Here is a 57,290-nt window from a genome sequence, read left to right as displayed (position 1 = left end):
GGGAAAGCATGGCTCCCAGAGCCCCCCAGCACTGCAGGATGGGGAGGCTGGGCTGGCCTGGGGGTGGGATGAAGGGGGGTTGGGGAGGCTCTAGCAGGTGAGCAGAGAGACCAATGGAACAAGTGCTTGGGCCTTCAGGATGTGAAGAGAGTGCTGGGACACCTCAGAGAGCAGCCTGGGGCCCCCAAAGCATAGAAATAGCCCCACAGCAGAAACTACAGGAGTGGGGAAACCCCAGTGGCTCCCGTACCCCAGCTTGTGGCCTTGTGGTCATAAAACTTTGGGGAAATTTCATGTTGAAAAATGCTTCTGGGGCAAAAGTCACCTCTGTTTTCTCTGTCTGGTGAGGATAACGATACCGATACCGTGCCTCAGCTGAGAAGAAATGGAAGCGGGGGCGGGGTGCTAGGGCTGGGACTGGGCACGGAAAGGTCTCTAAGGGGTACTGAGCAGCTGCATCTGTTACATCCCGGGTGGGGGGGTCAGGCTCTTGACACATCTTATTTTGTCCTTAAAATAGTCCAGCCTGGGATGTCCCATGTATTGTCTTCATTTACACAGATGGAGAACCAAGTTTAGCAGCAATGGAGGCCATTCAGACCCGGCACTCGGACTCAGCGCCCACTCTTCCTGCTGCAGCTCGCTCCCCCCATGCCAGGAAAGGCTGGATGGGAGGGGGAGGGAGGGAGGGAGGCACTCTGAGCTGTGTGTGAAGTAGACCTGCCTTGCTCTAGTTCCACGGAGGCAGAAGGCCCTCCTTCCTGGGGTAAGATGCTGGGCCCCTGACTTGTGCGGGTGGGAGGGGGCTTTGGGTTCTCCAGCCTCCTGTGTGACCTTCCCCATCTGCTCTGCCTGGGGAACTACTGACCTAGCAAGCTATGTCCAGCCCTGCGTCATCCGCCCCTCCCACAGGACCATCAGAACGCTCTTACTTAGAACCTCGTGTTAACTAGGCGCCAGGCCACATGCCGGGCAGGAGCTCAGAGAGATGAGAAAGACGGGCTCTACCTTACCAGGCCGGAGGCTAGGGGGAGATCAAATATTCCCACCTGGCCTGGTGGGGCAGTGAGAGGAAGCACCTGGTTAGCTCCGGGTGGAGAGCCTGAGAGGGATCAGTGGTTAGTAGAGAGGGGCGGGGCGGGAGACGGGGGCGGCGGGGCAAGGCAGGCTTACGCAGGGGGAGGAAGTGCGTCCACGCAGCGTTTTATAAAACGAGGAGGAACTCACAGGAAGCTAAGGGAAAGGACGCTCAGCCACGGAAAGTAAACAGCATGTGAAAAGGTATGGATTTCTCCCGAGTCTGCTCTCTGCCCCTCCGGTGGCAGTGTAACGGTATGCTATGTGTCCAGACCTCGCTTCGCACAGGTAGGCACCTGACACTGCGACAACACGGTGCAGAAAGTGGCACCAACTTTAACCTCAGGCGTGACGTCAAATTCTTAGGATGACGGGAGCGGGGTGGGGTGGGATGGCAAGTTCCGAAGCCTCCAGCCGAAACCGCGGGCCCGGTGCTCGCCAGGCAGGCCTTGGAGGCCAGGGCGCCCCGACGCTGATTGGTTTTGTGTGTGTGTGTTTTTTCAGGGGCGCCTCTTCTCGGTGGCGGAGGGGCAAGTGGGAGGCGAGAGCGCGTCTCCTTGGCAGGGTGCGGCCGGGTGCCCCCGGCGTGGGGACCGAGGTGTGTCGCGGGACAGCGACCAGGGGGCGACTGTGCGGGCTACTACCCGGCGCCCACCGCGCCCTCCCCTCGAGGCTACTTTGTTCCTCGGGTGTCGCGGGCAAGTCGGGTCGGCCGGGTGGGGCTCTGCGCCTGCCGCATCCTCCCCGCCCCTCCGCTGACCCGGAGGCCCACGCCGCGCCGGCAGGAGGCTGGGGCCGGTCTGCGCTCCAGGCCGCCTGCCTCGTTCAGCGCCCGCCCGCGTCTCCGCGCCTCCGCGCCTCCGGCTGCTTGTCTCGGCGGGGCCAGGGATGCGGCCGGGCGCTGCCCCCTTGGGCGCGTCCAGCCGGGCGCAGGCGCGCTCACAGCCGCAGGAGGGTTGGAGCCTGGAGTTTGACGGGGCCGGGTTCTTGGGGGTTTTACACGCCCCTCACCCTGCACACCCAGGACGCTTGGCTCGGCGCCCGGGGCGAGCCAAGGGCCGGAAGACGACCCTCAGTTTAGCCTCGAGGAACGCACCGTTGGGGGCGGTGGGGGGGAGAGGGCAGCCTGGAGAGTTGCACGGAGCGCGCGCCCGGCTCTAAGAAGGCGGTGGTGGCGGCGCGCCGAGCGCGGCGCGGGGGACGAGCTGGAGCCGGCGGGAGGGGCAGCGAGGCGACGCAGGGGCGGGCACGCGTGGCGGGGCGCAGGAATGGGGACCCGGTGCGCGCAGTGCCCCGAGGGCTGTCGCGTGGAGGAACAGCAGGCACCGCTCGAATTTTGGAAATCAAGGTGAACCTGGGAATTCCGGGACGCGCAGGCGCTGCGCCGTCTCCCACTCTGCTCTGCCTGCTCAAGTATTCCAGAGCTCTGCTGGGGACATAATGGTCACAATCCTGAATGTTTACGGCGACGCTTGGAGGGGGGGACTACTTATCTCCGTGTTACAAACTAGGAGTCCGAAACTCCGGGGTTAAATTACTTATCCAAGGTGTGATCCAAGGTCATACAGCAAGTAATTAGCGGAGGGAGGATTTGAACCCGACCCTCTGCAACTCCCCGCCTGCATCCATGCACCTTCCTGGGACCCTGTGGGGTCACCTCCGTCGGAGGCCCTCGAGCAGCTCGCGAGGCCCGGCTCCGCAGTGACCTTCACCATGACGGCGTGGGGGGCTTGGCTCGGGTTTTGCTTCAGGGAAATGGAGCTGGCGCTCCCACCTCCCCGCGGGGGGAGACGAGTGGGGCGGGCAAATCATTTTACAGAACAGTGTTTTCCTAACTGCAGGCACAACCACTAGTGGGTCACAAAATCTATCTTTTAAAGAAAGACCAACATTAAAAAATAATAGGGCCTCCTCGCACAAGGCAAGGGTAGGTATTGTGTGGGAAACGCTTCTTTTAGACCTGTGTGTCTTGAGTTGTAATCTGAAGTGTGTTCTGGCCATGCTCTGAGGGTGGCATAGAACAGGCCCTGGGGCTGAGGCGGGGAGGCTGGCCCCTCCATTCTGCCCTCAGGGCCCAGCGCTGCCCAACTTGGAAGCTGCTGAAACCTGGCCTCGGGGCTGGTGTGAATGCACCTGGCCCCTGGGGGGAAGAAGCCTCCTTGCTCCTACATCCCTGTCATCTAGAGGAGGCCTGTGCCCTGGGGGTGGAATGCAGTGACTGGACTGGACTTCCTGGTCCTCCAAGCTGGCCTCTGGCAGCAGGAGTCCCACGTGAACATTTATTGGTTTGAGCTTCAGTTGTTGGTTTCTTGGTTCCACCACACCCCAACTCCATGCATTCATTCATCCACCCATTCATTTAGCTTATTTGTGTGCCTATGTTGGAGCTATCTACCCCTTGTCCACCCACCGACCCCAGACAGCCTTCAAAAATGTCAGAGGTGCCTGCCCTGGGAAGCATTCCCTGACACTGATGCTGAAAACTTGTGCACCAGTGCCGAATGGAATCTCGGAGACAAGAGTTTTGAGTGAAGTAGAAAAGAACAGCTTTATTGCTTTGCCAGGCAAAGGGGGACACAGCAGGCTTGTGCCTTGAAAACTGTGTGTCCCAATCCAGGAGGATTTGGTGAGGAGTTTTATAGCAATGGTTCAAGGGTGGGGTTGCTGATAAGATTAGGGTGTGTGCAGGGCCTGCACTCCTTTAATCTGGTCTCGGGTAATCTCCTGGTTCCTTTAGTCTGGCCTCAGGGCGTCTTCTCTGGAATGAAGAATGCTAACATCTTCCATTTGTTGGGGGTGTTTTAGTTCTGTAAAGAGCTCAAAGATATTGTTATGTGTATCCTTTGAGACTAACCAGGACCCTGCCCCAAGGCTGCACTGTTGTTTCTTGGCTGCTCCTCCCTTGTCTCTGCATCCCCTCCCCTCTCTGATTAGCAGCTGTTCGAATCTGCTCTTTGGAACTCAGGGAAGGTCATGAAGGCTGGAGTCTGTTCCCTACAAACAAGAAATGGGGGACAGAAAAGCTTCTGTGCCCAGGAGCCCCACAGGATCCTGCTCAGTTTCAACACCTGCATGCTGTGGCTCCCTCCCCTTAGCTCCCGTAGAATCTGGTACCAAGGGCTCTTCACTGTGGTTCTTTTCCCATAGAACTGCTTGTTTATCCTCCACCAAACTTACCTGGCAACAATTGGACTTCCCTGGCTAATCTGCCCAACCTATTTCCCACCCCAAGTCCCCAGGCTGCCTCCAGAGCTATTGAAAAGGCTGGGCTGTCACCTGGTCCCCTTCCTTCCCTCCCTCCCCATCATCCTCTCTGAAGTTTTCCTTTTCCTGTAGAGCCAGAGCACCTGCTTAGAAATGGCAACAGCCTTCCTTGGCAGGCAGCTCTGCCCAGCTCTCTTAGGCTGCGGGTTTGGCTAGGTCGGAGTGCTGGGCCCTGAGGAAGGGGCTGCTGGGATTGGCTCTGACACTCTGCCCACGGCGCCAGGGCTTAACAGCTGTCCTGCCAGGCCTGGAGGGTATCGGGGCTCTCCTGTGGATGCTGGGCTGCCTGCTGGGCCCGCCTTTGTCTTGTCCTTCTGCAATCTGGACTCAGGCCCCAACTCACAGTGTGAAGCTGCCCTCGTGGGTTTGGCCAGATGCCGGCCACCGGGGAGAGACCTGCCCTGCCCTTGCGATGCCCATATACCCTGGGTGGAGGCAGCTACAGCTGTGCAAAGAGACAAACCCGTGTGCCAAGGGCTACAATGGGAGCCCCAGGCAGGAGGCCCCATTGCACCTGGTGAGCAGAAAAGCTTCCCAGGAGAGCCAGCCCCAGGCTCACTAGCCTCCCTCCAGCTCTGTGTTATCTCAGGAACAAGGAGTGCTGGCAGCCCCGGGAACTCACAGCAGCCTTCAGATGCCACAGCTTTCGCATCCTGTGCTCCCCAGACTGTCTCCAGGCTTTTCTGAGTTTATATAATGTTTGCCTCACTTATTTTTTGCACATTTCCAGCCAAATAAACAAAAGCTCCAGAACATTTCATCAGCAAGGCTGAACTGCTTGATTGAGGTCCTTGACCAGATTTCTTGAACTCTACGGTAGGCTTACAGGGTCCGAATTACGGTCTAGTCCAAGGTGGCTGGTGTCCATCATTATCTTCAGCACTTCTAGTTCAGTGCTTTCATCCGCTGCTAACTTGTGCTGCAGGTTATTTGATCCCTCTTCCTCTCCTCAGCTTTACTCTACCGTTTCTCTGGTTAGAACAATGGCTTGCTGAAAGAAACACCTGCTTGCTACCCCTGAAACCTGGATGGTGACTTTTCAGGGAGGCTGCATAATGGTCCAGTCAGAGCTGGGTTCCCATTCTGACTCTACCACTTACTGATTGTAACCTTGGGCAAATTCCTGAATTGCTCCATGCCTTAGTTTTCAGGTATAAAATGGGCCTCAACAGTATTCCCCTTGGGACTTACCTGGTGGCGCAGTGGTTAAGAATCCGCCTGCCAATGCAGGGGACACGGGTTCGAGCCCTGGTCTGGGAAGATCCCACATGCCTGCAGAGCAATTAAGCCCATGCGCCACAACTACTGAGCCTGCACTCTAGAGTCCATGAGCCACAACTACTGAGCCCACGTGCCATAACTACTGAAGCCCTGTGCAGCTAGAGCCCATGCTCTGCAACAAGAGAAGCCACTGCAATGAGAAGCCCCTGCACTGCAATGAAGAGAAGCCCCCGCTCGCCACAACTAGAGAAAGCCCACACACAGCAATGAAGACCCAAGGCAGCCAAAAATAAATAAGTAAACTTGTAGAAACAAACAAAACCAAAAAAAAGTGTTTCCCTCATGGGGTTGTGAGAATAAACAAAAAAGTGTTTTACTTCCTCAACATGTCCTTAAGGCCTTGGTCAAAGACCTGCTGGCACATCAGATTCTCATCAAATATTGGCCAGAAGTATTAGCTTTATTAGCTACCAATGAGATATAAAGATTGAAAAATTTGCTTCTGGAAGAGTTGACGACCCCTTCCCAAAGGCCAGCCAATCCCGTGAGCTTTTGTGAATGAAGACGAAGTATTTAACGGTGTCCCTAAGGGAGGACGGAGAACGGGAGGGAGGAAGCGGCAGCGCAGAGGTCAGGGAGGCTGGCCTTGCGAGTACACGTCCAAGCCCAAGGCGGCTTCCGGAGCCCATCACTCCCTCCCTGAGAGGTAGTGGCGGGGACGTTTGTGCTCAGGCTCTGCCTGCGCCAAACAGGAGCCACTGCTGCGTTCTGGCTGTCGGCATCCTGGAGTGGGGGCCCTGTTCCCAGACAACTGACACCCCGATGTTCCAAGGATGGGGGCGCACTGACTTAAAACGTGTCCTCTTGGACAGTGAAAACATTGTGATGGCACGGATGGGTCTTCCCGTCCTGTGAGTTCTGTTTTTGCCTCGGGCCTCGGCCTCATCTTTTAACACTTCCAACAAGAGTTGTGTGTGAGACTTGCAGCCAGTGGGACCTTGGGAACAACAGCACTCTTGCTCAGCCGTGGGGATGCGCTTCTCCCCTTGTCCACGCCACGTGGTCCACGTTGCCCCCTGGGGTACAGGGAGGTGATCGGCTTTTATGAGGAGATACGTGGAACCATTTCCTCCCCCTGAAATACTCACCGTAACTCTCAAAATAAGCACTCACTCCTCTGTCGAGGCCGGTTGGTATGTTGATTCGCCTCCGCCCCTTCTGGCTATTAGGGGGACATCAGGCTGAGGAAGCACTGCTGGGCCAATTTCTGTGTGAGGCAGCGGGGGCAGTATGTGGTCCAGTGGATGGACCTTGAGAAACTACTTGTTTCCCAATTTCCCCATGTGCAGATTTGAGATAATATGAGAAGAAGAAACCTCTCTGGTTCACACAGCCATTTCCAGTTTTATATGTGTTAACAGCAAGTACTTAGAACAGTGCCTGGCACACAGAAGGCGCTCAGTCAGTCTGAGCAAGGATGATGGTGGCAAAAGGAATGATGAAGATCCCTGCCCTGAAGGAGCTCACGTAGCCTGGTCGCCTTGTCCCACAGAGCTACCAACTGGGATGGGCACTATCCTTGCTGGTTAACACTTCAGCAAGAGGGAAATACGGGGCTCAGTTCCTCTGCGTTCTAGTCTCTCTGCTCCCCCAGGTGTCTCATTCCAACTGAAACTGTGTCGTATGATATTGTAAAGGAATAGTGTGGCTGCTTGGGGGTTTAAGAATTCATATAACGTGCTCAGCCAGCGAAAACAGTTTAGAATTCACATCTTCCACCAGGCACAAACTTTTCCCACCCCAGACATATGCACGTATCCATGTTTACTAGTGGGGATGGAAGGGGGGGAGGGAGCTGTGTTTCCGTATGAAAAGAACTAAAAATAAAAACCAACCAAATCAAAAACCAGGACAAAGTTCATGGTCTCTCCATTTCTCTTTAATACTGAACAGTAGTCTTTATACAGTTGTAACATGATTTCAAGAGTAGAAGAAACATTACTGATAAACTTCAGGGTGTAAAAATATCACTTCTAAGGATGGCTAGTTGAGGCTTTCTAAACACAAGTTTTTTTTTTTTTTTAAGTTTTCAAGTTTATAGGGTCATCAAATTTTGTTTAATGTCAGGATTACAATGAAGGCCATGAAGCTGTTTTATTTTACAGGGGTGGTTTACTGCAGCCTAAATTCCACAGTGCAGAAGCAGTGGTTCTCACACCTGACTGTGCATCAGAATCTCCTGGAGGGCTTGTTAAACAGCCCACTCACCCCACCCCAGTCTGTGAGTCTGGGGCGGGGCCCGCGAATCTGCATTTCTAGCAAGTTACCAGGGGATGCCACCACCGCTGGTCCCACACCACACTTGGAGACCCACTGCATACAGGAAGCCCCACAGCGGGGCTGTAAACTGCTGGCACCAGGGCTCTGGCACTGTTCTCGTGTTGGGGGGTGCGGGGAGAAAGCACCATCTGGAAATCACCACGGCGTTTGCATTTCTAATCCTTGATCTCACTTCTTTTGTTTGTACCTTCTAGTTAATTAAAAATAAAACGTCGTAAGGTTATTTATCCTTGAAAGAAAAAAACAATGGTTTAGTCCTGCTGGGCACTGCCACGTATTACACACTCTGTTTTTAATTACATTAATTTTTTACTACAAATGAACCAGTGAAAGCTTACTTCCACTTACAAAAACCAAATCCATCATCATTTACAGCTTGCTTTCTTTGGCCCTTTCCGGGTTTCCAGGCCACCCCCCAACCCTGAGCGTTCTCCCAGCCTGAGTCAGCCAGGACGTCGTAGCGTGGCACTTAAAGCAGTTCCAATAACTTATTAATGGGACACCTGCCTGGCCTCTCCTCACCTCGCACAGACAACAGGGCACAGACGCACTATCTTCCTGAGGATTAGGACGGCTGTCTCTCCCGGAACCGACTGTGGCGTCACAATTCCCATTCAGTAGCAGGGTCTCGGCCAGAACCTACTTTCTGCAGAGCAAGAAAGAACCGCCCTGAACTTGGTCCCACCCCGGGGCTGACGGAAGGCTGGGCTGGAGTGGAGTGCTGGGCTGCCGCCAGGGAACAGGCTCAAGAGCTGTGGTCAGCGGACAGCAAAGCCAGGTGGTCTTATTTCTAACACCCCTGGATAATCAAGTGGCTTCCAGGTTTGATAACTCATAACCTTTAAAGAAACAAAAAAGGTAAAATATACTTTCTCACAAAGTGTCTGGCTGTAGCTGGCAAACCAGGACCATGAAATGTTCATGTGAAACCCCAGCAGTAGGGCAGGTGATTGGACAATCACTGTCTAAGCACAGCTCCCATCTGCACGGCCTCGGGGAAGGACACTTCTGGACAAAGGTCACATCAGAAGGAAGACAGCGCCAACACATTAGTTTATGTCAGAGGGAAACCAAGTTCTTTTTCTTTTTTCCTCACCTCCCCAAGCTTCTGTCCTAGTAAAGAGACTATAATATCATATAATAAAGAACTTTCAACGCATGGAGATCACAGCAACGTGACCAGAGCGCCAGTGGTTGTCCAAAAGCAAAAGACATCAAGTGGCTGGGCTGAGGGGGGAGCGTGACAAGCCACTACCAGCCTACATCATGTCACTGAGGTCAGCTTGGTCCAGACGGGGTGCAGGCTCCCCGGTGCCAAGTCTGGATGGCAAGCCACCCAATGACTCCTATGTCTGCTGCGGGAGCTGAAAGTGTTTCAACTCAAACAAGAGGACTACTGAGCTAAGTGACCACAAGTCCTTCTGAGGCTACCGTCAGGGACGCTAACACCCCAGAAGTCTGCTAGCTTGGAGCTTCGGCCCCAGCCTGGGGGACCCGGCACCCGGCTTCAGTCTCCAGGTTCACAGCAGTGCTGTCCTAGGCTCTGAAGGGCTGTCCTCTCTACTAAGAATTCTCCTGGGGTTCTGGATTCGACAGCAGCCTCCGTGTGTTTTATCAGGCAGACATGGTGGGGCGGCATCCATGTTTTATAGACAACAGACAGACACAGGCCTTGCAAGACAGGAGCTCCTTGTTTTCAGCACAAGCATATTCTGGAAAGGATGGGAGCTGGGTACGGGCAGCTGGGCAGGACAGAGTCTTACCTCCTCCTGCCAGGGCAGCCCGGGAGCTAAGCTGCCCCTCGAGCAGGAACAGGGGCCCTGGAGGAAGAGGCTGCTGCACCTGACGGCCCCTCGGGGCCCTGCCCCGGGCCCTGTCCTCGTGTCCTGACTGTGGTCGGGGACAGTGCCACCTGACTGCGGGGCTGAGGACCCTCTGGCTTCACCTTCTCTCTGCTCTTGATCGACAAAGAACAGTCTTCAAAAAAAAAAAAAAAAATCTTAAAAAACCTGGGAGTGGAAGAAATGCCAACGAGAGTTAGACGAAGAGGGATCACTGGCGGTACTGCGTTCCGTATTTTAGAACTTCAGCTTTCCAGACAGTCCGAATTTTGTTTTGTTTACAAATTTGTCCTGTGTACAAGGTAACGCCAAATGGTCCAAATTCCAGAGTGGGAAAGCAACTCCTATTTATCAGTTGTTTTGAGATCTTCAAATGCTATGAGTTCTCTAGAAAGGTGGTAATGGTCTCACTTGACAGGGAAATTACCAAAAGAGAAATCTTGGCTGTGCCACCTTCACTTACAGAAGGTAAAACACTTAGCAGAGACAGATTTCTGCTGGAGTTAAGACTACATTTTTCTTCGCAGCCCTTAATCTCACGAGGTGAGAAGGAGTGGAAGTTGCCAAGTTGTTGGCTACCAGACCCATCAGTCTGTTTAACTCTGGCTAAAAGCAGAGAATAATGGGCAAGTTACCAAGTTTCTCCCCCCGCTCTGGCGTGAAGATCCTCATGTAACATACATGCTGTGACTTCCAATTGCCACACAGTAGCGGCACACAGAGCGCATTGTGATTTTTCACAGTTCTCACAAAGACGAGATCAAAAATCAGGACTAAAAACTAAAGGTATTTCGGTTTTCCAGCTGGAGTGCCACTCTGGCAAACGCTCTCCGTGGTTCATTCCCCCATTCTACACCCCACCTCACCAAACCAGTGGATGAGAAATGCTCTTCCAATAAACAGAAATCGAGCTCTTTCTGTTATCCGCCATATTCTGCCAGTTTTTTTTAGCAATGACGAGTATAGCGCGAAGAACAGAGGCTGAAGGAGGGAAAAAGCCCCACAGCTACAGGAAGTGCCTCTAAGCCTTGTAGGGGTGTCGCGGGCATCCACTCCGCCCCCCCCGCCAAATCCACCACTCAGGGTCAGGGGACCACTTGCAAGGAACCCAAAGCATCAGGATCACTGATGAGGAAACCTAAGCCCCTGGCATGCTCTCTCTGCCAGTCTGGAGTCTGACTGGGCGGTGGGCGTGGTCTTCAAGTGAACACTGGTCTGTAGTGACTGCTCAGTCCTGGTACAACAGGGTGGGTCCCAGGATCAGGCCACGTAGGCCGGAGGTTACACCGCGGGCCAAGCGGCGCTGACAAACATGTGAAGAGGCGGCCTATCGGAGAATGGCTCCTCCGAGGCCAGAAAGAGCCGTGGCCCTACAGGAAGAATGCCGTAGCGACGGGATTTTAAGCAATTTTTCTTTCTAAACAGATTCCTCTTCGGCTTCAGCCCAGTCTGGTCTACAATAGCCACTGTTTAGCAAACACCTTAAATCAGCGAACCTACCGACTCTAAATATCCCCACACATTTAGTAATTAAGCCTCGGCGTCACAAAACTTGGTCCCTGAAGCCTGGGGAGAATCTTACTCACCAATGACCAGCGTGTTCCCAACAGGCCCTGCTGACACACGTCAGTTTCAAGGGGGTGCGGTAAATCTGGTAACACCCAGATAATGGCATGGCGTTTAAACAGGGCAATCCTGTAATTCATCAAGAAGCCGGCTGCTTCGTGTCATGTGGAAAGTGGGGATTACAGTACTGAGACAAGGTCCACGTGGATATTTAAAAAGACGTGTATATTTTAATGCAAATCTAAGGACCAGCCCTGTCCTCAGTTTGTAGAAGACTATCTTAACAAAGTCTCAAAACTCTGTAAAACAAATAATCTAGTATCCTACACCTGAAGCCCTTTGTAATAATCACTTTTTTCCCTAATTTGAAAAGAAATAACTTATATATCACATAGAGTTGAATGTAAACGTGGATGTCAATCACCCTTTTAGTTTTATAAACCTGCTTTTAGCTTTCATCAACAGGCAGATTTCCTTACCTACCATGATATAATACCCTTCTTTAAAAAATTGTTACAAATATTTATTAAAAAGTGCAATTCAAAGGTTAGCTAGGCAAGTACATCATTACAAACCACATACACACACACACACACACACAGGGAAAACAAAAGCCCAACACAAACAAAACAAGATACAAAACAAGAAAAAAAAGTTAGCGTGCTGAGGAGTGGGCCCCAAGAGATGGGGAGATGGAAGTCAAAGCTAGAACTCTACCCAGATGTTGCTGTGCTTCCCAAGTGCAAAAAAGATAGTGAGGAGAGACATGCAGCCTCCACTTGCCAAGTGCTGGCTCTAGGTTCAGCTGCTACTTCAATATTAGGTTTTCATCAGGGAGGTTATAAAAATATCCTATATACATGTGTACACTGCAGGCATTTTAAAGGTCATCAGAAGCTTGAAGGGTATAGTGTCTCAGCAGTTTCAGCTACTAAAACCCAATTGAAGTGTCTGTCATTTAAATTTGGATTGGCTCAGTTATTTGAATGGATGATAAAATTGAATTGTCATCTCAGGGAAAAAGGAACCAAGTTCACCTACCCATCCTTGCAATCACTCACAGGGTAAGAAAAATCTGGTCCAGAACTAGTCTTTTTGACATTACAGTTTCTGAGTAAATGTAATCAATGTGCGCCCCTGCCCCCGCCAGCCCCCAAGGCAGAGTGCTGCAGGAATAAAATAACTGCCAATGACACCACCTCAGGATCTCAGGCCACTCACGTGAGCTGCTCATCTAAGGGTCACTCTAGAAATGCAACTTGCACCTCTAGGGAGGAAGGCGGTAGGATAGCGGCATGAATCCAGCAAGGGCCTGACCCTGGTGACCTCACCCGCCCTCTACAGCTGTGTCCTGCTGCCCTGTCCTCCCTTCAAGCCACAAGTTGCCAGCACCCCCAAAGCCCAGTGCTTTTCATTCTTTTCCATTGGTTATTCCTACCACAAAAAACTGTGCTCGGAGAAGCACCTTCACCCTAGCACTTATCCCTGAAAAACCAGTCACTGCATCTTCTGTCACAAAGTACTCCTGAGCCCTGTCCCCACTAACCGCCAGCTTTCAGGGGCAAAGGGACGCTGCCGCGACAGGATGTGAAACCCACCCAGGGGCCCGCATCCCCGATGGATGCCTCTGGATGGGCCAGCGTGTGCTGTCTGGCGGGGGAAGGGTCTGAGCGGGGGTTTGGGGGGGGAGCTGCCAAGACGGATGGAATGAGCAACAGCCAACATGAGCCGAGTCTGCGAATTTTTCTGGATTCCTCGAAGGCCCTCCAGGGGGAGCGAGGTCCAGGGGGGCAAAGCAGGGCCCGCTGTCCTCCGATGAGGGCCAGGGGGCACCAGGAGTGTGCAGTCGTCGACTTCCTCTTCCCGCCGGCCCTCCCCAAGCTGGGCTGAAGGACCTGTCTCCATGGTGGGGTCACGGAGAGAAAAGTCAGCGCAGGCTGTGTTTCCAGGCGAGGGACGCGAGGGGCGGGCACACCGTGCACTGCTTCTCCCTCTCCCCTCAGGTTCCTGTGCAGGAGGAAGCGAGCCGGGGGCCCCGCTGTCACAGCACTAAGAAGAGGATCAGCACGACCAAGAGGACCACGAAGAGGACAGCGATGGCACACCACTGGCGCCGATCTGGAAGGCAGGACACGAGGATCAGCTCTCCCGGGACTCAACGCCCCCCAAGATACAGTGACAGGAAACTTAAGGCAACACCTGGATGCAGACGGAATGGGCAGAGGCCCTGAACCTGCCCGGGCACCTGGGACTCTTAGCGCTGCTCTTCCTGGCCTGCACCGCACATGCATTCACAACCCTGCTCGTCCCCTGAAAGCCAGCCTTGTAACAAGTACCTGCTTTGTGTCTCAAGCCTCTAATTAAAATCTATGGATCACAGTTCTCTGCTGGCAGTTACCACGTCCCTGGAAAACGTGTTGGCATTGGTGTTACAGATCCAAGCTCGTTGGCTTTAATCTCCCACCAAAATCAAATCATTTAACTCAACAGTAATCATGTTCTTCTCTTAATGAACACAATGGAACGATAGAAAGGAGATGAAAGCTACTGCTGGTCACTTCAGGAAACAATGAGCTGAAAAAGCAAACTGCAGTGATCACGGGGTGATGAACTTCACACCACCCCTGGGCAAGATCACTTAACCAGTAACTGTGTTAGAGTAACTGACACAGCTTATCTATAAATAAAAGTGGGATGTCTTTTCTGAAGCTTTCTGCCCTACTCGCAGTTTAGGACAGGTGCAGTAAACAAAGTAGCCAGAATCCATCTAAATGTCGGAGAGCAAGGAGGCCCCGAGGGACAGGAGGGCCCACACAGGCTTCCGCCCACAATCCTGACTGCGTCCCCCTAACTCTCAGGGCTGCTGGGAAAACTACACAACACGAATACCCTTGCACACTCTGTGGGCCCACACTCGGGGCACAGGATGCTGTCTGTCGTCAGGATGCACCCTTCACTTGGGCAGATGTAGGAAGAGCAAGCCTCTCTCCACAGAGGAGCCCTGCTGTTTTGCACAAAGGGTCAGGCTGAGATAAAGCCTGTGACAATGCAGCTCAACTGCTGGAAGTAAGAGTTCCTTTTAAGTAGAAATATAAAGGTACATATACTGATTCACCAAAAGTTTATTTGAAAGCCTGCAGATTTTAGCACACCAGAGCTATTGAGAATCACATTATAAAAAGGTCTGAATCTAAGAAAATACACTGCAGAACTTTCCACAAAGCAATGCCAAGTCCACAAAACATGTACTGAAGTTACTTAAATGTCATGGACAGCAAAGTCTTAGAACCGGTCAAGAGAACTGCTACCAAACAGGAGTAAGTAAAGCAAGTCCCTTCCTAGTGGCTCATCCTGCTCTCCATCACACATGCTAGAAACTCACTAACTGGGGGTTAGGGTCAAGACCTCAAGGCCATCTGTTCCTTTTCTGAAACAAGACTAGTCCAAAAGGCGTGGGGAAGCAGAGCTGGCCTATAATAGTAATAGATAATAGATTAATAGGTTATAGTATTAATAGATAATAGTATTAATCTGTTTATCACTTCAGTGGTCCAGAAAACTCAAGTACCTAGCATTCTTTCATCTATTTTAAAATGTTTATGACAATTTAAAAGCCCTCTCATTAAAATGATTAGTCTATATTCTAGGATGATAGAGTCAAGGTAAATGCTTCCTAACAAGGCATCCTGCCATCTCAGGCCTGGATTTCCAATACTGAACCAGCTTCCCGTCAGCCTCTACCCAACCCTCCTCCCACCTCCACTCACTTTCTCTCCTGCAACTGCACTAAATGGGGGTTTTCATCAAGGAGGACAGCCATCACACAAGCTAGCACAACCCAGGAATGCTCTTTTAAATGCACTTTCCTCTGAAGTGTTAAGTTGCTTCTACGAAGCATGAACTGGGCAACCCCCCCACGGAGCTGTTACCCTAGCAGACTTCCCCCCAGAAGGGGCGGGTACTAACTACAAGGGCTTTTGTGACCTCAAGTGAATAGTCCTAACCAGCTTTTTGCAAGCTCAGGACCTGCCTCAGAAAGTCAGGGGGAACAAAGGGGACTCCACAGGTTTTTCCCCCTTCCCAGTATAGTCTCTTCCCCTAAAGAGAAAAGATGAACAACAGAATTTGGGAAAGTGAGGGGAAGAAAACCTTGGTATCCACACAAAAGAATATACTTTTTGAGGGTAGGAGAATGACAAGATGAGTCTCTCTTGGATCATTCAAAAATGTAAGCATGGCATCTTGGGTGATTTCTGCCCAGGAAGCGGCCAGCACTGGGTGGGGGGGCGGGGGGCAGAGGTCTCGCCTCTGCAGGGCTGTGGAGCGTGGGCGTTCAGTTACTGCCTAATCAAACTTCAGCGTGTCTTTTTGACACTCTTTCTTTATGCACAGGCTTGGTTGAAAAGCAGTGAACTTTCCTAAAAGTTATGGAGGAAAACAGAGACAAACACAAATTGCCTCGTTGTCAAATTGAAGCCAACACCACCAAGTAGGAGGCCCCGAGCAATCTCTGGGGAGCAAATAGAGATTAAAATGAGCCCCACCCCCAGGCAAGCTGTCCAAACCTAAGGGCCTTTCAGGCTAAAGGCTCTGTTTCCTGGCTCTCTTTCTTAGACAGACATAACTGAAGTTCTTACTTTGCTCCCCAAACTTTTCTTCTGGGAGAAAGTAGGAGAAGGCATAAGCAGGCCTAGTGCTATTTATACACACTGAAACACTTATCACAATGCAAGTACTTTTCTAAATTATTCATACCCAGAATGCTGGGGACAAGGACACAGTGCATCTTTGTTCAGCTGCTCTTCTCCAAACAAAACTGGTGCTGAAGTAGCTACTTGACTTTGCGACTAATACATAAACTAGTGAGAGATCTGGTTGAAATTGGTTATATAATACTTCAGTAAAACGCCTTTTTTTTTTTTTTTTTTTTTAAAGAGGGGTGGGGTGGAAGAGGAGAGAACAGAGGGAAGCAGGAAGAGGACTTTGCAAACCTCCCTCTAGGTGTGTGGAAGACGAACTAAGCTGGTGCCTGCCGCAGGCAATGAAGAGCCTGCTAGAAGCATGAAGATATTTGCCCCTGGAGAGAATGAAGGAAACCAGGAAGCTAGGAGTTCCCCTTTGTCTTGAATATAACAGGTCCTTTGCCCCCAGGGCCAACTTCCACCTGTCTTATCCTTTATTTTTTTTTTCAAACAAACATTTACTATGTACTAATACATGAGAGACACCATTAAACGCTTGTACACTAATTATTATTTCATTTAATCCTCACAATGACCTTGAAGAATGTCTCAGTTCCTCCCTTCACCCGGAGACTCCCACAAATAAAGGGAAAAAAAGATATTGGATTTTCTTTTGACTTAAAAAGGTATTATTTCTCATATAATAGGGAAGATGGGTTGTAGTAACAAAAAAATAGTCACTGGAAAACATCTTCCTACATAGTAACTAATTTGAAAAAATGTTGCTTCTTTATCCCCAGCCTGGTGCAAATTTGCTGGAACAGTTTACTACAAATTTCAATAAAAACAGTTTAAATGAGATCTGCAAGGCCATCTTATCCTGAAACGGTAGAGGTTTTTCTTTCAGTGAAAAGTCAGTCCAGGAGAAACAGTAACTGGCTCTTAATTCATTTTAAAATGAATTCCCTCTTTTGGCAAGGAAATAGGAAAAAAAAAAAGAAAAAGAAGGATTTTGTAATTGTAAAGAAAGTTACTCCACCGGAAGGAACGTCATCCGACACCATCAGCCTTGCACGGGGCGGACCACAAAGGCTCTTCCCAGGTGAAGGCCACGAGCAGGAGACAAAGCCCGTGCGTGCTCGTCTTCTACTCTGGCCCCAAAGCATGACAAACACGTGCCGGAGGAAAGGGATCTGAACGGGCACACCTGTGAGAGACCCCCTAGACTGTGTCTCTAGAATTTCCTAAGAATTCTTGAGCTTGAAAGCGCATACATACCACTGGTCATGTGAGATACTTTTGCAAGTTTCTTCATCACATTGTCCAGCCGAGACTGAGTGCTCTCCAACTCGTGAGAGAAATCATCCAACATACTAGAAAGACAAGCAGACGCAGGAGGCAGCTGGTCAGCACAGTCTCCAGATACACTGGCTATGGATCCGGGCCTCAGTTTTAGCAAATATCGAACAGGCAACGTTGGGGTCAAGCCCCCAGTCTTTTATCCTTAGGACAAGATATGTTTTTCTTTCTTTCTTTTTTTTTTTTTTTGCAGTACGCTGTTGTGGCCTCTTCCGTTGCGGAGCACAGGCTCCGGACGCGCAGGCTCAGCGGCCATGGCTCACGGGCCCAGCCGCTCTGCGGCATGTGGGATCTTCCCGGACCGGGGCACGAACCTGCGTTCTCTGCATTGGCAGGCGGACTCTCAACCACTGCGCCACCAGGGAAGCCCCAAGATATGTTTTTGATTTCAGAATTTTGGAAATTTAAAGAAGTAGTAAGTTACATACACTGTGTATTAGCCAGGCCCCCAGCAGGGTCTGGGACAGTCCCCATAATCAAACACACAAGTTAATATTTCTGCAAAGAAAACTGAGGAGTCATAGCTGCAGTCAGTTCAGGTTAGGTTTTTCTGTAACATGAGCTTGCTGAAAATTTTTTTTTAATTTTGAATTTCTTAGAGCTTTCTAGATTTCAGAATTGCAGATAAGGCCAGTGTGGACCTGACCATACAATAATACAAACTCAGCAGCAGTGCAGTGTAGCAGAAAGAACGCTGTGTGAAGCCAGACAACCAGGCTTTGCCGCTTGCTACCTTGGACAAGGGACCCTGTTTGCTTATCTGTAAAATGGGGCAATCCTATCAGTGCAGCTTTCCTGCCAGGATTCCTGTAATACACAAAGCACTTTACAGCAATGTGAGTTAAGAAATACACTTTGATCAAATAAGCACGTCCTTTAAGGCCCCCTGTGCTTTAGCATAAAGCTGGCGGCCTCAGGACTGAGTTCGTGACGGTGTGTGCGCCTCGTCTACACCCACAGAGAACAAGCTCACACTGGTTGCTGTCCAAGGTGCAGGTGGGAAAGAAGACACCAAAATACTTATACCAATGGTGTTTGTTTCATAAATTACTAAGCATTCCAGACTTTTCAACTTAAGATTAATATATGATTATCCTGAGGCTAGAATGTGACATACCAATTAGTACCGGAGGGCTTATTAACAAGGCTTTATTCCTCTGGCAGCATCAAGGGCAGCTAGAACTACTGGTCTTGGTCTGTGCCCACACGAGGCACCTGACAGCCCTGCAGGATTCTGGCAACCAACTCCTCATTAAGTCAATCATTAAATAAACTCCATGTTGACATTGAATAAACAAGCCTTTGTCCCTTACCTGAATTTTCAAATTAAAACATTTTTAGCTCATTTTAGATCCTGGTAGCATCTGGGCCCTGCAGCTGGCAGACCTATCCAGGCAGGGCCAAATGCTGAGCTACCTCTGTGTGCTGGGTAGGACTTTTCTTACTGAAGACAAAAACGGGTAAGTCATACAACCTCCAGCCCAAGTACACCCACTAACCACCCACTCACCAAGTTTCTAGCCCACCTCTAACTCAGCGCTGTCCAAAAGAAATACAATGTGAGTCACATATGCCACTTAATATTTTTTAGTAGCCACATTAAAAAAGGGGGGGGACTTAATTTTAATAACCTATTTAGCCCAATATACCTAAAAATTATCATTTTGACATGTAATTTTACATTTTATTCATACTAAGTCTTCAGAATCTGGTATGCATTTACACTCAGGGCCCTTCTCAGTTCAGGCTGGCCACATTTCACGTACTTGATGCTGGTGGCTATTGTATTGGACAGCACAGGTCTAAGTCCAAGACCTATGTTTTTTCCTTTTAATTTACTTACTATTTTTATTAGAGTTACACACATACACAGTTTGTAGAGCTAAACAGACCTACAAGGCCTCTTATAAAAAAAAAACAGTTGGGCTTCCCTGGTGGCGCAGTGGTTGAGAGTCCGCCTGCTGATGCAGGGGACACGGGTTCGTGCCCCAGTCTGGGAGGATCCCACATGCCGCGGAGCGGCTGGGCCCGTGAGCCATGGCTGCTGAGCCTGCGCGTCCGGAGCCTGTGCTCCGCAACGGGAGAGGCCACAACAGTTAGAGGCCCGCGTACCGGAAAATAAATAAATAAATAAATAAATTCCCTCTGTTCCTGTTCTAGTGGACTTTAGAGAAAGAGCAGAGATAAGAGGTTGTGTTCACTTCACCATCTGTAACCGGAAGTCTGGCAGGCTCTACCTCTACCTAACCAGGGAAACTGCTCAAATAATTAGTCCTTTCCCATCCCCACAATACACTTGAGGGTAATAATGCATTTTAGACAAATTAAACTGCATACCTAGATTCTTATTCTGCCAGCTTCCGACCTGGTCTCCCTGCTTCCAGTCTTTTCCACCGTGGTTCATCATCTAAACCACAGAACGATGGGCTCCCCCCAAACATAAACCTGACCACGGCATTACTAACACAACCTTCGCTGGGGCTGTGTTTTCCACTGCCCTTTGAATAAAAAGTCCAAACTCCTTAACATGGCTTCTAGGGCCTTCCCTGATCTGTTCTCTGCCTCCCTGACTTGACTCCTGCAACCTCCCTCTCAATCCCCACGCTCTAGACACACTAAACCTCTCTGCTCTGTGCACTTTTTCACCCTGAAATCGTCACAGGGCTCCTTCTTCCTTCCGGTAGGCCCTCCCCTGTCCCCCCCTTCTCCCACCCAGTCTCACCCCACCTGGCTACCTTCTACTCATCCTTCTGGTCCCAGTTAAACCTCTCTTCTCTTCTCAGGGACTTTAGACTGAGTCAGGTCTGCAGTTTAGGCTATTAGGGCCCTCAAGGCACCACGCATCCCCTACCGCGGTAGCCTAGCCCTCCACTTCTGTCACCACTTAACGACTTGCACCATTTATGCAACATCTGTTCTACCCAGTGACCAGTAAACTCCGATGGCGGGGACACTGTCTATTCTCTGGGCTCCTCTGTGGATACCCAGGGGCCTTCCAGTAGAACAAGATGCCCAGTTTGAATTTGTAATGAATCAATCTATAACGTTGAACACAAAATCGAGGTAGGAGAGTTTCTGAAATATCCTAGTGGAACGATTATTTTTTTCAGAAAAGATATCTGTGAAATGGTAAAGGTATTATATGGTAGCATTTAAGAATGCTGTTTTTGGTATCATACTTCAGGAGTGCACAAAGATTGTTCTTAAGGAAAAACAAATCCAGTTATATTTTCTTGCGTTTTCTTCTTTTTCTTTTTGTGGGGGAAGAATTTTTTATCAGTTGGAATTAAATTGATACTTTTTTCCCCATAAAATTAAAATTTAAGATACAGAGCAGAAAGTCCGGTTGAATGTAGTGGGAGAGGCATGGGATGTTAAGTTAGCCCACGTCCTATCCTCTTTGGGACAAAAGTCTCCACAGAGCTTACACAGCCGTATCAGTTTCACATTCCCATTCACAACAATACTTCAAATACCTGTTTGGAGGAATTTGTTCCTGTTTTTGCAGGTGTTTAAAAAGGTTAATAACTTTGCCTAAACCCTGTTGAAAATTGTATCTGACTGATTCGCTTCTTTTGGAGAGGTCATTCTGTGAAACAGAATAAAGATGCAGCTATAAACAAAACAGCTTTTGGTTTTACTAGCCATGTAACTGTCAGGCTCTTTACGGGTCCTTAAGACGGCTTTTCCCACCATTTTTCTGGGGCGAGAGGGGCATCTCGGTACTCACACTGCCTGCTCCTCCAGCTCCCCTCCGATGCGCTGGGACATGTTCTTCAGCACCCCGATGCTGCCAGAGACCAGCTCCAACTGCTCATCCTGCTGTTCCACGATCAGCTGGTGCCAGAGAAATGGGAAATCAGCAATTAAAATCTATCTTACCTGGTTCCAAGCCCAGCACTCTAGCAGCTGCTAGCTTCCTTGCCAACTCGGGACAATTCACATTCAGAAGCAAAGCCCAGAAATCAAAGGACCAGACCGTTGCCTCGGAGAACACGCTGCTCAAAAGGCTGGGTTGTAAAGCTACTGATCTCCCCTGCTGATCCAACTTGTGAACAGTCAGCGGGGCTTGAAACCACCCAGAGAGATTTACCCTGGTTGGCTGAAGTCCAACAAGGGACAGACAATGACCGAAAGCACCTGTGCAGTGACCACAGACACATGGGGACGCTTGGGAAGAGGAAGCCCGCTGCCAGGGTCAAGGTCTCAATCCGCAACAGCCGGCCACAGCTTAACTACAAGAGAAAGTCTGGCAGATCTCTAGACATGGGAAAACTACGCACACAGAGTCCTTTGCTCCCTCCTCAAGGACAACTAGAGGAGGCTCTGTGGCAGCAAGCAGACAACTTCAGAGCCGGCAGCAAGCAGACAACTTCAGAGCCATAGTTACTTTTAACTGTGTTGTAGTCGCCTCACTTTTTATTAAAAAAGAAAAAAGTGTGCTTGGTTAATAGCAATGTAAGTAGACAGATGGTTAAGCAGACATGCTAATAGAAGAACAAAAGAACACATAATCTACATTGAATATATAAAACACAGTATTTAAGAACCAGTAGTTTTGATGGATAGATAATCCTCAAATCCCCAGATACCTTATTATTAGCTTCCTTTTATTAGTACAACTACATATCAAAAGCAACAATACAAGTGTAACCAACCTCACTTTCCTACTACCCCTTAACCTCCACCAAAGCAATCATTTTTGTATATAATGGAACCAAAAATTTCAATGAAAAAACAAGGACTGAATTTTTCTCCAAGTGCCTTTGTTGAAATGAACAAAAAGCCGAGCACAGACGTGGAGGCTGGGGAAGAGGCTGCTGTGTTTTTTAAATCAGTGGCCTCCTCGGTCAGTTTCGGGTGTCTGGTCTGCTTGTCCTAAGAAATCTAATCAAGACTGGTTCGCTGGAAACGGTCATGCTCTGAAGGACGTTTTAAACAGCCTTTCTATGTGCAGTCACCACACAGGTAGACTCAGGCAGCTGCAGGGCGAGCTCTGGTCCATCCTGCCTGTCATGAGCACCAAAGCCCCCGGGATGGCAGAGGAGCGGGGAGGGAGGTGCCTGGCCTCCCACCTCCCTGTCCTCGGCTGGTGGTCCTCAGGTACCTGCTGCTGTGCCTGTTGCTCCTCGATGAAATGGGAGTTGGCCAACTGGAGCTCCCGGTCAAGGCGCCCGTATTTATCCATCGTTCCAGTGCTCCAGTTCTGTCCGCCACTGTCTCCTAGCAGGGCCTGCGAGAGGGGGGCAGGGGGCAGCAGGGCAGAAGAAACAAACCATTACTATCTCTGAACAAAGACCCCACCACCATGATATAAAGATCTCTCCCAGTGCTCATAAGCTGGCCTCCCCGGGGTCAGCCTTTTAGGTAGTGGTGTAGGGTGGTGCCTGTGGGGTACAATTTAAGGAATGCCAGGAAGGGTACTCTCTATTTCCAAGCTCTCCCAGCGGGACTCACAAATGGGCTCTGTCCCATTAAAATGCCAGTAAATGTCAACTTGAAATCAACAAACGCCCATCTGCGTACTGCTTTGTGGATCTAAAGGCACTTGGTCTCTGTGGGCCAGCTCTTCCTAGCACCCTTGGAAGTTCACCAGAGACCTGCTGTAGGTTCTAGTCTAACTGATTCCAGACAGCTAGAATCCTTTCTATTTAAGTATGACCCAGGGAAGTTTTGGTTTTTTGGAGGAGGGAGGAGAGAGTTCCCTAAAATGACAAGAAGCTAAGTCACAGCCCCTCACACACAGAAGGTGCAAGAACCATCAATGTGTATTCAATGTAACCCACAGTTAAATCCCAATGCCCTTCAGGTGAACTAAAAGGCTGCAGGTTTCCCAGACAGAACTGGGGGTTGCTTCACCAGGCAGCATGGCCACAGCGGGTGCGTGACCCTGATGACCCAGGCAAGCGTTGGCCCTGAAGTCAGTTCTCGACCTGGGCCCCCAGACGCCAGGGTCAGGTTTCTCAGTATGAATTTGAGCAAGTTTGTAGCCAGAAAAGGGTAAGTTTGGGAATGTCTTCCTTCCTTGAAGAGGCCAGCCAGCAATGTGAGCTGACCCTGCCTGGAATGCCCACAAGCCTTTCTGACTTGGCCAAAGTACTGCTCAAATCAGCCCTGCACAGAGAATCAGAAGAAGCTGGCGAATAGGATTCTTCTTCCTTGCAGAGCTGTCAGATCTTCTCACCAGGTACTTTTTAGCTCTGGAACTGTTAAAAGCCTACCTGACTACTTGGTTCTGTCTGAAAAGCCCTCCCATAGCCCCTCAATGTTGACATCAGCCTCACCTGACTTTCAGATGTGAATTCAGTCAAATGGCCACACTTGAGGCTAAGTTCAGGGAAGCTCAGGATGCATCTTAAGTTCTGAGGCAGTTATGAGAAGAAAATCAGGAGGCCTGAGAGCTTCCAGCAGCCCAGGGCCTCAGTCAAGAGTCTGGAAATGGTAACTGTCTCCGGTAGAAGGCAGACCCAAGGCTTTTTGGGGATGGCTCCGCTCCAGACTGGTTGCAGGGCTGTCAAAGACTTCAAAGGTCCTGCTCGTTCTGATGCGAAGGCTCTAAGGACTCTATGGAGGGTACTGGGGCCTAGTGATAATTTTTTCAAGGTCAGAGAAAGGCTATAGTGCATCATTAGGCTATGGGCAGAGAACTGGAGCTCCCGGGGTCACAGTCAGGGCTATTTTTTCTAGCTTACCTATGGTCTACTCTTGGGTGGACATATGTCATGCTGCTAAGAGTCATCTGTGCTTTATTGTGAAACAGTTTAGATTTCCTCACTCTGACCTCCAGGAGTCTGGTTAGTGGGAAAGAAGATAGAGGGCCCGGAGCACCAAGGACCAGCCTGTGTGTAGGTGCCAGAGCAGGAGGTCCTAGCTAAGCAAGGAGCACCTGGTGCTAGATGAAGCATCGAGGTGGACTGTGCCTGTGTGAGTGCTTAGAGAACCCTGGCCCTGCTTTTCCTTGAAACCCTGTGACTGGGAGACATTTTACTCACCTCCAAGAACAAAATTCCCAGCCATACTTGGAAAGGCTACGTATAAACACACATTTTATTTATTTATGTTAGTTCAAATATACTATCTAGAGAATAAAAATTCAAATAGAATAGAGGATGGGTGTTACTATTCACTGTCAAAACTAGTGATACTTCAGGGTACTGTCACTCAACTTCTGTAAGCTGAAGCAGAAACGAAAAGGGGACTCCCAAACTTGGCCAGCCTGCGGCCGTTCACTAGCTTCTCTTAAGGGTTAGTGCCAGACGGGATGGCTAGCTAATGGCTTTCCTAGCTGCACTGAGAAGAGCAAGGAGGGTAAATGGGAAGAAAAAAACAATGACTTGGAAAATGAGATGCAGGGAAAGGAAACAGGATTAAGTTAGGTGATATTTAGAGAGTCCTCTCCCCTTTTCAAGCTTTTATAATACTTGTTTTCAAAATTAAGTGGGTCAAGAAACACCTACAGGTATAAAGTGAGCATTTACATCATAAACTACTGATTCCTAGTTAGTTAAAAACGCCGAGCTGATTTCTTGAGTTAACAGTCTAATAAGAGGACTGGGTCTCTTGTAGCTTTTATTTTTGATGTGTCAATATCTGGGCTTTGGTTTCTGAAATTAGATTTCATAATTTATTTGTAATAACTTATAAAACTGGACCTCACATCAAAAAAATAAAAGATACTTTAAATGGTGAAAGATTTAACACACATTTAAGTTTCCTCAAATGCTTTACATAAAATTTCAATCATTAAATGTCTAGTGAGTTCTATGCTTAGGCAAGGTAATAGCAGCTAGAAATAAAAAGAAAAAACAAGAAAAAAGACCATGACACCATCCCTCCTAACTCTTTAAAAGAGCTTGAGGTCCAGCAGAGAAAGTAAGCAATTACAGCTCTTAACAGAGCGCCTGGCACACGGAATATGCGCAACAGGTGCAGAATAATGGCCTGTGGCAAAGGCTCTAAGGTACGAGGGTGCAACCGGAGCCCAGAGGAGGGAACCAGAGGGTGTGAGGGAGGGCAGCGGAGGCGAGGCTGCCTGCCAGCATCACTACGGGCTCAGCACACAAGGTCTTCTGCTTGAATACATGATACACGAAGTCAGAATTTTTAAATTCCAAATATCTTTGTATTTTCTTTGATTGATACTGTATATTCTGACATTTACTCACCTGTCTATTTTTCCTTTCAGCTAATGCCTGCACAGATGAAGCTGACATCTGATCCTTCATGTCCTAATGAGATAAGCAGAAGACCAGAAAACAAATGAACATCCTTAAACAAAATCATGGTTAATATTTTGCACACTAGCAAAATATGCATAATTTATTATTAATTTTTAAACAAAAATACAGCATTCTTTGACTTCTATTTTCAGTCTCAAAAATAAAGGAAATAAAGAGAAGGACATGCCCTTAAAAAGAAGTAACCTGGATACTAAATTTAAATATGAGGAAAGAGAAAGTACTTCCTGGGTACCTACCATAGGCCAGAAACACTGTTAAACACATACACATATGATCACTGACTTTCCACAATGCCCCTGTGAAGCTGGTATTACCTTCATTTTACAATTGAGGAGACTAAGATCTAGAAAGACTAAGATACTTCCTCAAGGTCACATCTAGAAAGACTAAGATACTTCCTCAAGGTCACATAGCCAGTAAATGGCAACCCTGAGGTATACAAACAAACGCTGTGTTCAAGGGCTAGTATCTTTAAGTATAATACATGTAAAAAAACCATGCGCTTTATGATAAAGTATATTTACCATCACACGCCAGAGAATATTTTCAAATAGTGATAAACAGGTAACGTATTTTATTTGAGTTGCGTTCATGGGAAGTATAGACTATTTCTAACACCAGTATTTTCCAGAGTGGTATCAAAAATAATTTTGTATGGAAAGAAAAATGAATTACTTAATCTAAAACAAAACACGGGGATTCCCTGGTGGTGCAGTGGTTAAGAATCCACCTGCCAATACAGGGGACACAGGTTCGAGCCCTGGTCCAGGAAGATCCCACATGCCATGGAGCAACTAAGCCCGAGTGCCACAACTACTGAGCCTGCGCTCTAGAGCCCGTGAGCCACAACTACTGAGCCCGTGTGCCGCAACTACTGAAGCCGTGCGCCTAGAGCCCATGCTCCACAACAAGAGAAGCCACCACAATGAGAAGCCTGTGCACCACAACGAACAGTAGTCCCCGCTCACTGCAACTAGAGAAGGCCCGCACGTAGCAACAAAGACCCAATGTAGCCAAAAATTTAAAAAATGAAATAAATAAAACAAAACTTTATTAAATATGAGCCATTTGCATATTTAACTACAACCCAATGTACTTTAAAATGATTTCAGTTGAGTACGTGATTATTATAATACAATTTTTCTTGAAAAAAACAAAAGGATGCCAAAACACTTTATAATTTCCTGTTGGCAAGTAGGCTATTTTAAGGTGCAAATGTTGAAGTATTAGGCTTTAAAAAACTTCTTCCAAGACCCACGACAAGTGAATGGTAGATGAGACGGTGCCACAGCTTTCCTGATTCCTACTATGAGAAGTCTGAATGACAACCACCTTGCTGCAACCTTCAAACTGCCTGATCCCTCGCTCAGCAAATACCGACTGATGCCTAGTGTGTGCCCGAGCACAGCAGTGACGATACAGACAGTGGCCTTGCCTGACGGAGCTCACGTCATGGGGGACAAGAGGCAAACAGCAGTCACACACACACTTCAACAGGGTGACTAGCATTTGGGGAAGGAAGGGAGTCAACGGGGCTGAAATCCAGTGGGTGAACGCCACTTTAGAAAGATGGGGGTGACACTTGATCGAGACCTGAGGGCCGAGAATGAGCTCACCACAGAAAAAGCAAGGGCAGAGAATTCCAGGCAGAGGAAACAGCAAGCACAAAAGCCTGGAGGCAGGAAAGGCTCAATGCTTTAGCTTTTGAGAAGGAAGGCCCGATTGTCTGAAGGAGCCACTGTGTGCTGGGTGTCAGACGGAGGATGTAAGACAAGGCTGGCCAAAACACGCAGGGCCTTCAGGCTGCTTAGATTTTATTCTGAGCCAGTGGTTGGCAAACTTTTTCTGTAAAGGAGTAGATATTAAATATTCAGCCTTTGTCACATTTTTTTTTTAACCACCCTTTAAAAAATGTAAAACCATTCTTAGATCTCATAGGCCACAGACTGCAGGCCCCTGCTCTAAGGCAATGGAAAGCCCTTAAAATATTTTGAGCAGGGCCATGGAGTATTCTGGTTCATGTTTTAAAAGATCACTTTGGTTGTTCTGTGGGAAAAATGCTGGCAATTAAGCAAAGCAGAAGTAAAGAGATCATTTTACTGCCACACATTAAAGTGCTGCCCAAGATGGGAAAGGGTGCCTCTAGGAACAAGTGCCCTGATGTTGGGGGCCTTCAACAAGAGGGTATGTGAGCCCTTGGAAATGACACTGGGCAAGTAGGGTGTCGTTCACCCACTGGATTTCTGAGGATGCTCTACCTGGGGTCCAGTTGACCCATAAATTCTAGGATTCTTTACCTACTTTATCTGTTCACAAACCTCAAAAGAAAAAAAGTATATATATATATATATAAAGAATGCCACCCACAGAAACTGAGAAAAATTTACTTAGTAAAAATGGAGGTAGTGGTACGTTTAAAACAAGGGAAACTTAGTGATATACGCCATGTTTCTTAAATGTTTGAGATTTACCTGAGTCAGTCACCTGAGGTGCTGTTAAAAATGCAGGTCCCTGGACCCCACTCAGCCCTACTAAGTCAGACTCTAAGGAACAATTTAACAAGTCTCCCAGGTGAGAAGCTGTTTGAGAAGCTCGGATCCCCACAAATTCTAGAAGCCTTCAAAGGAGACCATTATGCTGTTATCTCCTGGACTGAAGGATTCCTTTTCTAATTATCAATTAAATTGGAGTTTAAGATGATATTCTGATATTCAAACAATATAAATAGTACAATCCCATTTATTTAATATATATTAATAACTACACAAAGCAAATATCTGAATTGTTCACTGGTGGGATAATATATGCTTTTTTTAAATGCATTGAATACATTTTACAGTAGCCTTTTTAAAAATAATGAACATTACTTGCATAATAAAAATATCAGCACACATGTATGGAAAAAGTGACTCTGAAGTTTCAGTTGAACTTTGAACACTGTCAGTAGAATGTGTTTTTGCTGTTAGAAGGTAGGACAGTGAGGGGGGCAGTAATGACTGTAAAAGCACACAAGGGGGCTTCTGGGGGGTGCTGGGAATGCTCTGGAATGCTTCTGGGTCTGCTTCCATGGTTGTGATCAGTTTATAAACTCTTTAAATTGTATATTTGGGGTGCATGCACTTTTCTGTACTATTATAACTTAATAAAAATGTTTAAAAGAAAACTACTGCTCTTGAACAATGGCTGGAAGGTAAACTAGACCAACCCTTTGAAAATAAATTTGGCATTTTGTATTAAGAGCTTTGATATTTGTAACAAATATCCACTGCCTTGACCCACTAATTCTAATAGGATTTAAGGAAATGATAGAAAATATATACTGAAACAGACATGCAAAGATGTAAACTGCAGTGTTATTTACAATATGAAAGAAAAGTAGAAATAAGCATCACATCCAAACAAGAGAATAGTAACTTATAGTAAACCTATACACAATGTAATATCATGTACTAGACATTACACTTAGGAACTGAGAGTTCGGTGAACAGACAATTCACAGAAAAACACAAATGATCAAACATGAAAAGATGCACTAACCCATTAATAATCAAAGAAGTGCAACTTAAGAGATATTTTTTTCCAGTTAGATTGGGAAAGATGAAAAAGATGAACACTACTTAGTGCTGATACAGGTATTAAGGAACACGGAATCTGCACTCTGCTTTTAGAAATATCACTGATAAGGTCTCTTTGCAGGATACTTTGAAAATATTAACCAATGTTTTAAATGTGCATTTTCATTGAACTTTTTAGTACTTAAATATTCAGAATATGCTCACAAAGATGGTTCCTGAAGTATGATTTGCAATTGCCAAAAATTAACAACCACCTAATATCTACTGATAGGGTCAATGATCAAACAGATCATAATAGAACCAGGTTAGAGGTTAAGAGCATAGTCTTTCATGTCAAAGACCTGGGTTCAAGCTTAGTTATGCTTTTTAGTAACTATGCAAAGTTGCGCAAATTACTCAATTTTTCTAAGTGCCTGTTTCTTCTGTATAATATTTTATAAGGTCATTGTGGGGATTGATAAAGTATGCAACCATTAAAAAGGATAATCCAAACCTACTCTATCCAATAGCTATTAGCCAATTATGGTTATGTATTGAGATCATGAAATGGAGTCAATGCAACTGAGGAATTAAATTTTAAATTTTACTTAATTTTAATTAATTTAGATTTAAATTCAATTACTGGAAACCTTTCACATGTCTGGAAAATACTGGGTATGCAAATCAACCTTTTCAACTGTATTATAAACTCTAAATGCAAATCAAGTATCCGCAATGAAAAGTTCACTTCTGAATTGAGATATCCTTAAGCATAAAATATATGCCAGACTTAGAAGTTTTAGTAAAAATTTTTAAAAATTTAAAAAAATCTCTATTACTTTTATATTGATTATATGTTTAAATAATAATCTTCTGGATATACTAAGTTAAAAAAATATATTAAGTTCACCTGTTTCTTTCTATTTTTAATATATGACTACTAGAAAATTAAAGATAGCTTGCATTTTAGTATTTCTATTGGACAGCACTGGTCTAGATATATCTGTATTGATATAAGACTATGTCCACAATATTTTTTCATAGAAAAAAATTACACACTAATGTCATTTCTTTTAAAAGTGTACTTCAATGTCTATAAAATGGCTAGAAAAAGTACTTAAAATTGTGGGTTTTTTTTAGGGAGTGGAATTACAGAATGGAGGGGCATTTCACCTTTCTTAATCAAAATTATCTGCATTTTAAAAATAGTATGAATTACTTTTAATTTTAAAAATTAAAATAAAAAATGCTTATGACTGCATAACAGTATGATCACAACTATGTAAAAAACACAACAAAGTTTTGTGTTTACGTTTCTTACTTTGAGTTTAGGTTTTTCTATTTTTTCCTCTTGTAAAATTTTTCTAATTTTCTTTGAAATGAGCACACGTTACTTTAATGAAATACACGGTTTAAAGTTCCAGTTTTAAAATTTTCTGTTTAATAAAATATGTGTGTGTGGGTGTATGTTAGCTCTGATGGTCAGTGAACTCAACAGCTGTGTGGTGCACATCCTGTTTGGGGCCATGGCAGATGGTAAAGAGCTATGGCTTTCACTTTCAGGATGGCACTTTTTTTATGTAGTGTAAAAGTTGCCAGATACCATACCACAGGTTACCTTCTTATGAGGATATGGAATTTTAAACTATGTCACTAAACAGTTTTGAGCATTTTTTAACAACCTGTCATGCCAAAAACATAATTACTCATCTTTTTAAAAAAAAAACAAAAAAGTTATTTGTTGTTGTTTTGGCCACGCTGTGCAGCTTGTGGGTAGTTCCCCGACCAGGGATCGAACCCGGGCCCTTGGCAGTGACAGCGTGGAGTCCTAACCACTGGACCACCAGGGAATTTCCTCATCTTCTTTCTAATACAAGAAGTTTAGAACAAGCAGTCAAGACAGCAGTTAGTACCGATAAAAAATGGTTCACCTGCCAAAAGAACAACAACAGTCCCGGCTGTTTACGCTCCTGTTCCCATTTTATGCCATCTTCCAAGCTGAGTGAACGGCACACTATAAATCCCAGTGCTTCCCACTCAGAGGAGTCACATCCCAGTGTCATTTGTAACCACAGAGTATGACTCACCCTTTTTGATTAACCAAAGCCATTTCTATCTTGACTTATAACTGACTACCAACAATTCTTGGGTTTGAAGAGGCTGCATTTGGGGGAGGCGGTGCTATAGTTCTGACTGCCTTTGAAAGTTTAAACAAAGTTGGAGAATGTTAGTGAGGATCATTTAATTGATAAAGAAAACTGAGATCCAAGAGGCTAAATGACTTGCCACGCTGAAAATTTATTAATGTCTCAGCTGAGCCTAGAACTCAGGTCTCCTCACCTCTCTCACCATTCTGCCATTCACTGCAAAACCTTTCACTACTAAATTAACCCAACATCACTTCTGCAATAGATTTCCGTAACACGAACATCTCACAAGCGAAAACTCTGATGTATAGGTGACTCCACAAACGTAAAAATGATGACCTCACAAATACCAAGGTTATATAAACAAACACAAGAATGTTTTGCTTTCTTTAGTAAAAACTGCCAGCAAAACTTAATAAAAACTGCACAAACTTAAAAGACGTTTGGAAAAACATATACAAGACTTTTTGAACAAAAATGACTTATTAAAAAACAAAAACAGTGGACACTGAGAAGATAAACAAAAATAACTTATTAAAAAGCAAAAACAGTGGACGCTAATTGAGAACAAACACAAGAGAAAGATTTAGCTCTTCAGGTAGAACAGCAACAAAAAATGTATAATGCCCTAAGAAGGAGAAAGCACAATTGGCATACACTGTGGATCAAAAGGTATTCCTTTAAGCAACTAAATGAAAACCCACTGATAATGGTAACAGGAGCTTACATAAACTTGTGATGTACAAATTCCTAATCTGGGCTTGGTCTTGTGTTTCATTTCCCAAAATTGCTAACTCTCTGATCCCACACTATCAGTGTCCTCCAAGTGGAACCCAGAGAGTTCTGGATACAAATACTGTTCAGCTGAATGCAATAATATTGAATCAACACAATGCTTTTTAAAAAAAAAAATCAAGTTAGCATCAATTACCATTTCGCTTCCACAAAACCTCAATTAGAATTTATTAAAATCGGATGAGCAAAAACTCAGGTACTATTAACCCATCACCGGCAAATAGTAACAGCTTCCAAAAAGGAGAAATAAATTAGAAGAATGAATAAAAACCCTAAAACATTCAGTTGGGTCACACAGTTGAGTACAGTTTAGATCTCAACTATAAAAGGACTGCAACATTATGAAATATGGACTTGATTTAGAATACTTCTTTCAAAGAACGTACTTTAAAAAGCTTTTCAATTATTATAAAATGAACTTTGGATTATACTTCCAATTATACCAACTCACTTAACTTTTACTATGTTGACCTCTGAATTTCAATTTGCAGAATTTACAAGTACTACCTTGCAAAAAAACAAATATAATGATTAAAGTCAAGAATATAGGGCTTCCCTGGTGGCGCAAGTGGTTGAGAGTCCGCCTGCCGATGCAGGGGACACGGGTTCGTGCCCCAGTACAGGAAGATCCCACATGCCGCAGAGCAGCTGGGCCCGTGAGCCATGGCCGCTGAGCCTGCGCGTCCGGAGCCTGTGCTCCGCAACGGGAGAGCCAACATCTACAGAAGTCATTTTCAGAAAAATCTATCACAAACAATTAAAAAAGCACACACTACATTTATAAAATAAGGAATTGGGAAATTATTTACCTTACCAAAAAAATACATCACCCAGCAACAGGGCTTCCTTATCAGAACAGCCTCTGAACTGGCTAGAGACTAGGAGTGTCTAATCCAAATGTTCATTGTATAGATGGGGCACCTAGGTCTAAAAAGGTTACTGCCCCCATTACAATGTGGGTTTATTTCTAAACAATTTAGGTACATGGATACAGAAAGGCAACTAATGAGTAAAGGAACAAGAATATTTAAAGTGCAGTGATAACCTACCATCTGAAATAATTTCAAAAGGAAATCACATGACATGGAGTCTTTGGCAAGCACACACCAAGGTTCCCGCCTAAGATGACTCTTAAAAAGCCATATGTTAGCACTGGTATGATCCCAAGTCTTTTTATTCAAGGAAGCTGCTTTCTAGTACATATGTTAAAGACAGGTGGTTCTCCTACATCTAGTTATGCTAATCAACTGGCTTAGCCATATAGTTTCAAAATACAAACATATCTTAACGATACAAGATTTCACTTAAATGCTATTTTCTCTTAGGTTTTTTTAATAATAGGTTATTATCTAAATAATTTGAGACTAAAGATTTGTTCCCTTGGATTGATTTTTTCCACGCTGATAGATGCTTGCTTGCTCTGGATAACTCCCGAAAGGCTGTCAAGCAGTTGTATATGGAAATGTCAGTAAATGGGTTGCAAGAGTTCCAGAAGCAATTCAGATGGTGGAAGAGGCCGCCATCCAAACCCAGTAAGACTACCCTTTCACAATACAAAGGGATTACCAATCAATCAGGAAAGCAAATGGTTTCTACAATAGCAGTTCTTCTTTTTATCTAGAAGTACAGTATACTGAGAAATAAAGAGGAAAAAAGATAACTGGTTTGGAGGAATGAGAGGTATGGACAGGAAGATTACAGTAACCTTCCCAAAGCCAGCAGTTTACTCTCTCATTTTTGCTGAGAAAAAAGCCTGACTGATACTAAAAACAGATTTCTTTTCAATCAGAGAAATATGTAGAAAACTGGCATTTAATTCATATTAAAAAGGAGTTTCAGAGTTGACCTATTAGTTTAAATTAAAGAGTTCAGAGAAGTCTGGCTATTTCTTGCACAAATAACACAGTAAGATCACATCCCTTACCCTGACGACTTGCCGAGTACTTGTGATGAAAGCTTTTCTTATACTCAATTCGGTTGCATCGAGGTTGAATTTCCTAGGATTTGCTTCGACTATGCGTGGGTCAAAAAGTCAAGGTAAAGCAATTTCATCATCGAAAACCTAACAACCAACATCATGTGAAACCACAGAATCTCTCACAGCAATAAAATCTGGCCCAGCGTTTCTGAACACATAGTCAACTTGACACTAATCATTCTCAAACTTTCTCTGCCCACAGCTAGATGAGGATCCTTGTGCCCCGAGGCAGAGATGACCTGCCTGGGTTCACTGCAAACCCATGGGTGTCTGACCACAGCTGAGCTGGGCTCTTCCAGAGGCCTGCCAGCACTTTTTTGACTCCAGATCACCTTTCCCAGGACAGCTTTTGTCCTGGGAAACAGCAAGCTGTTTTCATTTGCCATTCCAACTCATTCCACTTCTGTCAAGAAGCTAACTCTGCTTCTTAACCTAGAGATCGAGGCTTCTTTCGTGAAGCTTTCCTGCTCTCCTCACCCCCAGCTTGGTTCTGCTGCCCCGTGTCACTCACATGGCTCTCTGTACTTATCTCTTATCATCTGCAAGTATTCACTTGTGCCAATATTTGACTAATGTCTGTTTCTCCCGCCCCCAAGTCCCTCTATACTCCCACGGTAAATTCTACAAGGGTTGGTACAGTTTTGCTTATCAATCCAATCTCAGTAACTAATAAAATGTCCAGCACATAGCACACTCAATAACTATTGCTGAATGATGAATATCTATTAAAACTTTTGTTCTCTTTATCTCAAAATTTCTCTATCTCCCCCAATCTTTTTCTCATCCCTCCTACCTCGAGGGAAGACATATCTCCCTGTAACTGTGCTTTTGACCCCACTCCCTCACATATTTTGTTCCAGTAGTTTTAGAGAACACATTTGTCTTTTAATAATTTAAAAGGTGCCCCGGGGTCATTGTGATTAACAGAAATTATGCACTCCTCACATCAACTGCATGTGAACCTGTGTGCTGCCTACAGAGTGATCCTGACAAAAGCTAGTTTCCTTTATGTTTTGCCACACTTGGAAAAAAACAAAACAGAACTCAAAACATGCAAATGGCATATCTTCAACCTAAAGTTCTGATTAAATGGGATTTTTCCAGTTAAAAGAAAGGCCATATAATCCAGCTTTTACCATTCTCTGGTTCATCAGTCAGATCAGTGGAGCTACTTAACATCGATAGCATGACTCAGCATAATAGATCTGCTTTAGTAAATGCAGTTTCATGGTACAAGATGCCTCTCTCATGGACACTGGCATTGAACAGGAAAAAGTCTATAGAAGGATCTTCTTTTGATTTCTAATTACCAATGTATAACACTAGTCTGTATACACCTCTCTGAAATGACGACGGCTAACACTTTCATAGAAGTTCACTGTGTGTCAGACACCATTCTAAGCTCTCTACCTAATAAACTTTCAACAACCCTATGAGCTAGGTACAACTGTTATCCTAACGTTCTACTGAAGAGCGATGTGCCCAAAGTCACAGTAACTGGCGGAGCCAGGACTTGAACACCCAGTCTGACTCCAGGGTCCAAGCTCAAAATCACTGCACTATGCCACCTTCACGTTGCAGGATTTGACTACTCTACCTTAGATTCCTGGTCAACGATTTTAAGTGTGTCATGGTACAAATAAGGGCAACATCAATCAACGATAAAAGGCAATATCTCATCTATGTACTTGAGACATCTGGATGAAACCTGTCCATCTGTCTGCTTGCCTCACGTGGCAAAGACACTGCAGAAAAGGATATTGATGGTTTCGTCAAGGTCCTCTAGATCCCACTCTATGCTCCGGAGGTTGTTTCTCAGCTCGTTGGTGGTCCAGTCGATTTCTTCCCTCGTGGCTGTGGATGGGTCCTGGAGGAGCTCTGTCCATCTCTGAAACAATCCCTGTGCAGTGTTGACTGCCTTCTGTACCTCTCTGTATTCAGGTGAAGGGAAAGGAGAGATATGAGACAGTATGTTCCACGAACAACTTATAAGACTTAGGTGAACCTTTACGATCAGACACCATCCTCAGCAACCACCATTCCCCAAAGTGTTTTTAAGTCGTTACAGAAGGCTCTTCATGGACAAATATCAAAGTTCAAAACTTTAAAATAATAGGCTGAGTATTATGTTCTCAGCTGATTTCAAAATAAAACAGCCACTACTTAAGCAGCTCTAATTACCAAGTTTGTGAAGGACAAAATTTAATTTTTCTAACGGACTGTATTTAGAAGTAGTCTAAGAAGCTATAATATAAATTAACTAAAGGGCCGTTAACATTCACACATGTTGCCAGTTGGAGTGACGTAATTTATATTCAGAAGAGAAGGTTCTAAAACAACTTTCCTTTTCTTGGGGAGGTTCGTGTGGAAGGGGGGTAAAAAAAGATAGAAGGAAGGGTTACTCTTACACAGCTAGTCTTTTAGAAGGCAAGTATTTTAATCTGAGACATTTTAAAATCCAACATCTCATTAGAAGATTCCTAAACATTATTTGCTTTAAATTTATCTACTTTCCTGGATTAAGCCACTCTGTACAGCAGATTAGTGTGCTTCATGTTTAGCGAGTGAGACTAGGCCATTAAGAGCTATGGCCTATTTTGCTTTTAGATTAGATACAGTCACAAGGAGTCTTAAAAACTCCTCCCCTGCCCCTGCCATTGGGCCAATATCCACCATTTAAATATTATAATCTAACACTACCACATATAAAAACCAAAAAGGACTCATTTTATAATCATGGTCTCTTGTGTACAAAGATTATAATCTTCATGCTCCTAAGCTAAGAGATCTGTTTTGATCCTTCTATGATTTCTTAACCAATTCTTCTGGGTGTTCAATCAGTGTGTTCGTTATCTATTGCTTTAAAACAGAAATTGCACGCATCCTATTCCCTCTGACATTTCAAATACCAGAGGAGACAGAACTAACAAAATGAAGAAAGGTGCCTTACGATATCTTGGACTGTGAATACTGATGAGAGCTAAAAAGCTGAATGTTAAATAGAGAATACAGCCATTGGGTCCGGCTGAATACATCACTGAGCTACGCGGCCAACAATGAATCTACCAAGGTTATGTTCATAACCACTTCATGGGTTAGGCAAGTCCCCTCATTTTTCCTCTCACATCAGTCTTATGCTTTTAGTGCTAAAGAGAAACTCTATTTGAGACAAAAAGATGAAGGACTAAGTGAGATGTCAATCTGCTATTTTTACTCTTTACTGAGGTTTCTGGCTGATTTGGTAAAGAAAGAGGTATACATTTTGCCATAATATGAAGTACTTGGTTTATTTGTAAGTGTTGAATATCCTCTACGACAACAGAAGACAGAGTTAAAAAGGTATCTAAAATGATATCTGGGCTTTCCCTGGTGGCCCAGTGGTTGAGAGTCCTCCTGCCGATGCAGGGGACACGGGTTCGTGCCCCGGTCCGGGAAGATCCCACATGCCGGGAGCGGCTGGGCCCGTGAGCCATGGCCGCTGAGCCTGCGCTCCTGTGCTCCGCAACGGGAGAGGCCACAGCAGTGAGAGGCCCGCGTGCCGCAAAAGGGGAAAAAAAACCAAAAAACAAAAAAAAACAATTAAAATAATATCTCATTCTAAAGAGTATGAAAATTATCAGTTCTGTAAAGGAAATTTGAATTCCTTTTTGAGAACTAGAAGCCTCAGGCTAGGGCATACCATGTTCTCCACACCAGTAGACAAATAGGATGCCGGAATTAAACTCTTAAGCAGTGATCCATAAACTTTCTTGGTCTCAGGGCTCTTTTGCACTTTTCAAAATTATTGAAGACTCCAAAGAACTCAGATTAATGTGGACTCTATCTATTGCCACTTACTGTATTAGAAATGCAAACAGATATTTAAAAATATTTACCAATTAATCAAACATAATGATGCAATTACGATATGTTAATGTTTTCACCAAAAATTTCTAAAACAACAATATTTAGTAAGAAGAGTGGCACTGATTCACATTTTTTCAAATCTCTTTAATATCTGGTTTAGCAGTAGACAGGTGGATTCTCACATCTGCTTCGACATTCAGTCTGTTGACATACATTTTGGTTGAAGTATATGATGGAAATCCAGCCTCATACAGATAGGTAGTTGGAAAAGGGAAGAGTATTTTAACAGTATTTTAACAGTCTTTTCGGATAATTGTGGATATTCTTTCTTGACACAATACAAAAACTCAACAAGTGGCAGTTTCTTAAAGGTTAGCTGCAATGTGGAAGCTGAAACTGTACCAAAGACGTTGTATATCCTCATACATTACAACCCACTGTTCCATCTTGTATTGTGAATGGATGTTTTACCCACATATGATTTTACAGCATCACGTACTGGTCATTTGTAAAGTATTAGTTTACTGAGCATCAGAGATCTTCCAAATGCTGACTCATTTCAATATCCAAAATCATATAATAATATCACCACCAATTCCATCAGAAAAACTTAACTACTGGGAATCTGTAAGATGATAGCAGTTGATACAAGCTTTCCAAAATTCTATTTTTTAAAAAAAGGTTCTAATTTCATCATCCACAAAAATACTCTCAGTTGTTTTCCGAGAAGTGACAGGTTCACCTCATTCATTTTTGAGAAAAACTCAAGTTTTTTTAAGATAATTTTGAGATTTGTGAACATACGCAAATCTCAATAACCAGTTTACAAGTCATTCTTTGAATAAAAAATGAGATTCTGTGGAGGTAAAAACGAGCTATTTCAGCTCACAGCTGGATCACAGAAGTGCTTACCCTGGAGTCACCATCTTAGCTCACAATACAGCAAAAGTGTTTCATGCACTCTCTCATTTTGTCACACAGAGTATTAAATGTGTACTAAGGCCGGGAGAAAACATTTGTGCATTACATGTCTGATTAATGACTTGTATCTACAATGTATTTTTTTTTAACTCTCAAAATTAAGAAAACTCAATTTAAAAATGGACAGAAGATCTGAACAGTCACTTCACCAGATACGACATACAAATGACAACTAAGCACATGAAAAGATGCCTAATATCATTAGTCATCAGAAAAATGCAAAGTAAATCCATAATGAGATACCACTACAAACTTAGAATGGCTTCACACAACTAACCAACCAATTGACAATGCCAAGTGCTGACCAGGTGGTGGAGTAACTGGAACTCTCATTCATTACTGGTGGAAATGCAAAACTGTGCAGCTACTTTGGAAAACAGTGTGGCTGTTTCTTAAGATTAAACATACAGGGGCTTCCCTGGTGGAGCAGTGGTTAAGAATCCTCCTGCCAGTGCAGGGGACACAGGTTCAAGCCCTGGTCCGGGAAGATCCCACATGCCACGAAGCAACTAAGCCCATGTGCCACAACTACTGAGCCTCTGCTCTAGAGCCCATGAGCCACAACTACTGAAGCCCGCGCACCTAGAGCCCGTGCTCCACAACAAGAGAAGCCACCACGATAAGAAGCCCACGCACCGCAACAAAGAGTAGCCCCTGCTTGCAGCAACTAGAGAAGGCCCACGCGCAGCAACGAAGACCCAACGCAGCCAAAAATAAATAAAATTTATAAAAAACAAAAAAAAACATACACTTACAATTATGACCCAACAACCCCACTTCAAGGTGATACAAAAACACACAGATTCATATAACAACCTGCAAATTCTTATAGTAGCTTTAGTCGTAACAGCCAAAAAGTGAAAACAACCCGAATGTCCTTCAACTAAGGAATGGACAAACTGTGGTACATCTGAACAATGGAATACTACTCAGCAATAAAAAGAAACAAACCACAAATACATGCAACAATATGGACAAATCTCAAATGCATTATGCGAAATGTGAGAAGTTAGACTCAGAAGGCCACACATTATATGATTCCATTTCTGTAACATTCTGGAGAAGGCAGAGCTATAGGGACAGAAAATAGATCAGTAGTTGCCAGATGCTGGGCATGGGGGAAGGGGGACACAGAAACTTTTGGGGGTGATGGATCTGTCCTGCAACTTATTTGTGGAGGTGGTCGTTACTGACTATATGCATTTGTCAAATTTCACAGAAGTATACACTAAAAAGGGTCAATTTTACTGTAGGTAAATTATAACTTTAAAAAAAATGAGGAAAGGTGTTCTTGGGACTCAAGATTTGATAAAATTAATTTTTTTTTTTTTTTTTTTTTTACTGTTTCATGAAGAACATTCTTGAAGGAATATGATTCTCATTTTTCTTTTTCACTGTGAGGGAGGAATACAATGACTACTAGTACAGTTTGGTGCCACTGCCTTGATTTAGGCTAAGGCACCAGCAGTTTGCACCATCCGTGTTACTGTCAACATGATGAGAAAAAGCAAATAACATCTGAGTAGTATCATGAAAAGCAGTTTAAGCTGAGGGGCTCTTCTATGAAAGGATCTTGAGACCCCCTTGGGATCCAAGGGCCACACTTCCAGACTTGAGGGGGAGGAGGGGCAGGTGGGTAGACTCAATTCTTGCAGCACAGAGTGAAATCAAGGAGTCCTTAAGCATGCAAGAACTTGTGCATGTCCTAAAGAAGAAATGACAGAAATGGCAGGAATTAGAAAAATGCTGCAAAGCAATCCCAGGATGACATTCAAAACCCAACAGGCCTGGCCAGTGACCTGGCTTATTCCACTCTCAATCTCTCTTTTTTTTTTTTTTTTTTAAGAATTTATTTTGGACATACTGAGGTGTGTTTTTTTTGTTTTTTTTTTCGGTACGCAGGCCTCTCACTGCTACAGCCTCTCCCGTTGCGGAGCACAGGCTCCGGAAGCGCAGGCTCAGCGGCCATGGTTCATGGGCCTAGCCGCTCCGCGGCATGTAGGATCTTCCCGGACCGGGACACGAACCCGCGTCCCCTGCATCAGCAGGCGAACTCCCAACCACTGTGCCACCAGGGAGCCCCTCAATCTCTTATTTTTAAAAGAGGTTTCATTTTTAGTTTTCATGTAGTAGCATAGACACGAGAAAGTCAAAGCAGTCTTAGTTTACATTTCTAAGACACGTTTTAAGGGATCCCAAAGGTGGGAACTGTCAGCAATGGTTCAGATCTTGAAAAGCCAGAACATGCAGTGTGTCAAGGAATCCTATCTTAAAAGCAACTAACGGGGTCCCTCAAAGTTTAAAACACCTCCCAATTTTTCTTCTTCCAATATCAACTCAGCATAGCATTACCCTGAAAAAGAAGGCATGAATGAAGAGAAAACGTGTGTCACAAACAAAACCTATTTTTAAGCCAAATATTAATGGTAACCAGAATATACCAAAGAACTTAGAATTTCTGAATAGTTTCAAGAAATACAAGACACAATGTAATAATGTACAAGACCCCACCTAGTGAGACAACCTGCTCAATTCAGAACTATTTGTAAATATCTGGGACTAAATATTTAGAATCACCTGTCATTCCAAGTAAATGGATGAATAGGACAGAGGTTTTAGGCAACCTAAAAAAAACGGAGGTTTTAGGCAATATAACCACGACAGCTGTTTGATATTTGTGAGGGTTTCAACAGAGAAGAGCTGGTCGAATTTTCTTCACCTACTTTCTCAGGAAAGGTAAGGGAGTTGTTTCTGCATGAATTGGCTAGTTAGGCACTTCCCACACAGGCACGCCCAGCAGCACCTACTCCATGGTTAGTGCTCACCACACAGTGAGCCCGTGAGCATGCTGCACCCTGTGGGCAGCGCTGCAGCTGCCGACTCCTCAGTCAACAGTGATCCACTTTCATCTGTGCTCTCCAGAAAGGTCAAAATCACAAGATATTGCCTCTGTCTCCTGTAGAGTTAGGTGCAGCTCTTTTCAGGTTGTTCTTCCAAGTGCGTAATGGGAATGATTAAAGTCTGACACTCACAACTTTCTATGAGGGGCCATGTATACCTTGAATTTTTGGAGCTCTTCAGTTTAGCAATCTTCTTGGTAAATAATAGTCTGCTCACAGACAGCTTTGGGTATCATGTCTGACACCATTTCACCGAAAACGTGCTAATTGCTTTCCTAGGAATTACAGGTTTAGCTCCTGACCCAGAGAAATCTTTCAATCCACTGAAGGAGAGAGATGGCTATCTCCTACAACAGTCAAGCAGACGTTCTGCTCCTATATCTGTTGCAGATGCTTCCAAAGTTAGTTTTGTCTTACACGTTTCATGAGTAACAAGAGTCACAGCGTTGGAAATACTACAGATGAGCCTCTTTCCCTTGCTGTCCACCAAACGGCCCATCGAAATGATGGGATCCATCATATCCTCATGGATATGAACTCCTTATGACCACCAGAATGAAGGTCCTTCACGGCAAGCCGTGCCAGTGCCCATGGGACCACCTGTAACACAGAGCTTCTTTCTTTTGACAGTAAGCAACTGTCAAAAACGAAAACACAGTTCACATCTTTGAAGAATGTATCTTTCAGGCAAAAATAAAGCTTTCATCTAAGCTTTCAAAACCAGATTCTTCCAATCCTTATAAAGAGTTGACACTGGCAGGACTAACCAATCCAGTTTTGGTTTTTGCCACGCCATGTGGCATGTGGGATCTTAGTTTCCCGACCAGGAATCGAACCCGCATCCCCTGCATTGGAAGCACGGAATCTTAACCACTGGACCACCACGGATGTCCCCCAGTTTTGTTTTTGTGTTTTTTTTTTTTTTTTTTTGCAGTACGTGGGCCTCTCACTGTTGTGGCCTCTCCCGTTGCAGAGCACAGACTCCGGACGTGCAGGCTCATGGGCCCAGCAGCTCCGTGGCATGTGGGATCTTCCTGGACCGGGGCACGAACCCGTGTCCCCTGCATTGGCAGGCGGACTCTCAGCCACTGCGCCACCAGGGAAGCCCCCCCAGTTTGTTTTTGAAGCCAGCCCAGCACTAACCCCTGGTCACTGCTAGTTGAGCCCCTCCCATATAACATTCCAGTCTGTTCCACCATGGTAAAAGGCTCACCATCCCAACCAACCCTTAGGGCTTCAGGCAATACGTCCAGATGTCCATAAAATAATTTCTTATCTGGATCTCACTAAATTTGTTGGTAAGATGGGAGGAAGAAGTATTTTAGCCATTAGGGAGCTTTTGTTTCCTGGAATCTGTCATTCAGTTGGGCCAACGAATTGCAGGATAACCATAGCTGCAGCCTCCATCAGCCTTTTGATTTCTCCTTTCTTCTTTGACCATGCTGATAGGCTCTGAACTGGCATCTGTTCCAGTTACTGTGGTTGTATAACAGTTACCCCAAAACTTAATGGCATCAAACGACCATTTGTTATGGGGAGTCTGTGGGTCAGGCATTCATGCCGAACACAGAAGAGATGGCTTGTCCCCGCTCCACAATGTGTGGGGCCTCAGCTGAAAGACTGCCAGGCTGGGGCTGCAGAAGCAGGTGCTCCGCGGTAGTATCTCTGTGTCTGCGTAGTCTCTCCACATGAGTGCTCCAGCAGAGTGGCTTCAGCAGAGCTGGACTTGTGTCCCAAGTCAGAAAGATGCAGGTGGAAGCTGAACTGGTTGGTTGTCTTTTGTGACGAAAGCTTCAGGAGTCAAGCAGTGTCATTTCTGCCCCATTCTGTCAGTCGAGGCAGTTACAAAGGTCTGCCTGGGTTCAAAGAAAAGGAATGAGGACCCCAGCTGGATAGAAGAATGCCAGCTTCACAAGTTAAGAAAAGCAAATGGGACAGGATATATATTGGGGCGGCCACCTTTGGAAAAACACAATAAGCCACAACACCTATACCTGGGGCAGCACCCATCCTGCATGTCTCTTTACAGTGGGGTCCCTGTTTCATCAACACCCTGAGAGGCTAGTGAAGGCAGATGGGTTTCCACTCTACTAATGAAACCTGAAAAACCTAGGCTGGGCAAACCTCTGCAGCCCTATCACCCTTCTACCCCGCATCCCACCAACCTGTTCTCCCACCAACTCCTTGGGCTAGGTGAGAAGCTCTTTGTACTCCTTGACTTCCACACTCACATCGTTTGTATTTAAAGGGAAAAACACACATACCCTGCACTTGACCTTACTGCCATTTCCAAATTCAACTTCACTGTGATAATATCTTTCGCAATAATTCTCCTGGAGGGGAAAAAGAGTCTTCACTTAGCTTCCTATAGTTATATCCAATTTTGACCTCAGCCTGCTGCTGCTTCCACAATGCCCCTGGGATAGCACTACTCACCAATGACACTGCAGGTCAAAGTCGTGGGTGACTTGAACTCGTCCTCATTTCCAGTGTACTTGACACCACAGCCTATTTTCTTGAACCTCTCACTTCCTTGTTTTTGTGACATTGTGCTCTTCTAGTTTCTACTAATTTTCTCTTTCCTCTTCCTCCACCTGGTCCCAGTATTTCTCAGCACTATTTTTATAGCTTCTAGGTGCTCATCAACACTAGCAGGTTCAAAAGATTCCTTGAAGCTGATGACTCCCCACGGCATTTCCAACCCTGACCTCTCACCCAGGACTAATTCCTATATTTTTAGCTGCCTACAGGATCATTCCATTTGCCTAAAACCAAACCAATCATATCCTCCCTACAAAACAGTAAATATTCATACAACAAAATGAAACAGAAAAAAGCTTCCTTCTCTAACTTCCTCATTTTAGTCAACAGTAACACTATTTTCCAAGATCTGAAACTTGTCTAGACAAGCATCATCTTTGACTCTTCCTCTTATTTCTCACCCTGCACAACCTCTACTTAAGCTGCATCACTGGATTTTAGATCTAGAAGGAACTTTCACGATAACTAGTCTGCACTCATTAAACAAATAAGAGAACGGGGGCTCACACTTCTTGTCTTCTGGCCTCTAGTTCTGCTGACCCAGAGCATGAGGGGCCTTCCAGTACCAAGACCTAATTCAATTCCATCTTTGCAAAGGCTCCAGACAAATCTATTTTCTTTGTGGAATCAGAAGACCCGGGTTTGAGCCCTCAGAAGTTGTTAGACCATAGGCAAGTGCCATAGTAACTTGCTAGTTAAAACCACCTCCTGATTAAGAATTTACAATAGGAAACATTAACTTTAAACTCCTCAGCTGGGTATTCCACGCCTCCTCCACCCCAAAACTGGCCGACTTTAATCTCCAACCTGATTTCTCACTGAAACAAAATCTGTTTCACTTGGCAGGTCTTCTTCCCATCCTCCCTTTCCTCATTCCTGGCTCTACTTTCACTCGCTGTTTCCCCAGCTGGAAGAGTCCTTACACCTCTGCAAATGAAAAGCAGACATTTCCTTCAAGGCCCAGATTGAGGCCCTCCTTGCTTCACTAAAGTGTCACTGACCAACATTCCCCCTGGGGGTCTTGCCAAGCTTTTTCAGTCTCCACAGTATCTCAGCTCTATTCCAAACTCTTATATGTAAAGCATATTGTCTATCACCTACACTGTTTCACATATCTGCACAGTGTTCTCCAAACCAGACTACAATTTCAGGAGCCAAATAGAGTTATTAGGCATTCAATAAATGCCTAATTCAATATAACAAATGTCTGCAAAGTGGTTTTTACAGTGAAACATCTGATTGGGGAATTCCCTGGTGGTACAGTGGTCAGGACGTCGTGCTCTCACTGCTGAGGACCCGGGTTCAATTCCTGGTCAGGGAACTAAGATCCCATGAGCCACACAGCACAGCCAAAAAAAAAAAAAAGAAAGAAAGAAAGAAACATCTGCTTGATTTTTAAAAAGTAGAAAATGAGACCTGACTTACATTCAATTTTACTGGATACAATTACTCTGTAAATAAGGATAATTTTTTCACAGTGACTATACCAATAAACAGTTTTTTCAACAGTGTGACTAAAATGCACAATGCTTGCCTTCAAGGAGCTCATAACCTAGAGTTTAACAGTCTGTACACACAGACCAGGGATGGTTAGAGAATAATGCAATGTAACAGACACTATCTGGCTCATCTGCTTACTTATGCCTTTATTTCAACACAGATCCACAGCCAAGAACCTGGAAATAAAACTGTCCTTGTTCGGGCACACAACGCCTCCAAATCAGTAACATATTAAAGAACCACAACATTCATGCCTTTTACCTATAGGAGAGGCTCACTTGGTACCAAAATACTCATATTCCACCGCTCAATTTCTTAGTGGCTTATTCTGATTAGAAGTTGCAAACAAGAGAGGGAAAAAAAACTACAGAACCCAAAACTCAAAATGGGCTCGCTCATCAAACAAATACTATGTAACACCTTACTGAACATAATGATGAAAACAACATGATTCAAATATGGTATGTTTCACCTAGCAAATTAGTTAAGATTTCTTAAAAGGAGACTCAGTACAGGCAAGGGGTCAAGGGAAATGGGCCCATCAAACTTTTGGGGGTGGGGTAGTGAGTCGAGTGGAGTTAGGGGTGTTTCCTAGAGGGCAATTTGGCAACATGCATCAGAAGCTTTGAAAATGTGCACCCTCTCTGAATTAGCAAACCTGCTACAGGACAACAGGCTATGGAAATAATCAGGAGCAGCAATGAAGACCTGTGACAAGCAGGCTTGCCACTATATTAACTGTAACAGTGAAAAATTTAGGTACATCATAAACCTTGTCCTGGGTGATAAGTTATATCACATTTATATAACAAAATACAATACAGTCATTAAAGCCTCCCCACCAAAGGCATTTTAAGGATATAAAAAAATACAGATGAAAAGATTATAAGACATTATGATCCCAAGTTCTTAATGATTAATAACAACAATAATACCCATTTATATAAATCCTGGCCTTTCCAATTACAGGCTTATGAACTTGGAAGTTTTTTTTTTTTTTTTACTCTCTTTCATTTTCTTCATTTGTAAGATGATAATAATAATAGTACTAGTACCTACTTCATAAGGATTAAAAAGACAATCCCTGTCATGTTCTCAGGACAGTGACTGATATATTTGTATCAAAAAAAAAAAGAGAGATCAAAAACTGATGGATAGTATTAAATAAAACTGTTAATAGAAACAGATTTAAAAAACACCAAAATTTTAACTAATTATTTCTGGATGGTGGTATTTCAATGAATTTTTAATCCTTTTTTATATTTTTATTTCCTAAGTTTTCTAAAATGAGCATATATCACTTTAAATGTTACTCCAAAAAGAAAAAAAGCCCCCCACCACACACACACACCAGTAAGACATGGTCTTTCCTCTCAGAAAGGGCAGCCTGTTTGGATGGAGACATATAGACAGTTAAGAGAATGTTTACTGAGCACTTGATACATACTCCAAACTGTGCTGAGGCAACTTACATGCATTAACTCATTTAATCCTCATAACCGATAAAGCAGGCATTGTTAAGCCAATTTTGTACATAAAGAAACAGGTTCAGGGCTTCCCTGGTGGCGCAGTTGTTGAGAGTCCGCCTGCTGATGCAGGGGACACGGGTCCGTGCCCCGGTCCGGGAAGATCCCACATGCCGCGGAGCGGCTGGGCCGTGAGCCATGGCCGCTGAGCCTGCGCGTCCGGAGCCTGTGCTCCGCAATGCGAGAGGCCACAACAGTGAGAGGCCCGCGTACCGCAAAAAAAAAAAAAAAGAAAGAAAGAAACAGGTTCAGAGAGGATAACTAATGTGCCAAAACTTACACCAAGTAATTGACAGAAGTGAGATCCCAACCTTGGGTGAGCTTGATTAACAAAGCTCAGTTCTTTCACCAAACCTCACTGCCTCCGGAAGTCACATAAAAAGAAAAAATTACACCCAGAACATGCATTTCCTTTCCCTTTACGCCAGCTTTGTTCTTCTTACAGAATTTATCACCACCTGACATACCATATATTCGTTCATTTTTTTACCGTCCGTCTCTAGAATATAAGCTTCGTAAGGACAGGGATATCATTTGTTCACTGCTGTACCCTTAGCTCCTGGCACACAGAAAACAGACACTCGGTAAGTATTTCAGAATGAAGGATTCCGAATAGAGCTGTGACCTGACCGTGTCTCTGAGGTCACGTCTGGCAGCGGTGCAAATGAAGCTTGCTGAAGAAGCTGCTTAGAAGAGTTCAGGTGGGAGAGGACAAGGACATGAACTAAGGTGGAGGAACCAAAACCAGAGAGGAAGAGAGGATTCCAGAGATATCCAGGGGATGCACTGATAGGCCCTGGTGACCAAGTGGACATGGGACTGAAGGGCTGTGAGGAGTCAGGAGTAAAGAGGGCTAAGAAGAGGCAGGCATTTTTAAGGAGGGGGAAGGAAAAGAAAAAAAGGGGAAGATATCCACCCCATAGCATGGGGGATGTCGAACAATTAGTAGAAAACACAGAAAAACACACAGGAGAGAGTTGGGTCAGAGTGACTGGGATGCAGGATGTGCACAGATACACAGGGACCGCTTGACACATGGGAATAATCAAGCTCACCCAGCGAGAACACACAGGAGAGGGTCAACTAGACAAACTACAACTTAGGGGCAGGCCTGAGTTGATTCAGTAGAGCTAGGGGTTCTGGTAGTGAAAATACCACTGTGAATGTCTGTGCCAGGTAGGGCCACATCTGCCCAACTGTGGTAGTTTTCTCCCGTGTTCTGGGATTCTGCTCTTAACAAGAAGACATCGAGAGTGTCAAAACCTCACAAAACGAGCTTCGAACACTTAGGCACTAATCACTGCATATTTAAATTAAAACAGCTTTCGAACTGGTCTCCTTTTTACTTTTTACTTTTTATTTATTTATTTTTGGCTGCGTTGGGTCTTCATTGCGGTGCACGGGCTTCTCATTGCAGTGGCTTCTCTTGCTGCAGAGCCCAGGCTCTAAGCCCACGGGCTTCAGTAGTTGTGGCTCGCACGCTCCAGAACGCAGGCTCAGCAGTTGTGGCACACAGGCTTAGCTGCTCCGAGGCATGTGGGATCTTCCCGGACCAGGGCTCGAACCTGTGTCCCCTACATTGGCAGGCGGATTCTTAACCACTGCGCCACCAGGGAAGCCCTGGTCTCCTTTTTAATCTGTCTACAGGGCTTCCCTGGTGGTGCAGTGGTTGAGAGTCCGCCTGCCGATGCAGGGAACACGGGTTCGTGCCCTGGTCCGGGAAGATCCCACATGCCGCGGAGCGGCTGGGCCCGTGAGCCATGGCCACTGGGCCTGCGCGTCCGGAGCCTGTGCTCCGCAACAGGAGGGGCCACGGCAGTGAGAGGCCCACATACTGCAAAAAAAAAAAAAAAAAAAAAAACTTTCTATGCACTGATGCATCCAACACTATTATCAAATCAATATTCCTGAAACCCTAATTTCATGTCATTTCCCTGCTTTAAAAATCTCCAACGGCCTCTTAGAGACTCTTCTTGACCCTATTCTACCTGTACCTTTGGATGTACCTGTAGAAGTGTTAACAGTATGAACCAGGCAAGCAGAACTAGGCAGCTGAATTTTGAATTCTGGGTTCACTACCTATTAGCTGTGTGACTCTGGGGAAGTAACTCAACCCCTCTGTGCTCCCTCAGCTCCTCATGTGTAAAATGGGGTTAATACCCACACCACAGAACTGTTCTTATAAAGTGAAAATTCTTATAAAGTGCTTACTTAGCATGCGACACCTGACATAGGAGTTGCATTCTTTAAATGTTAGCTATTGTTATTATTACTTCTCCAAATAAACTTCCTACTGCACCTGGGATGCTCTCCTTGATGATTTCTAAACACAGAATGCCTGCCTTTGCTGGTAGTGTTCCCACCCACGAACCACCACTCCTTAACCACAACCACCAAAGAGAATTTATTCAACATTTATGCTGTATATTCAAGGTGCTGGGCTGGAAATACAGGAAAAACAAACAGTTCCAACCTTCAGAGCTCACAGTCAAATAATGAAAGACAGCCAGAGGAAGAGGCGCAATAATGTGTTACAAGTGTCAGGGGAAGCACTTCCTGGAGGCAGTGGAGATGCTGACACTGAATCCTGAAAGCTGAGCGGGTGCATAAGGCAGAGTGGGTGCATCAGGCAGAGTGGATGCATGTGGCGTAAGAGCATCCAGTCCTGCGGTCACCGTCACTGTACTGAGTCTGGTGAAGCCGGAGCTCTGTGCTAAGGGCAGGCAGAGTGAGCAGAGGGTAGAGGAAGGCTACGTCACGGAGGTCAGGAAGTGCTGAGATTTTATTCCGTAGGCAACAGGCAGCCACTCAGTGATGTTAAGTAGGGAGCTCCTTGGGTTCTAGAAAAGCTACACCTGTGCTGCCCAATATGGATGCCACATGTGACTGCTGAACCGTGCTAGTGTGACTGTGGAACTAAATTTTAATTAATTTAAATTTAAAAACTGATACGCAATTCAGTTACCGAAAATTTTTAAAGTATATTTGGAACAATTTGGGTATGTGAATCTACTGAATACTTTTTCAACTGTAAGTTTAATGAACTCTAAATACAGATCAAGTGTTCCTGATGAAAATTTAGCATCCAAATTGAGAGGTGCTGTAAGTGAAAAATACACACCAGATTTTGAAGACAGTACGAAAAGGGTAAAATCTTCTTTAATAATCCTTAATCACACGTTGAAATATTTTCACTATACTAGGTTAACGATGACACTAAAATTAACTTCACTTTTTTTTTTTTTTTTTGCGGTACGCGGGCCTCTCACTGCTGTGGCCCCTCCCGTTGCGGAGCACACGCTCCAGACGCGCAGGCTCAGCGGCCATGGCTCACAGGCCCAGCCGCTCCACGGCATGTGGGATCTTCCGGGACCGGGGCACGAACCCGTGTCCCCTGCATCGGCAGGCGGACTCTCAACCACTGCGCCACCAGGGAAGCCCAACTTCACCTGTTTTTTACTTTTTACTGTGTCTACTAGGAAATGTAAAATGGAATGTGTGGCTCACCCTGCATTCTGGAGAGCACTCATCCAACAGAACCAAGGCAGATGCAAGAGGAAAGAGACTGGAAGCAGGAAGACCAATAACAGACTCTTCCTGATGAGTCCAGAAGAGACACAGGCCTGCATTATCTAAATGCTCCCCATCTTCGAAACTTAATTCAAGACCTACCTACTACCTCTGAAGCTGTTCCAGTCATAACTGTTCCTAATGAGATGCCTTTCTCTGAACTACTGGGGGAGTTAATCATCTGTAGGATTCACTTCGGCACTTAAATCATTTCCACCTGTCATTTCTACTTAATTCTGGGGTGAGCTGTTTCTCAGATTAGACTATCAGTTCCTAGGCTAAGTACCACAATTTAGGCATCTTTAATTCTTCCACATTGTGCAGTGCACTTTCAAAACTTTTAATAAACAGAACTACCTGAATGGCTCCCCATATATTCCGTCGCATAATCTGGAGACACTCGTATAGCTAATTTTACTTTTCCTCAGCAGAAGGTTTTGACGCCTTAACGACATGAGCTAAAACCATGTAAAAGTCAACCAACACTCCAGGCCAATGTTCCAATAAAGCAGTGATATCTAATCAGTGAGCAAGCCTTGGCAAACTGTATTGGATACTAGCAGGGAAAAAAAGTCAAGATAGCAGAGCAATTTAGCATTTTCACAAATTCAATTAAAAATCAAACCAAAAATTCTGATTATCTATGGCCTCCACTGCCAGAGATAACCTTTGCAACCTAAGCATTAAGAACATTCATTCAAGGGAAAAAAACACACAGCTTTCACACTTAAAAATCAACCCCTAAAAATCAATCCTTCTAATAAGCAACACATTTTCCAGATGGAGAGCCACATATTACTAATAATCTAAACTCAGCATTTTCCCATCTCAATTAAAGTCAGGTGAAGGAAAATCTTTTTAGGGAAATGTTAAAAAATATATCTTACTGTATCATTGATAATAAAGTATTTCACCTAAAGTACCACTTAAATTTTCTGAGAGGAACCCTTAAAACACACTCAAGCAACTGGTCAGCTTTTACCCCTACAAAAATAGGAAGCTAGCAGCAACTACTTGAAAGCAAAGGGACACTTTATGATTATCAGCACTGATCTTTCCGGAACTTTGCAGTTCTCAGAATTTTAACGTTTGACATTTAAAACAAAAGCTGACAAATTATAACCCTGGAGGAGGAGGTTATATATTATAACAAGGTTATAAATTATAACAACAGAATCGATCTTTCCTGAATTTGTTTAATGGCTATAAAGCCTATGTAACAGTGCAAATAAAGTTTCTACCTCCAAACGACTGAGCAATCAAAGATGGAGTCACGACAGCTCATAGGGAAAAATAAGTTAAGGCTGTTCTAGCCTGAAAGGCAGAAGAAACGGGGGAAACCTGTCAAACAGCCTGGATGAAACCAGGGAGTTAAAAAGAAAGCACTCATTTCCTTTAGCACTGTGGGAAAATCCCGGTGCTAACAGAAAGCTAAGGAAAGTTTGGTTTGGCTGATTTCATTTTGTTTTCCTTCCAACATCATCACTGAGTTTGAACGACTGCTTTCCTCCCCTCCCATTACTCAGTAAAAACTCCCCCACTGAATTGAGTTGTCTTCCGGAGCCTCGCGCCCCCGCCTCCCAGCCTGCAAACGTGCTCAGACGCCTCTGGGTATGTTGTGGTCTCACCAGTCTGCGGGCCAGAGCTCCGAACTCAATGGACAATGGGAGCTCACCCCCGTGCACGCCAACTACAAAGCTCAGGAGGGCCATTTCCCTTTTCCTGCCCAGATGCTGTTTTTCCCCCTTCGAAGCAGGGCCCCGTTCTCCACTACAGCTGCAATTTGGTCTGGGACGCCTATCTCCCTTCCCACCTGCAGAGCTGCTGAACCCCTCCACCCCTCCAAATAAGTTGTAGGGCAGCGTACAGGCCAAAGGGGACCCCCTCCCCAGGGGCTTAATTGGGGTCACGGGTTTCAAAGTCCAGGTAGGACGGGGAGGGGATGTCTCTGGACGCTTGATCATGGCCCTCAAGGCTAAGCCGTCCCCACTGTCCCCTCGCCAGCCTCTACTTGTCTCCCATCCCCCTACAGCGAGGAGAGCGGGGAGGTGCGGGCAGGCAGCACGGCCACCTCCTCCTCCAGTGGAGCCCTCGGCGACACTCACCCTTTCACCACAAAGAAGGGGTCCTCCATGGACATGGCGTCCCGGCCCCCGGCCGCCTCACGCCTGCTCCGCGCACAGCGCGCCCAGCGAACCTCCCTCTGCCCACCTCACCCGCCTCGCGCGGCCGCCGGCGCCTCGGCCTGGGGAACCCGAAGCCTCTGCGCGCGCAGGCCGGGGTGCACTGACCCACCGCTGGCCCAGCACTTGTTCAGCACCGCAGACCGAATCCCTGACTCTGTGGCCCGGCCCCGCGGCCGCCCCCTCCCCCGGCTCCTCCCAGCGCGTCCGGCCGCCTGGCTCCGCCCCCGGGTTGCTCAGCCTCCGCCAGTCACGAACGCCGTCCGCCGCACCACTTCCGCACCCATGCTCACATGACCAGACCCGGCCCCGCCCCTTGTCGGCGGGGCTTGGGCACCTTGTCACAAGACCCTGGAGACGGGGCTCTGGGGGTGGTGGGGGAGGGCGGGTCTTCTCTCGCCTCGCCCCACAGGATTCAGGGGGAGGAGCTGCTTGTTCCCTTGCGGGAAAGGCTGTCGGGTTTCCTAGATACGCCGTAGTACCTGCTTTGCACAACCCTTTCACCTTTCCTCTACTTTTGATACTTGATTTTTGATAACATGTTGATTTAGAAATCCATCTCGTCCTCGACTTACAATAAAGCGTGCTCGTATACATTATCTGACTATGACAATATTGAACAACTCCTTTATGTAGGTCTTACTATATCCAGCAATGCGCTGAAGGCTGTATGTGCATTATCTCAATATTCTTGGGGTGGGGGGGGCGGTACTACTATTTCCATTTAGTAGATGGGAGAATTTCAGAGAGGTTTCAAGATTTCCTGTGCTCACACAACCTGGACAGGGCAGAGCCGGAGAGTCTGTACACTGTCTACCAGACTGGGGTGTGTTTTCTTTTGTTGTGCGTTGTTTTCATACAGCATACGGTGCTTCCCAAGAGAGAAAACTTTTGAGGGACAATGAAAGGGCCAGGTATAGCAACTTCTTCCAGGCTAAATGGTTCAAAAGCGATTCCAGAAAGCATTTTGGTCAGAACAGTTATCAAACATATGATAGATATGCTGTAGGGTTTGTGAACTTTACTTGCTGATTATCATTGAGCATTTCCTGTATGTCAAGCACTGTGCTAAGTGTTATCTCAGTTGCTCTCACAATGAGGTAATTACTGTTGTTATCCCCATTTTACAAGTGAGAAGTCTGAGGCTCTTGGAATGTTAAGTGACTTGCTTAAAGTCACCAGTCTTTTTGGAGATGGGAGAGTGCTCAAAGCCAGAAAAAACCCTGTTTGAACCTGAGTTCTATTATTCAGTTCCTCATATATAAAACATGGATAATAATATTTAGCTCATGGATTGTTGTGAAGGTTAAATTAAAATGCATGGAAACCCCAAAACCCCAGCGGAAAGAAGCAGTGAAGTCAGGGAAACCAGTCCAGAAGCTGCTGTGGTCATCTAGTCTGAAGGGGTGAAGACCAGACTAGGATGACAGCAATTGTAAATAGAGAGGAAGGGGAGAATCTGATAGATGTTTCCAAGGAAAAACAAAACACCTAGACATGATGAAAGATTGAATAGGGTTAAGGAGGAGAGAGGTGAAAGCCAAAGACTCCAGTCTTCTCTGAGACCCTGGAGGAGCAGTGGAGGTCAGGTATGGGGGGAAAAAGAAGCTGTTGGAAGAGAACTGTTTTGGTTCTGAACATATTGAGATGGGGAACTGAAAAGGGATCATCTTTCATTCATTCAATAAACACACAGAAATCGAGAAGATGAGAGTTGTGATTAAGAGCCATAGTTGCAGCCAGATTACCTGAGTTCAAATCCTAATTCTGCTACTTCCTGACTGTTGTGTCTTGGGCAAGCTGCTTAGTCTCTCATTGTCCTCAACTATGAAATGGATACTATAATAAAACCTTCCTCATAGAGAGTGTCATCAGGATTAAATGAATCCGTGTCTGAGAAGTGCTTAGAACAGTGCTGGCACGTGTTGTATTCTTACTGTGTGCTAGGCACTAAGGACACAGAGATGCACAGGCTTGGTCCTTGACTTCAAGGAACTCTCAGACTGGTGGGAGAGCCAGGCCAGTTACACAGTGAAAGAAGGGCATGGGTTGCCACAGAAACAACCCAGCCTGGAGACATCAGGGCAGCCTGTGGCAGGGGCCGGGGAGGGGGAGGGGGAGGGTGGAGAGCCACAGCAGGGGGCATTGCCGGAATGGAAGGAATGGGACTGCGGCCGCAGGAACTAAGGCTGGAAAGGGGCAGGGCCAGTTTATGGGGGGGGGGGCCTTGATTGTGCTGTTAAGAACTGTGGACACTGTGCTATAGATCATGGCAGCTGAGGGAATTGACAGGATAATACTGGCATTTGACACAGGTGCAGCAATGGCTGAGAGGTCAGCTAGGAGGTCTTCATCCAGAGGAGGGATGAGGGTGTCCTGAAATAAGCTCACTGGAGGACAGAAAGGAGGGATACATTTCAGAAATCCTTTAGAGGCAAAATCTGGGGACATGGTGAATTATTATCCCAATCTTTTAAAAGCCCTGAGATACATGTTCTTTCCTGGAACACTCCAGAGACACTTGCTCTTGTTGGCATCCATTGACTTGACCATAGCTGTCTACATTTCCCAGCACCAGCCACAGGAAATATCCACATACTGGTCATGTTTTCTTTCTTTGCCTTAGTTGTTACCATCACCTCCACCCTTATCTACACACTGGATTAAAAAACCCAATTTTAGTCAATCTATATATCCAACACAAGGAAGTGACTAAAAATTTATGGGACATTCATCTGATGGTCACTAAAAATGTTTAAAAGTGTGTAATGACATGTATTGAAAGTAGCAAGACAATATTGTATATATGATATGATTTCAATTCTGTTCATTTTTATATATAGAAACAGTTTTATGCATAGAGATTTTTTATACGTAGGAAAAAGAAAATGTACTTAAAGTTTGGAAGTTTTCTACAATGGACTATTTACTTGGATAATCAGAAATATAAAAAGTAAAAAAGAAAAGAAAAATTGAAGAAAGATAAGTGAGAAAGCCAAGTGACTACATATGCAAAAGTACAACAAAGGTTAGCAATTTTAAATCCTTTTTAGAATAACTCAAGTTAGAAGTGTATGAATGAATGGATATTAGTGAGTACTAAAAGTTAAAATACACTATTGGAATTCAGTGATCTTCTTGACATAACAGTGAATTTGAACCATCGTAGAAGGGCAGGTATGAATTTACCCTCCTCTATGAATTCGTTAGTGCATAGGGGAGGAAAAATCACAATTTCTCTTGGTAAACTAGTGAATAACAATAATAGTAATAGCAATTGCTAGCATTTACTTACTATGTAAGTTTGTGCTAAGTAATATACACTATGCTAAGTAATATACATGCATACTCTTCAGAAGTATGCATGTATCCAAAATTTCTACATGGGGCAGGTTTTAGAATGTAACTTGTTTGGACAACAGGGCTAGGAGGCTTGAACTGAGGTTGCATGGCAGACCCACTGTATTTTCTTAAATTTGGGGTTTATTTGGGACCATGATTATATGTGCATGATAGTGGTGCTCTAAAGTCCCAAGAAGTGAAAAGTCACCTCTTGGTTCCACCACTGCTGATTTCACTGAATCCTCACAACAGCTCTGCTTATTACCCCCATTTTCCACAAAAGAAATCTGAGGCTTAGAGAGGTTAATAATTTGCCCAAGGTCTCATAGGCAGGAAGTGAGAGCCCCATTTGAAAAGAAGTTTGTCTGACTCCTAAACCCATGTTCTTTGTTACAGTACTCTCCTGCCGATTTGTATAAGGGCTAGCCTTGCCCCAAAATTGGTGAATGGATTTTACCTAAGCACAGAAAGTGGCTCAAATCAGATTTCACAGACATGCATGTGCACACATGCACATACACACACACACACAAACAAACACACCTATTGAATTTTTAAAACAGCCCAGAGGAAACTGCTTATTGAACATGATAAAAAAAATTACAGTATATTGAAAACAATATATTTAACAAAGAAGACCCTTTTGCTAGCTTAATAATTTGTCTTTTGGTTTTTGAAGATGATTTGTCCCATTTGCAAATGGGTCAGATTCTTCAGAAGGGCCTGAAGATATATATAATAAAGCAGGTATTAAAAAGCCAAAGACATAATTAGAGGGATCCGTAGTAAACAAGATAAACACAAGCCACTCTGAAAAATACAACTTGAGATTCAAGG

The 57,290-nt window shown here is 45.1% G+C and overlaps 1 protein-coding gene across 2 annotated transcripts; it reads right to left on the bottom strand.

Moving 5' to 3' along the window:
- Positions 1 to 7,479: 7,479 nt before the first annotated feature.
- Positions 7,480 to 53,378, bottom strand: STX6 (syntaxin 6). 2 transcript variants are annotated; one of them, XM_082615786.1, is made up of 8 exons: positions 53,034 to 53,372; positions 35,826 to 35,995; positions 34,011 to 34,105; positions 25,516 to 25,578; positions 22,458 to 22,583; positions 21,081 to 21,187; positions 17,270 to 17,364; positions 7,480 to 13,427 (listed from the first exon to the last, which is right to left on the bottom strand). In XM_082615786.1, exons 1-8 carry the CDS (start codon positions 53,066 to 53,068, stop codon positions 13,351 to 13,353), a joined length of 768 nt encoding a protein of 255 aa, XP_082471912.1. In that variant the 5' UTR covers positions 53,069 to 53,372; the 3' UTR covers positions 7,480 to 13,350. The 2 variants fall into 2 exon arrangements, with proteins under 2 accessions (XP_082471912.1, XP_082471913.1); XM_082615787.1 differs by lacking the exon at positions 7,480 to 13,427 and adding an exon at positions 13,439 to 14,780 and having other exon boundaries at positions 53,034 to 53,378.
- Between the last annotated feature and the right edge of the window lie 3,912 nt (positions 53,379 to 57,290).

This window comes from Mesoplodon mirus, assembly GCF_964341445.2.
Source record: "Mesoplodon mirus genome assembly, chromosome: 3".
NCBI classification, from domain to species: Eukaryota; Metazoa; Chordata; class Mammalia; order Artiodactyla; family Ziphiidae; genus Mesoplodon; species Mesoplodon mirus.
Note: the sequence above shows the minus strand (reverse complement) of the source record. Positions and strands in the feature narration are given on the sequence as shown.

What these genes read in the sequence shown, in the direction of transcription:
- STX6 (XM_082615786.1), bottom strand. Translation starts at nt 53,068, where the DNA reads ATGTCCATGGAGGACCCCTTCTTTGTGGTGAAAGG. An exon ending in GGACCTTGACGAAACCATCA is followed by an intron (nt 34,106 to 35,825) that starts ATATCCTTTTCT and finishes TTTTTGACCCAC; the next exon opens with GCATAGTCGAAGCAAATCCT. An exon ending in AGCAACAGGCACAGCAGCAG is followed by an intron (nt 21,188 to 22,457) that starts GTACCTGAGGAC and finishes CTCTGGCACCAG; the next exon opens with CTGATCGTGGAACAGCAGGA.